The 66,221-nt window shown below is 39.2% G+C and overlaps 3 protein-coding genes and 1 long non-coding RNA gene across 4 annotated transcripts; 1 reads left to right on the top strand and 3 right to left on the bottom strand.

Annotated features, from left to right (window-relative positions):
* The first annotated feature begins 11,322 nt into the window (after positions 1–11,322).
* Positions 11,323–26,377, top strand: LOC125178339. The gene is made up of 5 exons (XM_047881837.1): positions 11,323–11,413; positions 24,675–24,769; positions 25,145–25,349; positions 25,488–25,748; positions 26,292–26,377. Exons 3-5 carry the CDS (start codon positions 25,145–25,147, stop codon positions 26,375–26,377), a joined length of 552 nt encoding a protein of 183 aa, XP_047737793.1. The 5' UTR covers positions 11,323–11,413; positions 24,675–24,769.
* Positions 26,378–30,232: 3,855 nt separating this feature from the next.
* LOC108666696 lies at positions 30,233–44,101 on the bottom strand. The gene is made up of 5 exons (XM_047881838.1): positions 43,969–44,101; positions 43,498–43,593; positions 31,697–31,774; positions 31,389–31,481; positions 30,233–30,354 (listed from the first exon to the last, which is right to left on the bottom strand). Exons 1-5 carry the CDS (start codon positions 44,099–44,101, stop codon positions 30,233–30,235), a joined length of 522 nt encoding a protein of 173 aa, XP_047737794.1.
* On the bottom strand, positions 37,555–39,057 carry LOC108666695. The gene is made up of 3 exons (XR_001930508.2): positions 39,001–39,057; positions 38,075–38,249; positions 37,555–37,777 (listed from the first exon to the last, which is right to left on the bottom strand). It is a non-coding gene; the product is annotated as an uncharacterized LOC108666695 (long non-coding RNA).
* An 11,480-nt stretch (positions 44,102–55,581) lies between the features above and the next one.
* LOC125178340 lies at positions 55,582–57,829 on the bottom strand. The gene is made up of 3 exons (XM_047881839.1): positions 57,821–57,829; positions 55,995–56,258; positions 55,582–55,730 (listed from the first exon to the last, which is right to left on the bottom strand). The coding sequence occupies exons 1-3, from the start codon at positions 57,827–57,829 to the stop codon at positions 55,662–55,664; spliced, it is 342 nt and encodes a 113-aa protein (XP_047737795.1). The 3' UTR covers positions 55,582–55,661.
* Positions 57,830–66,221: the final 8,392 nt, after the last annotated feature.

Below are 66,221 nucleotides of genomic sequence, written 5' to 3' on the forward strand. Positions count from 1 at the left end.
CATGATCCACATCGACGATCTCTTGAATTTCCTCAGCTATCATTTGGATTACTGTCACAGGAATGAGATGCTTTGCCTCTAACTTCATGTAGAAGCTAGCCAAGGTCAGCATGAATTTGCTTTTGTAATCTTGTAAGGGTGTTGGAATTTCTTTTGGAATGGCATTTTCTTCTTCAAAATCAGCCATGTTACTACCATCAGTGCGATCCAATCTGCCATGTGGTGTAGGACATGTAGCATTTTTTCCCCTGGATGATGATGCATGATGAGTGATTTTAATTAAATTAGTATATTTTTTAAATGATTAAGTACATCCTTGAAATGGGCATTCAACAGTTTCTAATTTTTTAAGGTGCATGCGTACATGTTCAATTATGCTTTGGAAATCATCGTTTCTGTAGTAGCAGTCAACAATTCCACAGGAATATTGAGTGATTTTAGCATGCAGTCGTTTCCCACTGAAATTATGGCATCCGTACATGTGTGACTTAAGGTTCACAAGTTTTTTAAGAACTTCACAACACTCAGAGTACCCACACATAAATTGAAAGTTGGGCAAATTACCATGTAAACTACAATGCTGTAGATAATTCTTAAGGTTTGTTGATGCTTGGTTGCACAAGTTGCAAATAAATTCCATTTTTGCTTCATAAATTGGTAGAAACAAAGAAAGAACAGCGATATTATCACATTAAAATTACATAGTTCTATTTTTATTTGTGATACAATTTTAAATTAGAGGGCAAATAGAGAGTGGAGAAATGAAGAAAAATATTCAATGCAGATTTTGTTATGGTAGGTAAAATATTATCAAATAGCTTATTTCAAGCAGAAACTAATCTAAAATCAGTGAAAACCAGCTTGCTTTATTTCTATTTCATAACTGTCATATGTCAAGTCCCTAAAATATTGAGAGATTATATAACAATTCAATTTTAGATTATTTTCCAAATATTATTACGTACTTAACGGTACTTTCAATTTTCTCATCACACTGATCACATTTTAGGTTCAATACTCAGAACCAGTTATTCCCAATTTCTATGCATAAAGCCCTGATTATATTCTATTAGTCTGATCATGGCAATATTAGAAACAATATTATTGTACTAAAATAATTCTAACAAATTCATTGCAATTTGACTAGCAGTCCATTGAATAAGTCAATAAAAATCAATTTTAAAGTATTATAATGGAACATTTTTGACAATTTGAATTTTGCACCAATTCATTTATGTGTACCCAAATGCCTAGAATTTTTATTCTACAACTAGGTACAAGCATTGAAGATTCAAGGCCTAGGAAGTGAATTTTCTCACCACTTTTGAAGCAACAAAATTCTTGATATATAACATATTTCAAAACTAATTCTTAACAAAAGTGCATGATGAAGCTGCTAATATGCCAGATTCAGGTCATTTCTGAAATTTTTGAAAATATATCACTTTAGAGCTGCAAGTATAATTTCAGTAATAAATAGAAACTTGCCAATCTTGTAGGAATCATTCAGATTTAAGATGAACTAATACGCTCTGAACTCTCTAAACTCTGAAGTAACTAGTCCTAGTATTACACTACTACCATCAATATCAATCAATGACACGTGGCCGCTACTCATCTGCTACTGCACTTAACTCGCCGCTCGTCCATATAAAACTCTGTAGTAATGGTCACTACTATCATCTATTTACATGGTTGAAATACGACATAAATCACGCAGTTCTTTCTTTTCGAACTTTTTTTCAAACTTTGTTTACCATTGCAAAATAGATATTTTTTACTCAACGCCGACGACTTGAGTGTTGTGGCGTCGTTTGACGTTACGTTGCGGCATGCTAGGCTAGTCGATTAGTGGCAGTGACAGTCGATTAGGTAGTAGCTCATTGGCCCTTATATATAGATTATCATTTAATTTGTGTCAGTATACCATGAATTTAATAGTTTTTCACTTCATTTTTAACACAAGTCACTTTTGTCTGAAGATTATAAAGGGGCGACAGCCCGCTTACAATTCGACTAAGCCGCACGGCGACAATGGGCGACATTCGACATCGATGTCTTCGGACACTGGACAGTGATGTCATAACTGAAATAATGCACCTCAGTTGCACACCAGAATACCTAAAACTTGCACAAAAATCGCCCAGTAAATAATTTTTTAAATCATGAGACACCTGCAATAACTAGGCTTAATTATGTGCACTAAACAATGCCGGCTTCTACTCAAGATGGCGCCAAGATATGATCTTAACTGTCGACTGTGGCGCCACCTCGCGCTATATGTATTTGTTTAGGTTGGCAAATGTTGTTCCTTTAAGCAGGTTTCATTGAAGACCAAAGAATTCACAGATGACTGACGGTATAATCACGGAAAACTGACGGTAAAATCACAGAACACTCACGGTAGGATCGCAGGCGACTGACGGTGGAATCACAGACGACAGACGGTAGAATCACAGACGACTGACGGTAGGATCACGGACGACTGATGGTGGAATCACAGACGATAACAAAATGTAGCGGTCATCTCGACAATTTTGCTGTTGATTCGGGTGTATCGGATAGCCTTCCCAACTGGAACTGGAATGGATACAAGAGAGATCAGCATGGCCCCTTAAATCCTGCCATACACAAGTATGGCAAATGACAATTTCCCATTAAGAGCACACATTAGGCTACTAACCTATGACGCTGGCGGCAAGAGTAAGAGTGGTTTATGACCGCGTATTGGATTCAGATTATGATGCAAAATGTGAATATTATTCTAACGTAAACTAGAAATGGCTTGATCCTTACATCGAGGGTTTTAATTTGATTTTCATCCAAGGACAACATTTTCTTAAAGCTAATTTTTGCTTCTTTCGAGACAGTTTCAAAGACATCGCTTCTGTAACGACGACGGACTTTTTTTCTATTTAGTCTATGATCATTTTCGCTGAAAAAAGACGCTTTCTAACAGTCGAATTTTGATGTGCTCCCTGAGCTTCCATTTTCACAACTAGATCGTTTTGAGATTTTTGCGGGAGTTTCTCACTGATTTGTGAATGCAACTGACTGCTGTTGTGTGGTCAAATATTGTACCAAGTTCTCATGTTTCGATTATATATTTCTCAAGCAAAAATTGATTCTCTAGCTTTCGGCGTATTTCACAACTCTACTCATATAATATTCTACACGGTAACTATCCAAATAATGCATTAGAGTGACTAGACTCTTCATGGTCCTTCACTATATTTAGTATTTTCCTTATAGCCTGAAAAACTGCAGTTTTTTTAAATCATGATTGTAATTATAATCATTCTGATTTTTGTAAAATGAATGCCGGTTAGGGAACACATCGCATGATCACCGAAAACATGTCTGACGCTGTTCAATATGACTTTACGCAAACCGTTGATTCCTTCCGTTTTGATTTTTTCAGTCAAATTTTTGTGATGTTTGATTGCAAGCTTGGCGGTTCCTTTGGATTTGCAGACATCTCCTCTCAAATGTTTCTGATAATTCCTTATAATGTGATTTCAACATTCAATTCCACCTCATCAGGTGCATAGGGCATGACTAATAGCAGTTTTGTATGTACGGTACTGTCACCTTCACTAACGAAGAAAGAGTTTTTCACACCATGTTTTTCAATAATTGTTAAGAAGCCTTCATCGATGACGTCCGCTTCTGTCGGATCTGTCGGAAAGCCTTTAGATATAGGAGCCTTTTTAATGCGTTTTTTGTGCGAGCAGATCGAGCAAAATCAATTTCCCACTCCAATAAATAACACTTTTTTGCGTTTGATAATCGACGATAGCTCGATTGTTGCAATTCCGGAGAGAAAGAGGAATAATTGTGACCACAAGATCGTTTCGACCAGGCTCCGTCAGCAGTTACCAAATTTTTCTGACTCCATTTGCATCAGCTCTGTTCTCTCGAATGGCCAGTTTTCTTTCTTCTTCAGCGGCCATTTTCATGTTTTCCATCGCTGTTTCCGCCCAAAGCTTACTGACACGTTTTTTATATTTATGAAAGGTGTGAAAATACTAGGTGCCCCTAAATACTCAGATTTTTGCGTTTTTCAGATGCCAATTGAAAGAGCTATTGATACTGCAGAACAGTTGACGTAATGTACTCCGTTTTAATTTTTTCTACTTCGGTTCTGACTCTCATTTTAAATTTGTACATATTTCACTAAAATAGTGTGAATAAATCCGTGTTCGTACTTCTTTTTACAAAAATAAACTGTAAAATGAAAACATCTTCGCATTATGCAGTCCCATTCTACACACATCTGTAAAAAGCGTTTTTACATCAAACATCCTCCTTCCACATTATGGTTGAAGATCTTGATGGAAGGTGTTTTGAATATGAATATCACTGTCCGTGTCAGATCCAACGGACGTTGGCGCAGGCGTTGCATCCCGTGCAGTAGCTGGAAATGCTCCTTGCTGATCGGAAATTACAATTTTTACGTTACTTGGTTTGTCTCCATAGCTCGTGCAATCGACAGAGTGAGTAATACTTACGGCTATGCTGCTACATATAGCAGTAGGGTGTAAACTCTTCAGGAGACTCCCCACCCAGTCAGAAATCGCCGCACTCTGGAAGCCAGCCGCGGGTGAACTTGCCTGCGCCAACGCTCGCCCCAGCGCAGCGCCAGGGTGGTCAACAGCGCAGGAATGTCCACCGCAGCGCAATATTGTGGCAGCGCTTCTCGGCCTGGAAAGGGCCTGCTGCCGCAGTCAGTCTGTCCTACCGCGAGCGACCAGGCCGGCAGGCACTGCCAGTTTCCGCGCTATCGCGAAGGTGGTTGCCGCGATTGGCGGGACCGTTGCGCAAAATTCCCGCAGGCCAGAGGTGGCCGAACGTGAATTTCGAGCCAAAAAAAATCCCTACGCCCTGCACTATATATATAGCTCCCCTACTTTGTGGAGCTATATATAAAAATTGTTGAGGGCATTGGGAATTATATAACGAACACATCCAAAATTATAAAGCGAATTTTAATGCAGTCATTCTGAGATATGAAGTAATAACAAGTATAACAAATTATGACAGAAATAAAAAGATTAACATGTTCGGGCCGTTTATTAGAACCTCAAGTGCATATAAACATTCAAACTACAAAACATTTTTGGAGTAAAACGTAAAGCCTTACACATGGAGTTTAAGCAGTCGACAAACATAAATTAAGAAATCTATTCCAAAACTGGTATAACTATATTTTAGAACAATACACGATTACGTACGATAATGTAGCCCCTTCATTATTTTCAAAATATACATACAAGCTTATTCCTGGTTTTTACAACGGCGTCAGCTAGAGGATAACATCATCTCGTATAAACTGTAAATGATAAGCACCACAATACTTGAGAATCTAACCTAGTAATCAGTAGTCAAATACGTGAAGTGGAACTCTAAACTAGTTTGAAATTTCTAAAATAAGTACTTCAGTACTCAATGAATGGAACTCATCATCTCTGAACGGAAATTGATAATGGTTGAAAAGTTAATTTCAAGGGGAAATATTATACAAAATCACCATACTAAATGCAACTGCACGCATGACTCACCATGATAACTTGGAATGTTCTCTGAGTGGGTCGGTGATGCGTTGTGGCTGTTTCCGTTAATCCAGTAAGTTTCACTGAACAAGCTCTGGTTTTAAGCGCGAAGTTTTCGCGGCGGCTTTCCACTGCGGAGGTAAACGTCGACGCAGCTGGGCACGTAGACTAGGCACAGAAGTTGGCTAGACTCCCCTGAAGAATAAAAGTGTATCAGTTTGCTTCCTGGATAGAAGTTAAGTAAGAAAAAAAGAAGTAAGTAAGAAGTTAAGTAAGTAAGAAAACACTTCTATGCATGTAGATATTTTCTATGATATGAATACATTTGGTACATGAAGGAAATTCATACTTCAAATTTATGTAAGAACTTCGATCAAAAAGTTCAAATAATACTAAGAAATAGAAAAAACCTACAGTAATACCGGATACAAATGGACAGAAATATCTCGGCATTTGCCCTAAAAAATATTCCATTTGTATCTTTTGTACAACTTGTGCCTGGCGAAATGCTACCTGCGATGCATCGTTCTCTGACATCTGTATAGTTAGTGCCTTGAAGATAGCGTCATCTTTGAACATATACGAGCAAGCACCTTAGTTAGGTCGTGTGACAATGGGAGTATGGGACAGCATCCGCCATGCTGCATGCAGCGCAACCAGGAAAATGTCCCTTCATCATGAAGTAGAGATGCAAACTTAGGCGTCCATTTGATTTCTCACCTTTATTAACAATCATTGTGTGGTGCAATAAGCAGAAATTTGACAGCATATCAGGTCCCTCCTGCACCCGATATCGATGCAGTCAATGCCGTGAAACTTGAGACTGAGAGACTGTTCACCCGATTCCTCTCGGGCCTCGACTGCTTCGCGGGCAAAGTTATAGTCGGGTTTAGCTGCCTTCAACATTTGCCTGCAACAAAATGGATTCTATCAGTTTTGATCAGTGAACCTGTGACCAGTAATACGAGCTTACAGACGTGCTAAGTTTAACTGACTCTGTCATCTCGATTAGTTTCAAAATATCAGCTAATTTAATATAGAAAAAAAGTAGGCTTCTCGAAATTTTTACGGCGACAAATTTATACATAACTCCGAGACAAAAAGTCCATTTCAGATCATAATCATAATATTTAACTAGAATTGAGTGGAATGACAACGGATTCAATAGGCAAGCGTGCCTTTCGATAGCAATACAGTAAGTTAGGCTGGAGATGAATCCCTGAACGAGAAGCAATGTTTCATGACTTGCAGTAACCAAAATTTCCCCTTGATAGTTGCGCATGAGATCTTAAACCGGATGAAAATGTAAATACATTAAATTTTGACGTTTTATCTGTTCCTTACCTCCAATATTTATCCAAAATTAACCGAATTCGGGTCGTGTGCACTGCACCACACGTACATTCTAGGTACTTCCCGGCCACACCACTTTATAGAGCGGAGACTAGTTAGACTACTGCGCATGCGCTGCAGTGTTCGCTGTCGCGCATGCGCAGTAGCCTGGCAGTTACCGTTTATGATCATTTAATATTTCTATTATTTTGTAAATTTATATTATATTTACTTTCAGATTATATACTGATTTCGCGTTTTTCATCGAATTTATGTCAATACACTGAATACACACAATACTGGATGGAACTAGTACCACAAATACTGGCGACATGGATTCGCTGTAGTATAGAATAGAATAGAACTGTCGAAAAAAATGTAGGAAATAAGAAATCATGTAAACCTCATAATTTTAGAGAAATTAAATAACTGAATAATTCAATCAGTTTCTTCCGGTAAAAGCTCCATGCTGAGATTCATGCCTAGAAGGTTCTTTCGATAATCCTCCGCCTTCCTCACCCATCACCCCCTTGCTCTCCCTGCCTCATCAACGCTTGAACCGTTACCGCCGGCATATTCGACGTAGGCCGCCGCAGAGGTGCGGCCAGTTGCCTGCCGCAGCATTTGCCGACCGAGGCCTCGCGCTGTTCGTGGCAGATGAGGCCATATCGTCGCTAGACTGCTAGGACGCGAGGTGAAGTCGGCAACAACGGCCTAGATTTGCGCGTTTGCGAACGTCTCTGCGGCGAACGGCCGCAATGACTGCGAGAATTTCGAACTGGGTCTATTGTTTTCTGCTCAGAAGAGAAAAAAAATGTTCATGTCATAAAACTAACACTGACATCAGTACCACTAGTTATACCATAGACCATTGAATGGAGTAATTCAACTGACTCAATAGACACCAGTAACGCTAATGGCGTCAGCGAAACATGTGATTCATTTTCAAAACTAGCGACAAATAATAGTAATGATTTTTACCTCCATTCATTCAACTGTCATCCTTCATTCATTCGTCTTGCTGAAGGTGATAGTTTCGGACTTTTCAATTGCTTGAGTGAGAAACGAATCATGCCACTAAGGTTGTCGCTCACAAACTAGCGGCGGAAGATATATATTAGACGTTTCGGCCCTTTAAACTTACAGACCTCTTACCTTCCAACCCCCAGCCCCTTCACTTGTAGCTGGAGTTCCGCCCACATCTTCCAACATCTTAATTTTGAAAGGTTCATAAACAACTAAATAACTAAAAAAGAAAATTTTGACATGAATACCCATGGGAGAAAAAAATCTTTCTAGAATGATTTGACTTACATTGATTATTATCAAATGCCTACATTTTTTCCGTTCGCATCTTCAGTGGTTTTCTGTGATTGTGTCCATGCTTTCGCACACGCGCACACTCGCACAAATGGCGAAGAGGGAACTTGGGATAAAAATGAATGCGAGGGTTACGCTGCTCACAAAATAGGCCGCTTCAATCCATTCAGCCCTATCAAAAGTAACGTTTTAAGTGACGTCATCGCAGGACACCGCAGACGTGTGACACTCACAGCTCTTGTTGCTTTGCAGAGCACGAGCAGTTGCTGTATGCTGCTGCTGCTCCTGGTAGCTGCGGCACCCACAGCTGCTGGTGAACAAACTTCTGCAGGAGCAGGTGAGTCTGAGTCTTCAAATGAGCTTCCTTGTGGTTAACATGAATTGAATTCAAATAACAGACATTACATTGCTCTGACCTTTGCTTTCTCGGCATACTATTTTTACCCCGTAATAGCATTTTTATTTTCGGTAATCCATAGGTAACCGCATTACATTCCCCAGGGAATCTCTTCCCCCACTACCCTCATTCAATAAAATCTCATTAAAACTAAACACACAGTCAGGGATGAGCTCATATGCAGCCCGCCTAATAACCCGAATGCTAATAACCAATGAAGACGCCCCAAAGTCCATCCTTCCTTCGAGATAAATCAAATTGTCCGAGAAAATTAATTAAATTAAGTATCAATAAATACACAATAATGAATCTCAACAATGAAGCGACATCATTGGATACACAAAAATGAAGTAGAACAATTACTTCGTGACCCCAGAAGACTGAATACACTCATTAAAATTTTTATATATGATCTGAAAATTCTTAACTTAATTACTGGTGATTGCAGAAGTGTGCCGCTCTGGTCATTTCCTGTGCGCCCACAACGGTCACTGCATATACGAGAAGTGGCGGTGCAACGGAGACAACCAATGCGGCTACGGCGACGACAGCGACGAGCGCGACTGTGAGTAGCCCGATGAGTCAAACCATACAGCGTAATTCTACTGTTTTTTTATTTCTAAATAATATGAGGATCTGCTTTTGCTCTTAAGATTCAATTATTCTCTCAAATTTAAATGAATTATTCCTCAAATTTATTCAATTATAAAGTTTCTCTATCGAATTATTTTCAATTTTTTGCAATCATGCTGCCCAGTTAAAATTTAGGGCAGGGAATAGAGCAGGCCGTCGCCGGCTGCAGAGCCGGCGTAGAGACGCGACAGAGCAGCGATAGAGCAGAAATGTCCGCTTTAGAGACGATATCGCCAGCCGCGTATCAGCGCTAATTAGCTTCTGAGTACCTGCCCAGTTGTGCTCTGCCCTGCCGTCACGCAGCCCTTACTGAGCACCGCCTGCTCAAACCTGCCCAACGCCTGCTCTGGGGCGGCTCTGGCAGTGTACGCGGCAGTTACGCGTCACCGTTTGTCAACAACGATTTAAAAAAATTTGTTCCTTCTCTCCCTGAGCTCACCTAGACTTCTCTTTTGCAATGACAGGTTGTATTGACATTGGTTACTGACATTCTCATCGTATTGACATTAGCAACGTAATTTAGAATCGAACAAATTCAAATATCGAGGAAATATATACATCAAATTACTCACCGCTATGAACTATCTGCAAACGTCGACTGAAGCTCCGGGATTCGAACGCAGGTTCTCCGCGTCTTAGTTCAAGCCTGTACCAGTTGACCGCGCGGACACCTTACCAGCCTAGGCTCTATGAACTACTTAACTATAATACGGAACAAATGACTCGCCATGATCGGGGAATAGCTATATATGTGGTTGAACTTGATAGATATTATTGATAATGCACTAATTTTAAAAAATCAACAAAGTAACCATTCGTATGATCCCGTCAGTTAGATGTAAGTGAGTATTAGAGCTAAATTTGTTTAGTAATTTATCTTATTGCATTAGCTTCATATCATTCGATAGTTTGATAGGAAAATTAACAACGTACGCAAATCATTAGTCTACTGAAATCGCAAGTTCTCCAAGAGTTTTAATGCAAAGAAAGCGCCAAATAAATTCACCATATCTTCAATGAAAACGTTTCGGAGACCTCGGTATTTTCTTTGCTCTAACATTTACTGTTACTAACGCGTTTTCTGTATATCCATGTTAGAAAACTTTCTCATGATAAACTGATTGAGATCTCGCTTTAGCAAAGCGTGAATGACCTTCAACGTTTCTGTTAGAGTGTTAAAACTGGACGAGCATATAAAATTCTTACGTAATTCGAAGTATTAAAATACTGACGTGAAATAAATATCACAAATGGCACCGGAAATTGGCCCAAAATATCGTGCTATGCGAATGAACTAGATGGAGGATGAAGTTCATTCTCTCGTCACTGTTTCCAACCCCTACCCCTCCTCCCTCTCTCAAAACCCCCCCATATACGGCCTGCTAGCTGCTCTGCACAGCTCCCTGCCGGACAATCCCAAGTACCAGCGCTAAAACAGCGCAGAGTTCCGGCCCTGCCGAGCTGCTAGAATTTTGTCTCTATATCAGCCATGGCGCAGCGCAGTTTTAGGGATAGATGGCTGGTTATTGTTTCACGGCTCCATCCTGCTAAAGCGCGACCAGCCCGGCTAAACCCGGCGCCGGTCTCGGCTCAAAATTTTAACTGGGTGTGACTAAACTCGAGTTATCGAGTTTAACCTCTTCTGGGGCCTAAATCTTCTTTCCACAGGAAGTTTTCGACACGCTAAACCAATTTCATATTGAGACTTAAACCTTACCTCTGATGCGATGTTATAAACAATACATACATTACATTCTTATCTCTACACATTCTTCCTCCCCTCGCGTTCAGGAAGCCCGATCACCCTGCATAAAATATCTATGTAGAAGTTAAAGAGGCGTTCTGAGGTGGAGCAGGGTTCACTGAGAGATTTTTATGACCCACTTTTGACTAAAAAAAGGAAATTATGAATTTTCATTAAACTGAAGAAATCTGATTAGTCTGATATTTTGCTAAAATGACAGAATAGTGACAACAGGAAAGGTTCACCTAAAAATTGCCACCGTTTACCCGGCTTGAATGTTTTCCAATTAATTAGCCTAACTTTCACGGCTTTTTTGGTTCATCGCAGGCTGCACCGGCGACCACTTTGAGTGTGGCGACGGCAGATGCATCCACAATCGTTGGGAATGCGACGGCAGGAACAACAACTGCGGGGACTGGAGTGATGAGAAGCATTGTGAGTACACGGCTGATGTAACGAGTCAGTAAGTGCGTGTGTCATCACATCATGAGTAGGCGTAAAATAAAATTCATATACTGGATAACAACATTCAGCAGCAGCAAACAGCTTCCACCAATACACTACAGCAGAACAAGCAGTGTCAATCAGCTTCCAGCAGCAAGCAGCATTTAGCAGCATCCAGCAGAAGTTATCGGTTGCGGCGTCATGCAACAACAGCATTCATCAGCTTCCGTCAGAAGCGTCCAGCAACAGCAAGCTGTAGCATTCATCAGTATACAGAAGCATTCAAGAGCATCCAGCAGCAGCACCACTCAGCATTCAGAAGCAGCATCAAGCAGCAGAACAAAGCAGTATCCTACAGCTGCATGCAGCAGCAGGAGTAAGTGAAGTAGATTTAAGTAGCTGCACAAAACTGTAGCATAAATCAGCAGCAGCATCCAAAAGTTGCAGAAGTTTCAAGCAGCAGCAGCAGCAGCAAGATGCATCCAAAATCGGCATTCAGTAGCTGCACCCTCCAGCAGGAACAAACATCACTCAGTAGAATCCTCCAGACGCAGCAAGAAGAATCCAGCAACCGCAAAAACAGCATTCTGCAGGAGCAACAGCAGCTAGTAGCAGCAGCAAGCACCATTCAGCAACAGAAGAAAACATCATATTACAGCAGCGGCCTCATCCAGCAGCAACAACATCCAATCACAGCAGCAAGCAGCATACAGCAGCAGCAAAAAACAGCAATCTGCATCAGCAAAAGCTTACAATAGCATCAGCAATCAGTATCCGGTGGTAGTTTTCAGCAGTAGAAGCATCCAGTGGCAGCATCAAGCAGCAGTCAGTATCCAACAGCCGCAGGCAGCATGTAGCTGCTGTGGGTCCATGTCAGTATCATGAATACATATTACATAACTACTCAGCGCGGGTGAGTTGTTCACTTCACGAGTCAGCGTGAGAAGAGAGTTTCTATCCTGGGTCAATAATTATTGGCCATTCAAATTTATATCACTTGTTACTCAAGGATTTTACGGACTTTTTGCGTTAATTTGAATACCAGGTTCTGACAACGGATTTTATTGCCGGTTTGATCATCACCTTCTTGCAATGATCTACTGGTGCCACAATGCGACAATGCCAATAGATCATTGACCGTCTTGCAATGATTTGCTGGCAAAACAATGAGAACATAGATGCCGGTAGATCATTGCAATAAGATCTATGATCTACTCGTCAACAATGATCTACCGGCATCGTCGTATTTTGTTGCTGGTCGATAATTGCAGGAAGGTTAATGATCCCCATTACCAACGGCATCACGTGTTCCATTAGCAATGACGTCACGTACCTATCATGGACATCGCATGCCCAATTAACATAGTCATCACGTGTCCAATTAGCAATATAATCACGTACCTAATTGGTGTCGACACTACGTGCCCCATTAGCAGTGATATCACACGCCTTATTTGCTAAGGCATCTGATACTTCATCATAAGTGGCTGGTTGCACCGTCGAAGCAGTGGTGCAATTTTCTTAGTAGTCCCCTCGTAACACACGCTGTATTCCTTTTGTTATCTCTTACCCTGTTTCAATAAAATCCTCCGATACAAAACATTGAATATGTGATAATTTCAGCTCTAGCCCGCCCAATGAACAACTGGCTTACACTTAATTCTTCCAATTTCCCTGTATTTTTTCATGTATAAGCTTTTGTCACCGAAATTTGCACGAGCGCATAAAAATATCTTGAAATAATAAAATCTACATTGTTTTGACATCAGGAAGTTTGATTTTAAAATCATTTTTCAATTGTCATATAAACCAAGACTCAAGAACATAATTGAACTGAACATTCGGACGAGGCACTATCCGGTAAGGAAGATTGATCAATTACCATAAAATACATGTTAATATAGCCGAGCGATTGTTTCGTGATCTCAAAGATTTAAATCTCATATTCACCCCTTCTCAATTACCGTCTGAACATAATTTTCCGAATTAATTTTGATTTGCAGGCGTGTGCCACTCAGGTCAGTTCAAGTGCGCAATCACCGGCCTCTGCATTGACAAGGCGCTTTGGTGCAACGGAGGCAAGAGCTGTGGCGACGCCGACGACAGCGACGAGAGCGACTGTGAGTTGCTGAGAGTCGAGCGCTTCCGCGCAATTCTACTGTCTTGTAGTTCTGATATTAGAAACTGCTTATGCTCTTATAATCCATTATGTATATAAATTTAAATGAATTATTCCTCGCCTGCGTACAACCATAACGTTTCAATACCGAATTATTTTCTATGCTTTACAATCATGCTTTGACTAAATCCGAGTTGTCGAGTTCAACCTCTTCTGGTGCCTAGATTAAATAATCAAAGATTTTTCGCAAAAACTGCACATGTTTCCTCCAACCCGGATACTCATATTATAAACATCATATACATCACATTCTTCCCTCTTCATATTCCTCATGTTTTAATGCCTCTCGGACATAAGACCCGATCACCCTCAATGTAACATATATGTGGAGATGAAGGAGGCGTTCTGAGGAGGAATGGTTCACGGAGTAGGTTATATGACTTCCTTTCTACTCAAAAAATAATATTACATTTTTTTAGTTGATTTAGTCTGACCATATTTTACTGAATTTAGGTCAAAAAATATATCCACTAGGACTTTAACATTACCGCAACTCTTTCGTTTTGGGTTATTTCCTATCAGTTAGCCTGACTTCCACGGCTTCTTTGGTTCATCGCAGGCTGCACCGGCGACCACTTCGTATGTGGCAACGGCAGATGCATCCAGAAGCGTTGGGAATGCGATGGCTTGTACAACAACTGCTGGGACTGGAGTGATGAGAAGCATTGTGAGTACACGGCTGATGTGATGAGTCAGTAAGTGTGTGTGCCATCACATCATTAGTCGGCGTAGGTATTAAATCAAAATGATGGCCAAGTGGTTCATTGAGTCTCATATGGCATGTCACAAGGAAAATCCTTTACAACAACTCTCATTACTGCTTTGACTTACAACCTGAGTTAGTCTGCATACCATGTTTCCAAGATGAGTGTGATTTCAATTTTCATTTAATAAGTTTAAACAATGTTCATATCATTAGTTGGGTCTTGCCGTTAAAATTGATCACAATCAGCTCTAATATGAATGGAAACCTGCAAGTGTGATGTGAGAGTTGAGGGTGCGTTTGGTATTCAGTGCCGTGGCTTCTTGTTGAATTTACATCGGGCGAGAAAAGTGAAGTATTTATTTTCATGATTCTTTTTAGCGCATTTTCTCATTCATGGAAAAAGATGATATTGTGCTTACCCAAGTTATTTTTCTTTCTCGTGAGGCGATTGCTGGCACAACTTGTGGCATGGAACCTTAATTTGTTATCAATAACTTATCAGAGATCTTTATTGGTAATCAATTTACAAACCACATTATCATACCATACCATGCAACAAATTCGAGCATTAAATTGCCCTGATCATGGCTTTCTCGTCATAACTGGCTATTCCTTCGCAACTGCATTATTATTTTCGGTAATCCATACGTAACCGCACTATATTCCCCTAGGCAGCTCTTCCGCACTCCCCTCATTCCATAAAATCTCATTAAAACAACAGACTCCTTCAGTGATGAGCTCATATGCAGCCCGCCTAATAACCTAAACGCTAATAACCGATAAAAACGCTCCAAAGTCTTAATCCTTACTTCGAGATAAGTAAATTTTCTCGAGAAAATTAATTAAAGTAATAACATCATTGAATACAATTAATGGAACGAAACAATTACTTCATGATCACAAAAGACTGAATGCACGCATTAAAACTTTTTAATAAGAATCTGAAAATTAATTACCGAATTTCTCTTGATTGCAGGCGCGTGCCGCCCCGATAAGTTCAAGTGTGCCAACACCGGCCGCTGCATAGACAAGAGGAGGCGGTGCGACGGAGACAACCAATGCGGCTACGGCGACCACAGCGACGAGCACGACTGTGAGTAGACTGATGAGTCAAACGCTTCAGCGCGATTTTACTGTCTTTCATTTAGAGTTTAATATAAAGATCTGCTTCTGCTCTGAATTTCCAATTATTTTATCTAATTTAAATGAATTATTCCTCGACTGCGTTCAATTATAATGTTTCACTATTGAATTATTTCATTGTGTCGCAAGCATGCTATGGCTAAAGTCGAGTTGTCGAGTTTAACCACTTCTAGGGCATGGATTTTCTTTCCTCAGTTTTGAACCCGCTGAACCCATTACAGGTTGAGACTTTTCTATCACCTTTGTTAGTCCCCTCGTAACACATGCATCACATTCTTACATCTACACATTCTTCCTCGCCTCGCGTTCACGAAGCCCGATCGCATTGCTTAAAATATTTATGTGGAGATTAATGAGACGTTTTGAGGAGGATGGTTCAGGAAGAAACTTTTTTAACCCATTCATGACTCAAAAAAAAAATTTTGAATTTTCATTAAATTTAATTAGTCTGACTAGTCTGATATTTTGCTAAAAATTACGGAATAAAGATATCAAAAAATATCAACACAAGGATTTGAAAATCACCACAGCTTACCCAACTTGAATGTTTTCCAATTACTTGCCCGACAATCACGGTTTCTTTGATATATCGCAGGCTGCACCGGCAACCACTTCGAGTGCGGCAACGGCAGATGCATCCAGATGCTTTTGGAATGCGACGGCGATAACCACTGCGGGTACTGGAGTGATGAGAAGCATTGTGAGTACACGGCTGATGTAATGAGTCAGTAAGTGTGTGTGTGTGTGTCATCAAATTCATGTAATGGGCCAATCAGTGAGCAAATCAGATTCATATCACTAGGCACCGGGAGATCCCTTTCCAAAACTAACATTACTGTTTTAACTCATATTACGAGCTCGTTTGCATACCATGTCCACACCATATGGAGAGTAATTCTGAGTTCAGGTAGACAAATTCGGCCGAATATTCACTACACTCGTGGCAAAGTTACTCTGGGCCTACTTGGCCACCCAAACGTAATCAGTTTCTGGACAGAATATCCTTTCCGACTATATAGTCGCCTAAGAGTATGGCATGGGTAGAGCGAGTCGAGTCATACCGATCTTGCAAGCAACCTAGAGGCTATCATTCAAAACCCTGAGCCGAAGCAGTCGATTTACTTGCTTCTCGAATCCAGGGCGGCTCCTAAAGCAGGGTCGCCACCGTCTCATAATTATGTTAAAGAATTTTCGTGAACGTAGGATTGGGAACCAGCAAATGTGTTGCGCGATTTTAGGACGTGTATTTTTCTTTTTCTTGTGAGCTATTTATTTCAACAACTTGTGACATGTAACTTCCGTTCTGGTCCAAATAATAAACCGGAGTTCTTGATCGGCATTCAATTCATAAGTTAATTCATAATACCAAACCGTGAACCACGTACAGAAATATGTTGAATGAATAACGTCATGAACTTCATCATTAATGCGCGGACGTATGCGATACAAAATTATTTTTTCTAATGATTAGTATGCATGTTTTAAACTTCTTAGACCTTAGTATCCTTAGTATTAGTTTCGGACGTAGCAGTCCCAAGCTAAGATTAATTGCCACCTCTGAGTATCAAGCATACGCCCTCATTTGGGCCAGCTGATGCACGATGCTGTTGCTTGCTTCTCGTCGCTGGGAGCGGGAGATCAATCAGGGATTGTGCCCAGGAATACGTCCTGTTGTCTGAATATCTGATACATTCTCCCCTTCCACATCTTGCACAGTCTCCCCCTCCACATGTTTTGGTTGTCTTAATCCTGAAGGTTTCGCTCTAGAAGTTTGGTGCCTTTCCAGTTATTATTTCCCGTGCATACGGAACAACATACCTCTCCCGTCTCCTTTTCAGTGAACATAGACCCAGGCGCTTCAACCTCTCCCAGTAGTTCAACTCTTCCTTCCTTCTGATCCTGGAAGTGAAGGTTCGTTGGACCCCTTCCAGTTGCCGCACTGCGCTGAGTGTGAACGGGGTCCAGAGCTGGCAGTAGTATTCGAGAATTGGTATTACAAGGGTTCTAAAGAGTGTGATATTCGGTTCCGCTTCTCTTGTTCTGAACGTCCGCCAGATCCACCCCATCTGCCGCCTACCTTTTGCCGTTATGGCTGTTATGTGATCTTAAAAATTGTTCTGAGTATTCATCAACACTCTTAGATCGTGAACGACTCGCTTCTCCTCGATTTCTGAGTTATCAGGTGCTCAATTTCGCTTAGACTAAAGACACTACTGTAATAAGGGGCTCCAGAAAAATTAGATAGCGGTGCTCCATACCTGCTCCTCCGCTACCTCTGCATCTCAGAACCTCAAACTTGGTTCCGTTGAACTACATGTTCGCGTAGGCCCAGTAATATATTACAGAGAGTTCTTATTGCAACCTCACGTAGTCCCTCCTGTCCGTTATGGTCATTAGTTTCCTGGTGTCGTCCGTGTATGACGATGCAGAGTCGTGGTTCACTGATACATCTATGTCGGCGATGTGAATGAGGAAGAGGATTGAGCCGAGTACCGTTCCCTGTGGTACTCCACTCTTCACCCTAGCCTCGCTCGATCTCGAGCCTCCTACGACAGTTTGTAGTCTTTCTGTTAGGAAGCTGTAGATCCATGCCAGCAATTCACCTCCGGCCCACAGTAGTCTTAATTTTCTGAAAAGTACTCCATGATCAACTTTGTTAAACACTTTAGTGTACCTTTAATGCTTTAGTGTACCTTTAATGTACCGACACATTTTTTCAGTAACTCGGCAGGGACCCCATCTGGCCCAAGACCCGAATAAGTCGGCAATTCTTAGATACTCCTCTCTTGATCCTGTGTTTCAAACTCGATGTTCATCAGCTGCCGCCCCCGGGAAGTTCTCGAATGACTCCAATTTCGTTCTCCTGTCATGAGTATCAGGATTCGCTGAATACTTTTTCAAACTGCGCTCCCAGCAGTTTGCACACGCCCTGGTCATCTCAACGAGGACAGCGTTATTTTTCAGAGGCCCCACTGAAGCTCTGATTGTGGCCTTTGACTGGGCATATTTGTAGAAATATCTGGGATTCTCTCCTTCTGAAAATGATCTACCGGCAACGAAATGTCATAATGGGAGCATTAATTGTCGATCAAACCTCAAAAGCCTTGCTCGCCCGCATTATGAGGACATTGCTTGATTTGATTTTATAACATGTGCCAGTGAATCTCATGATAGGTTTAACTGCTCGTTCAAGTAATAACAATGTGATGACGAAATGTTGTCCTCTCCTTGCAACTCAAGCGGCAACTGCAATAGAATTTTAGAACCCAAATAGATCTAAAAAACAGATGCATCAATAATGTGCGCCGTCGATCGTCGTTGTGGGGAGCAATAATTGATAAACTTCCCTATCGAAATTTTTATTCCTGTTAGCCGCTGGCACAAGGATGCCCCAAGCGCGCGTGGCGGTGTAAATTAGCGGCTCTATGTCCGATTTAGGTTCCGGTTGCCGGAGCGAAATAAGCGCCGAAACGGAATCTTGTGAAATATCTGTCGAGCCTGGGGTGATCGTGGGACACGTGTATTTGGTACCTGATACGTTCGGTACAGACACGGCCGAATCTGAGCAATGCGTCAAAAATGCCCCCTACCTTTCTCCCTTTGTGGGGGGACCATGACCATGATCAAAAGTACCTATGACTACTCTCAACCTAATGTTGAGAGTAGAAAGTAGAAAAACTCACCACGCAGAAAAATTACATTTTTTTAATATAATCCAGAGGCCACCAACCAACAGCGAATATAGATATATATATATATAGTAACAATAAATTGGTAATACCGCGACAGTGATTAGTCGATGTTTTTCAATTACTTATTTAATGTAATAGAACCTTTCCTGGCTGGACCTAACCTTAGTAAAATTGTATTGTAAAAAAAACACTAAAAAAACATTTTTCAAGCCTCTAACCCTAATTCTAACCCTAACCTAACGAGATTTTTGTTAATTAGCATGTCGCATAATAGCGTTCATCTTTTTTTGTGTCGCACTATTAGCTAAAATTATTCATAGGTAGATTCCGCGACATTGGTACATACCGAGACAGTAATTGCGCGACATTTTGTCGCACAATATGCCAAAAATGTCATGCTATTGTCTAAAGTATGCTTAATGTTTAGCACAAAAATACCGCGACACGGTTTTCGTTCGAATAAATTCTTGATCTTTTTGTTTCTGTAGTAAATCATAAGTTGTATTCGGTCAGTTACTGTTGTGCAGCTGATGTTATTTTGCACAATTGAATTGAGGACTCGTTCGTCAGTCCTATGACCATCTGTCATTTGATTTTGATAGTAAATTCTGGTGACGCAACCTCTTGATGAGGAATCATCTGTTCGGTTTTGACGTGCTCTGATATTCGAAATTTCTTTGTCAATTGTTTTGTTTGCATAGCCGTTGTTGACAAGAATTTGTTTGCAGGTTTGGAGTTCAGTTTTCAAGTCACGAGCAGAGGTACAGGTCTTGAACGCTCGATGTATGAAGGCGCGTATAGTGCTGATTTTGTTGCGCTGGGGACATTCGCTTTCTTGGTTCAGGAAAGCGAATGTCCCCAGCAAGAATCACCATCTGCAACCAGCAGCAGGAGCAAGTAGCATTTAGTAGCATCACAAAACGGTAGTTATCTTTCAGCAGCATTCAGCAGTAGCGAGAGACTTCAAACAGCAGCAGCAGCAAGAATCCGCATCATGATGCATCCCAAAGCGGCATTCAGAAACTACACCCAGCAGTAGGAGCAAGCAGCACTCATCATACCAATGCAGCAGACGCAGCAGATAGTATCCAGCAGCCGCAGAATATAGAGTTATGCAGTAGCAGCAACAGCATCACGTCGAGGCAGTGAGCAACATCTGTCAGCTGCAGAAAGCAGCATTCTGCTCCAGCAAAAGCTTCCATTATCAGCAGCAAGCAGTATTCAGCGATAGCATCCAGCATTAGCAGCATGCAGCGTCCAGCAGTATCCAGTAGTAGCATCAAGCAGCAGCATCCAAGAGCAGCACCTAGCATCCAGCCGCTATGGGTCAGTGTCATGAACACATAATTACTATTCAGTGCGGGTGTGTTGTTCACTTCACGAGCCAGCGTGCGAAGAAAGTTCCTGTCCTTGGTCGATTGGTCATTCAGATTAATGTAACTTGTCACATGAAGGATTTGGCGAATTATTTGTGTTAATTTTAATATCAGGCTATGACAATGGATTTTATTGCCAATTGATCATTGACCTTCTTGCAATGATTTACCGACAACAGAATGCGACAATGTCGCAAGAATATAGTCGCAGGTAGATTATTACAATAATGTCAATGATCTACAACAGTAATCTACCGGCATCGTCGTTCAGTAATCTACCGCATCGTCGGCATCAGTAATCTACCGGCATCACGTGCCTCATTAGCAATGACGTCACGTGCCCGATTAGCATAGATATCACATGTCCAGTTAACATTATCATCACGTGCCCCATTATCAATGATACCACACGCCTTATTTGTTATGGCATCAGACATCTTACTATAAGTGAGTGATCGCGACTTAGCAGTTCTGCAATTTTATTGGTAGTCCCCTCGTAACACACGCTATATTCCTTTTGTAATATCTTCCCATGTTTCAATATAATCCTCTGATAAATTAACATTGACTCTGTGATACGCTCAGCTCCAGCCTGCCCAATGAACCGCTCTCAGTCAAAGAAGTCTTGATCAGTCGACGAATATTGATAAGGTTCGATCAAGAATACTAGTGCAGAGTCTTGCTCGATCGACTAGGACGAAAGTTGGCAACGTGGAGGGCAATGTCGCGGGGCACAACACGGATTACAGATGAGCTTTCTATGCCGATTCAGCGAAGATCCTCGAACTTTCTGCACACGATAATTCATTAAGTCAAATAATCTGCATCGAACGAAATCCAGAGTAGTCGATGCATAAGGCTCAGAAATCGATCCTGAATTTTTACTGATCGATTCCTAATCTGCTTCCATAAATGCTGAATCTTCACCCAGTAGCCATTTTCTGGTTGAATCGGCATTGAAACAGCTACCTATTTTGACGTTGGGATCGCGCTAAAAAAGTTTTAGAATGAAAGGTGAAGGAACGTTATTCGTGAAACGTTGTACTGACATTACAATTCAACATTGCAACCGGAACTCGTTATGCATGTTTTATCGAGACAGTTACATTACATTAGCATCTTATTACAATCAGTTGCATTTAATTAATTATATATAGAAATGCTGTTTGGATTCCTATCTATTGACTTTCCTTTTAATTCTAAGCTGCATGGAATTCTACCCTAGCACGATTCGACGCCGGGACCGCTGTAGATCACGCGACGCCCTTGCCACCTCTACCACGGTACCTCGTGTGCTTGGGAAATGAAACTAAACTAAAGAATTGTTCGACTCCTTGAAAACTGAAATGGATTCTCTGGTCATTAATCGTACACATATATATGTATATCATTCAATGTTGGTGTGATTAGTTCCACGTTGGTGAATAGCTAGACATTCAACGCACCAATATCGAGATTTTTTCAACATTAAAACAAAGATACATTTAATTAGGTCTTTTCTAGTGTTGGTCACACTTCGACGTTGGTTGACAATTAATTTTGGTTGTTCAGTATTTCAACCTGAAATCAACGTTTATTTAACGTTTTAAAATAAATTCCTACTCGCATTTACTTCGATCTGCAGCGACAAATCTGCAGTCCATAGTTCGTTCTTAAATTTACAGCGATAAAACCACAGTCTGTAGATCGCAGCGCATCTGTAAAAAATGCTTAGGGTAAATCTAATCTCAATTTTTAGAATGGTCGAATCATCCGCCTTCTGTAACGTCCACACTAATTAATATCGTTGCCCACATTGGCATTTGACTGTGCTGGCTTACTTCAATTCTTTCAATTTTCCTGAATTTTAATAAAGTACAAGCTTAATTTTTGACGAGTGCAGAAAAATCCATTGAAATAATAAAATCTCCATTATTTTGTCATCTGGATTTTGATTTTAAAACCAACTTTATCTGCTGATATATACCATGACTCAAGAGCATAGTTGAGCTGAACAAGCGGACGAAGAAGTATGCAGGAAGGAATTATGCATAAGTATGCTGTAAGGATTGATTATTTAGCATAAAATACATGTTAATTTAGCCAAACGATTGTTTCGGGATCTCGAAAGATTTAATTACTGTATTCACCACTTCTCAATTATCGTCTGAACATAATTTTCCGAATTACTTGTAAATGCAGGCGTGTGCCGCTCTGATCAGTTCAAGTGCGCCAACACCGGCCGCTGCTTAACCGATACGTGGCGGTGCGACGGAGATTACCAGTGCGGCGACTACGACTACAGCGACGAGCAGGGCTGTGCTTACCGCCTACGTGAGTAACTACTGACATTCTTACTGACTCACATTTATAGGCACTTCCACTATCAACCTAATGTTGTTCGCAAATTTGCTCGAGGAAGTTCCATATGTTGATATTCGAAATGCATTATTTTGTTTCGGAAACAATGCCTATGTTTCCACTGCAGATCGTGCTTGCGTGACCGTGACTTCAGAAGAACCTCTCTGGCGCGCAATTCAGCTTCGTTTTGTTCGTAGCAACAGCGCTCAGTTTGCTCTGAGCCTCCAAGTGACGTCGAATTCCTTCCTAGTGGAATTTTCCTCGTCATTGTTCGATGTAAACAAACTCGGTCTGACTGTCTCGAAATGAACAAATCTTACACACACTGCATAGTTTCAACCCACATTCCTAACCTTCCCAACACTTTTCCTCTAACTTGCCATAAAATTCATAGCTTAAGTGATTTATTTATTTATTCGCCCTCAAACTACGATTTATCCATGTTTTGCTTGCTGTTATCTGGGACCTAAAGCCTTGTGATACGAAGTTTTATCCTAAGACTGTTCCTTTGTTTTTTAAGGGTAGTGAATGTTTTTAAAAAATCTTTCAGATAGTTTACGCCTAGTGATGTAAATGATTTGAACTTATTTGTGCCATTTGTGTTAAATTTAATTATCAATCAGAATCCGTTGGGTGGCATGTTTTATTTGCCTTGCTCCTTATTTATATGGATGTCGTCTGATTGGTATTTAAGTACTGTCGTCTGCTAATGTTATATATATTCTGTGTTCGGAAGTGGTGTTTCGATTCGACGATGCACAAATTTGAATGATTGATTAATTCTGACCATTTTATAGTCAGTAGTATCGACTACACTGACATGGGTTTAATTAGATGTTAGGTCTTGCTTTTTCTATTCATTTGCCCTATTTTACCGTTTTGTAGATACATCTGTTAATAATTAAGCAAGCAAAACGTAGCGTCACAATTGAATAAAAAATCTCCGTCATAAGTTTCGGCAATCTCTGTCATCGGCATGCGCCGACTCGACCGCTTCGTGCCTGCGCTTGACTGCTGTTTGATCGCTTGAATACAAATATGTTTTTAAATAGATAATATTCATGAGTAATTTTTTTGTGACAGTTGAATATGAACACGAGGAAATCATATCTCTAGTTTAATTAATACTGATCAAGTGACTGCTGCTGTTCACTGGCGTTCACTGTCATTATCATTGAGATGATGGCTCAATTCAAACTTTCGATTCATGAGACTTAGTTGTAGTATTGAAGTATTAAATGAATGATTTGAAAGTTGGAAATTGCAGCATAAACAAAAAATATTATAAACATGAATAAATATGGAAATAATTTTGAATAAAAGTGGGTTTAGAATGCTTTATGCCATCGAAGCCTTGCTCCTGAGAACTGTAGCCTTGAGCAATGTATTACAGGCCAGCAGAGCCTACATACGCTCACAAGTATATAAAATACTTTAGTTTTCCATTACAGAGCAAGGGAAGTGAAATTCTGTTCTAAACCCACAATATATATAATCATGATATTTACTCCAGCTCCTCAGAAATAGATTAATTTTTCCTAATATAAGGATATTCAAAATACTAGACTCAGTCCATAGTGATAGTATGTTTATCGTCGCGTTGTCATGAGCGTAATCACTTAAAAAAGCGTTATCACCTCTAAATTCTCCCATTAGTGGATTCTTGCGCCTCTGCATTAACTTTCGAATTCATTTACGCGTGAATTATCCTATGGCGGCTCCTGAAATTGCTCTGGCCTAAGAACGTCAGTGCGGGGGATATTCCCGCGTTTCCCCGGTGCCAACGCCACATTAACTGCAATTTTACCCCCGGCAGCCGACGTCCCCCGCTTGACTGTCACGCCGGCCGTGACCTCCGCCAGCGCTTCTTGGCCGTGGCGGACTGAGCAATTTTTCAACGTAACTCTGGCGGTAAGTATTAGCAAATATAGCTGAAATAATTCAGTTATGAGACTTATGACCATTGTTAAGGATGGAAAAGGATGCAACTAATAATTAAACAAATTCAGAATATTTATATTATGAAAATTTTGTCGATTTAACTAATAATTAAACAAATTCGGAATATTTGTATTAGGAACATTTTGTCGATTCAACCATTCCGAACATTACATTTTACGCAGCAGGTTGTTCAACTTACGATCAAAATCATGTACCATGAATGTTTTATGATGAATCTCGATTATCCTAAGATTTACATAATTTGTGAAAAACTACATGCTAATTCAATGAAATTAAGAACTGTTACATATTTCAATATACATAATTCAAGCTTAATTCAAGCAGATGAAATCAAGAGAAGACTGTGACCCAATTAAACCCGAAGATGTTCAACATGAGCGCATACAGCTAGGGCTGCAGCAAAGGCGCATGCAAGCATACGTGACGCAGCTGCAGGCGTACACTGAGTACGAGGTGTGCGTGTACGCATACAACGGGGGAGGAGGAGGGAGCAAAAAGTGCAAAGTGTTCCAGACCCTCCCGCGCGATGGTGAGCGAGACTGCCTCTCTTTACTATGATAATTGAGACTCCTTAGCCATTAGCTTTAAATTCCTTAAAACTTCAGGATACTACTCTTAATTCACACTTTATGCTGTTATAGCTGTTTCTTATACGCTTTATCATCAGCTCCTGGGCCTGTGGAGGAGTTGACCTCTTCCTCAACGTCCACTTCCATCAGCCTGCGGTGGAGGAAACCTTGTCCTCCCATGGCCGCCATCAGGGGCTACCGTGTCAAGGTGGCTAGACTCCAAGATGGGGCTAGAGTCAAGGTGGCTAGAGTCACTCACTACGTCCAAGCATCGGAGTGCAGCGACAGCGCAGCCCACTTCTGCCACACCATCAAGGAACTACAACCTGAACGCACGTACAACATTGAGGTCAGGCTCAGTGTAGGAAACTACGTACTTGGGGTAAGGCGGTGTAACATCATTGTGATGCAATGCGGCGGGAAATAAAAGGGTAAATGAAAAATCCTATGAATAACTTTTTCGAAATTGCACTAGAATCGAAATTGCACTAGACTAATAAGGGCAGTTTTTGCTATCATATTTCAACCATCATAGCTTGCCAGTCAGAAATCGCCGCAGTCTGGAAGCCCGCCGCGGGTGAACTTGCCTGCGCCAAAGCTCGCCCCAGTGCAACGCCAGGGGATCAGCAGCGCAGGAATGTCCACAGCAGCGCAATATTGCGGCAGAGCTTCTCGGCCGGGAAAGGGCCTGCTGCCGCAGTCAGTCTGTCCTACCGCGAGCGACCAGATGGTCCGCCGGTCCGTGGACGCCGTGGCGCCAGTACTTCATGCCGTGCTGACGGGAAGTCGCGCCTGGTAAGGACCAAGTACCGGATGCATCAGAGATAATAGTCCAGTGTGGTCCGCCGTGACCTCATCACCGCCCGAAAGGTAGCCACCGCCGAACCCCGATCGCTCCACAGGTCTCTACTGCTTCATAGAGACGGGGCTAAAACATAAGAAGTTCGTGTCCGACATCTTGACGTCGACCAAGGCAGAAGATGACTAAATGATTAATCCTAAGTGCTGACTGTTTGAACGTTAGAGTGGAACTGCTTGCCACGCCGCGGAACAGGGGCAGAGAAGTTTCGTCTTTAGAGTCGTTATAATAGAAATAAGGATGGCTTAGCTGCTAAACTGCAACGTGTGCACGAAATTATATAAAGAAATTTAAAGCTTTATTTAACTAAGACATTCAATCAGAATTATTAAATTGAAAGTTCGGTCATTAATTTTATACATCGCCGCGCTACCAAACTAAGTGAAGGTATGAAGATACCTTCAGTTTTCTACACTCCCGCCAAAGAGATTCAATTTCTAGCAATAAAGTTGGAAATTGAAGAGATCAAGTTTTTTACTCAACGCAAATACCTGGATAGGCGTTCCAACCCGTTAACAGCAGCGTCCTTCAAGAAGAAATAAATACTTCACTCGTGTTATCTAATCCCAGTTAACATTACTTAAAACTATTAACTTACATACTAGAGACTTCAGGTACAGCTGCCTTCCCAGCCAACATGAACATGGCTTACGAACTAATGGGCTGGGACTGGAGTTCCCTCAGTCAACTCATAACACAGTATAGTTAGATTAAATTTCGTTCGATTAAGAACTGCTTGTTAGGCCGCGGAACAGGGGCAGAGAAGTTTCGTCTTTAGAGTCGTTATAATAGAAATAAGGATGGCTTAGCTGCTAAACTGCAACAGGTGCTCGAAATTATATAAAGAAATTTAAAGCTTTATTTAACTAAGACATTCAATCAGAATTATTAAATTGGAAGTCCGGTCATTAATTTTATACATCGCCGCGCTACCAAACTAAGTGAAGGTAGGAAGATACCTTCAGTTTTCTACATATGAAGAGAAGATACCCGGAAAGAACATGTTTCAAGCAGTACATGGTAAAGATTAGTAGGAGGCTCAACGCCGACGCGCGTCAAGTCAACCCAACCGGTATGAACGTGTGCTTACTGGACTCGCTGCTTGATGTCAAGCCGCTGTGCTTTACAAAGATGCCGAGCCGCTGTCGACTACGTCAACGTGGCTTTTGAGTTTAGATAAATGGGGCAACTTGTGAATATTGTAAATATAATGGAACACACTTGATTTATTCATACAATTTATACTTAATGATACAATAATTAGTCTCAATTGATCGCAATACTTCCAACACGCCAGTTGGCGCATACGCAAAATTCACAATAAATTTACGCAATATTTCAGGTGAACATGAAAAATTGGATTCGCCGTCATCTATGGAAAAACTGTATTTATTGCAACAAAATTTTTTCATTGTATCTCGGACAATTTATATCAGGAACAGTCTGATACATGGCCAGTGGCTTCACTTTGGCGTTACAATTTTTTGAACACCTTGTTTCTCTCCATCAGTTTTATTGGAACCTACCTAATTCACGCTAAAATTTTTTACCAGAACTTAATCCTAAAAGCCAAGCACACAAAACGAAGTCATGGTTTCGTCTTGATCTCGAATGACCCGCAACCCAATAACACTTTTCTAAGTTGGATAAATTACAGTGGCCATTATACCTGCGTGCTCTGTGCAGTTTGGCAAACGGTTATCGGAGGGTCACAAGAGATTTGTCTGCAATGTGCCATAAATGTTTCGGACCCTATAACTCATCGATGATTCATCGATGAATCCCACCTATACTCGCCACCCTTTCAATCTATTGGTGTTTTACTATCGATTTTCGGCAGATCTGGCCACCCACCGTTATGCCACCTATAATCGACTATCGCCACCAATAATCATCGGCGCGCCACCCTTAATTTTTATTTGGGTTACAGTGGACGCCGGGGGGCTTGAATATTCAATACCGTGCGAGCTGATGCTACGACGAATCATATAGTTACAACTTACATAAATATACTTTACAATTTGATGAGTCGGTGAGTCATAATCAACACTCAAGAAAGTAAACAATAACATTATGTCTAGCGCACATTTCAAGACCGTTAAAACTAAGTAAAGAAAATATAAAGACATGGGAATGAATAAATGAAACACGACGATGGTATTCGGTACCAGTTTATGAAAGTCTAAAAAAGTAACATATGACTTGCAAAAAACTCTTAATAATCGTTACGAAAAGTGATGAAAACTTTGCTTCAAATTCAACGATAGTGCTTACAAACTTAAATAATACTAATTGAAACTGTGCATCTCTGCCGGATCAGTAGCTCGCTTTTATGCGACAGTCTTATAGGTAGGTATTCACAAGCAACCAGTCATGAAAGAGTGCAGAAAAGTCACAGATGACTTGCAAAAAACTCTAAATAATCGTTAAGAAAAATGATGAAAACCTAGCTTCAAATTCAACGATAGTGTAAGGAAACTTAAATAATAATAATTGAAACTGTGCATCATTGCCGCATCAGTACCCAGTCAGAAATCGCCGCAGTCTGGAAGCCAGCCGCGGGTGAACTTGCCTGCGCCAACGCTCGCCCCAGCTCAACGCCAGGGGAAGCAACAGCGCAGGAATGTCCACAGCAGCGCAATATTGTGGCAGAGCTTCTCGGCCTGGAAAGGGCCTGCTGCCGCAGTCAGTCTGTCTTACCGCGAGCGACCAGGCCGGTAGGCACTGCCAGCTAAAGCTTCCGCGCTATCGCGAAGGTGGTTGCCGCGATTGGCGGGATCGCGAAATTCCCTTCGGCCAGAGGTGGCCGAACGTGAATTTTGAGCTAAAAAAATCCCCACGCCCTCCACTATATAAATAGCTCCATTACTTTGTGGAGCATGGGAATTATATAACAACGTACACCGACAAAATTATGCAGAATTTTAATGTAGTCATTCTGAGATATGAAGTTGGAACAAGTATAACAAATTTTGACAGAAATAAAACGATTTACATGTTCGGGCCGTTTATAGAAAGTAAGTGAATATAAACATTCTAACTACACAACATTTTTTGGGCAAAACGTAAAGCCTTACACATGGAGTTTAAGCAGTCGACAACTATATATAAGAACAAAACATGACCTGTCTCTTATACACATCTAGATGTGTATAAGAGACAGGTNTCGAGTGGATTGGCCCAACAGAAGCAAAAGGCAAGCCGCAAGCGTGCCTTTCGACAGCAATGCAGTAAGTTAAGCTGGAGATGAATCCTTAACGAAAAGCAGTGTTTCATGACTTGCAGACGTTGCAGTAACCAAAATTTCCCCTTGACAGTTGCGCATGAGACTTTAAACCTTATGAAAATGTAAATACATTAAATTCTGACGTTTTTCTGTTCCTTACCTCCAATATTTATCCAACATTAACCGAATTGTTTCGTGTTCACTGCGCCACACATCCCCGGTACTTCCTGCACCAGTCTAGTATAGACGCTAGAGCGTAGACTGTCCGACGCATGCGCACTGCAGCGCGGCCCGCACCTTGCTTCAAATTCAACGATAGTGTATGGAAACTTAAATAATAATAATTGAAACTGAGCATCATTGCCGGATCAGTAGCTCGCTTTCATGCGACAGTCTAATAGGTAGGTATTCACAAGCAACCAGGCATGAAAGAGGGCAAAAAAAGTCACAGATGATTTGCAAAAAACTCTAAATGATCGTTACGAAGAGTAATGAAAACCTTGCTTCAAATTCAACGATAATGTATGCAAACTTAAATAATAATAATTGAAACTGTGCATCATTGCCGAATCAGTAGCTCGCTTTCATGCGACAGTCTTATAGGTAGGTATTAACAAGCAACCAGTCATGAAAGCGTACAAAAGTCACAGATGACTTACAACCTACTCTGAATATCCTACGAACGGTGATTGCGACACAACTAACAATGACTTTCATAATATTTCCGATGTTTTTATTTCTTTTTTTCTGAATTAAAATTACATGTGCTCATACTTCACGAGGCGTTCATTCTTCCTACACAGATTTTCAGAATTGTCATCTTTTGAGCTAAGGTCTTGTGCTGCAACGCTCTCGCGAGCAATGCGGGTTCCTGCGAAAGCTGACGAAAAACGACTTGTTGAACGGTTGTTGATGAGTCTGCTGGTGGTTTCCCGCTTCTGCGTCCTCCGCGTTGTCCCTCCCAGTCGCTGGCGTTCTTGAGTACTTCCTTAATGGATTTCTCCACGGCAACTCGGCTTGCTTGACGAAATGTCGTCTCATTCAGACTTCCAGCCGAATTAAAATACTTGACGTTTGTTTAAGCATTAATAACGTACAGATTAGAGTAGACTTTTTTGTCTTGAAATGAAAGATTTCTTGAGCTTTTCATTAAAATTGTACTCGAAATATATCAAATGCATTAGTAAAGAATAGGTTGCTGGATCTGGATTTGGATTTGGGGCGTGGTGACTCTGAGAGAAAGAATTTCAGGGTCAGGCCTTTGCAACGGCCATCAGCCACGCATCACATTTTCATTTGTTAGTAAGAAGAAGAAAGGGAGACCAAGCCAGGTGGAAGCAACATTAAAGAGAAGAGGCTAGAAGCTGTCTCTTATACACATCTAGATGTGTATAAGAGACAGCTATATATAAGAACAAAACATTATTAGGTACGATAATTTAACTCCGCCATTATTTTGAAAATACACGAAAAAGCTCATTCCTGGTTTTTACAACGGCACAAGCTAGTTGATANATTCGTCGTAATGTATATGAGGAAATGTCGTAACAACGAGAGGAAATGTCGTAACAACGAATTCAATTTAGAGTGCATTACATCGAGAACATCGTACACAGCTAAGATGGATTTCCCTGCAAGGAGGTAAGGAGCACAAATGGTCTGTAAAATAGGTAACAGACTAACATGTGAAAAGTAAATACGTACTCGACATGATTTTAATGCGAAAAAGTAGATATTGGTGTATTTAAATGCAAAGTTCCCATAATATTCTTCACTAGCTTTTCCTGAAGTATTCAGAGCAGCAAAATGAGTTTCTACGATAGACTTTATTAAGTGCAAAGAAGATGGTTTCAAATTATTCCGATAAAATGATTTCTTCTATTTAAATGTATATAATTGATTGATTATACGCACATTTGGAGCCGGACGCTGCAGCAACATGGTGCTGTTTGGAGCGGGGACTGCGTCTAGGTGTCACGTTCTCAACAGGTGCTCCATCTTTAGGAGCTATTGAATACAATTATCGTAACGGAACGAATAAATAAGCAAAGCCTAGAAATTGCCGGAAAAATCATCATAATCGCACAGAATAAAAGAGGCCTATTTGTTGAGGATCTGCGAAAATAGTGTAATCCTAATAATTCCAGCTATTTCTACATACATACATTTGATTTTTAGAATGATTGAACATTAAACGACGATGCACAGATTACAATGCTGACCTGGTAACGTGTTTGAAATGGACGAAGAACTGTTGTCAGCGCAAGTTGGCCCGCTATGTTGACGAAGACTCCAACACCCTGTAGGGACAACGGGTTCAAACATTCGACTGAAGATAGGCATGCCGTAAAACAAAATGTGTAACCCAATCAACAAGTTTAGGAACGACTACCTACACCAATAACCTACAACCAATCACGAAGACTAACTAGAAGTGCACGTTACGAAAAGTCCGTAGGCCTCATCACAAAAAAAAACTTATGACGGTCAGCTATATGTACAACCCTCCAGAACTATCACAAGAAATAGCATTTTTTATTCAATTGAACTACACTAGACATTTAAATCGCTAAAGGATTTGTAGTCGTTGGGAATTCACAGCAGAACACAACCTGTTATAAACTTGGAGTGTCCTCGTATCTTAACCTGTTATAAACTTGGAGTGTCCTCGTATCTTAACCTGCTATTTTGCTCTCCTTCTCCACCAACAATCGTTATAATACACTTGGATCACCCCAGGCCCTATGCAAATCCTTACCAAAATCACTCAGTTTATACAATACCCACTCACATAGGAGTACTTAGTCGTCGGGAAGAACTTCTCATCAGAAACCATGCTAGACATAATTATGCTTCACCAAACATCACACGATGGCTTAAAATTGGTATTTGCTATGTGAATTCAGCTACGAAAATGTACTTTCCAGTTAGGAAGGGAGCAAAATAAACAATTGAGAACACACCATTCTCTCACCCACTTCAACTACACTATCATTGTCACAAACAATTAAGCTTCCTGTCTTACTCAGTTAAGTATTGCAGACGTGACTGACCTAGGGGAACAAAATTCAATCATTATGGAACAATCATTAACCTGATACTTTAAATAACGTTCAACAGAAAACGTGTACACTTGTACTGAGATAATGCAAATAAACATAACTTCATTACAGCTGTGTTATTTAGGTACTAATGATCATAGAACACAAGAATTAAATGCCGGAATAAACTTTCAAATGACCTACCGTAAAATGGGGTAACTTAGACCGGCAGGGTAACTTAGACCACTTTTTGTTTTTTTTTACAAAAACCCCCACAACTCAAAAACTATTTGACATAGAAACCCTTAATAGTATTAAATATTATTTAAAAACCAGCATGATACATATATAATATAAATTACAGAATAAAAGTTATAAAACTGTGCGAAAGATTTCGGTGTAATGTTGTCAACCTCAGCCTGTTACTGGTGTCAACATGTTAGTTGTTACTTGTTAAGTTGTTACCAGTTACCACTTACAGGTTTTTTTTTTCATCTTTCAGTTTGCCTACAGTTATTTTTACACAGTTATTTTCATGTTTCACCTTCCCTACATGGATGTCTACTTTTCTCTACCAATCTCAAAAATAATCCACATATATACACAAAAAAGACTGATTTCTATATGTATATGTGGATAATTTCTTAGATTGGTAGATTAAAGTAGACATCCATGTAGGGAAGGTAAAACGTAAAAATAACTGTAACTTCTATTTACTGTATCTAACCCTGGGGTAACCCATACTAGTTCGGTTAGGTTAATTGCAATAAAGTTGCATTGATATGTTTTAAAAATATTTTATATCATTAAATGTTAATGAGTAAATCCCAATAGCAGAACAATAAATATTTAGAGATTTCCAATAATTTTGGCCATTGTAGCGGCTAATGTAGCGCGCTACATTTTACTGTAGCGGTAGCGCCCGTTACAATCTAGTGGGTGTAGCGGTAGCGATAGCGCCCGCTACATTTAGAGCATGTAGCGGTAGCGGTAGCACCGCTACATTTCCAAGTAGCGCTGCCCAGCACTGGGTATACGCCGGGCTCTATCTGCATAGTTTTATAATAAACCATAACAAAACATCCATCGAATTTTCCACTATCAATTTTGATCGTATCTGTAATAAAGTTAAAATCATTGCTTGATATCATGTTAAGCAGTTTGTGCAAGGCTTTCATCAATGTTATTTAGATATCTTAACTATCATTTTAAACCTATCTCTGTTGCAGTACCTACTCGTGTAACAGCGATCTAAAAAGTGGATAATTAGTGCCTAAAGCGTCTAGTCTAATATTTTACTTAGTCATATTGATGCAGCGTGAGTGCTAACACCATTTCGTGCAGCACATCTGACCTCCCCGCGATAATTATAAAGCTTTTGACAAGCGCTCTATGCGATGACTGAAATGTCATAGCGTCGCGCAATGAGGCGAGCAGAAAATTAACTACAGTTGCATAGGCTTTTACTATCGCGTACAATAATGTCACGGAAAGCTTCGGTCACCATCGACTAACCTTTCGAGCTTATGCCATGGGTGGCCTTAATCCTACCATGAAATGCTCATGAATATTAATTTATCACTGTTTTACTTCAGCTAATAATCACTTGGGTCTTGCTCCAAGCTTGTATTTTTTCTGTAAATTTTTGTATTTTGTACAATTTTAACCAAGTCGATTTTGTCAGAAATTTGTATTACATTTTTACTATATATGACAGTGTTGGTTCATGTGGCAAACGCCAGATCTACACACTACAAGAGAAGCACCAAATCTTCAAAGTTTACTCTTCACACCACCGATCAACATTCTAAAAATTTAGTTTGATCACAAGCTTTATTTGGAATCGTTTTCAAATAAAAGTGTAACAATTCTTCAGTTTCATCTTAATGTTCTTTTGATGCACTTGTATACCCAAATAATAAATGATTAAATGGTTTTTGTCAGTAGTCAAAAAAGCGTGATTACAGCGAGTAGGTGATGATCAAAACAATTTGCTTTTACTATTTCTATGCCTGCAATATTTCGGCGATAAGAGCAGACCTAAAGAAGCCTTAAGACAGTCGTCGCGTTATCCGAACACCGTCTTACTCAGCTGAGTTACCGCTGTAAAATTCTGGCGACGCGTCGACAAACTTTGCTCCGGCATCCATCTTAACTTGAGTAGATCGTGCCAGACAAGATCTAAACTTCTAAGCCCGTTGATGTTCTAAGCCATGAAAACAACGGTAAACTGTATACAAAATAGAATTATGAATGCAATGTGGCAATAATTTCACAATTTCTCCACCCAATTCATTTTGCCAGGCCATGTGAGAAGGCTGATTTGTAAGTTAACTTTCCGGAGGTTCAGTTAAGATTTCGGGAATTGACTAATCATAGAGAAAAAAAACACTTATTTTTAAAAACGAGAAGTCAGGCATCACTGAAAATTTGTTGAATATTCATCTCTCGATCTTACATGGCTCGTAATTTAAGCCTTTACAATTACTTATGAAACTCATTAAGTTTGCATTTTCAGCTCCCGAGTTCGAAACAGTAGGTTCCATCAAATTTTGAAGCAGTGGATTTCCATTTCGTTTTTAGTTCAGAGGTCTCGATTGGGTCGAGCAAACTCAAATCTGAAACATAATATATGGATTGAAGCAAAAGAGCTCATCAGTCGTCTTTTACAGTGGTTGTCGGCGTTGATGTGAAGTAGTTCATCGATTTAATCAGTGCTATCTGTTCGATTTGGCCACAGAGTCTAATGTATTCCTAGAAATTTCACACTTGCTTTTTATTATTACAGACAACTTGCAGCCCTCGACACAAAGTGGTCATAGTGTATTGATTGTTCTCGAAAAAGATAGTGCTTGACACTGAGTTTCAATTATTTCCATCACGACTTTAAGATTTGTTAATAGGTAACCAGATAGGTATATTTAATTGCATGTTTCTATCCGTGTCTTCAATTAGACTTTATCTAGTGCTTGTATTTATTTTGCGTTTATTTGTATTTTTATTTGCTATTATCATCTCAAAAAACTGAACGATTTGTTAAAAACTACGTATATACTTTGAATAAGGAATAAATGTCTAAGCCGTACTTAAAACTCTTATGATATATAATTCTAATTAATGTATCGCCTATGATGAAACTGTGATTTATTTGTCAAATTGCGATCATTTGTGAAAACGACACAAATTAAAGTTATGATCTGGAAAATTTGGCGATGATATTGACTGCAGTTAGAAGCATAGATAGCTCTTTTAAGAGGTCCGTTGTCATAGGAAGGAATCTTCCGATCTTTTCAGTTTTTTTTTCGATCCACTTATCCGTACTTATCTTAACCGTATATATTAACCTCCACCGTATTAACCGTATCTTAACCTCCATCACAAAAAAAAAACAAGGCTTGCATGTTAGACCACACAGCATTATTATCAATATTCTGTTAGCTGATTAATATTTCTTTGCTTTTCTGAGCCTCGCCAAAGTCTACTTACCTTGGATGTTCTTGGATGCTCGTACAATAACCATCAATTGCAGGGTTTTATTGAGGAGGCGAGTGGCAATGGCAAGCGCGCAATTCAAAAGACTAACAAACATCTGGCAAGCCAGAAACATCAGCAGAAAGACTAAAACCTCCCTGTTCAAGAGCCTGGTTCTTTCAGTTTTGTTATAAAGTGGACGCCGGGGGGTTTGAATATTTAATGCCGTGCGAGCAGTTGCTACGACGAATCATATAGTTACAACTTACATAAATATACTTTACAATTTGGTACGTCGGTGAGTCATAATCAACACTCAAGAAAGTAAACAATAACATTATGTCTAGCGCACATTTCAAGACCGTTAAGACCAAGAAAAGAAAATATAAAGACACAGGAAGGAATAAATTAAACACGATGATGGTATTCGGTACAAGTTTATGAAAGAGTCCAAAAAAAGATCACAGATGACTTGCACTCAAAATAATCGTTACGAAAAGTGATGAAAACCTTGCTTCAAATTCAACGATAGTGTATGCAAACTTAAATAATAATTGAAACTGTGCATCATTGCCGGATCAGTGGCTCGCTTTCATGCGACAGTCTTATAGGTAGGTATTCACAAGCAACCAGTCATGAAAGAGTACAAAAAAAGTCAGATGACTTGCAAAAATCTCTAAAAATATCGGTACGAAAAGTGATGAAAACCTTGCTTTAAATTCAACGATAGTGTATGCAAACTTAAATAATAATTGAAACTGTGCGTCATTGCCGGATCAGTAGCTCACTTTCATGCGACAGTCTTATAGGTAGGTATTAACAAGCAACCAGTCATGAGAGCGTAAAAAAATGTCACAGATGACTTGCAAAAATCTCTAAATAATCGTTACGAAAAGTGATGAAAACCTTGCTTAAAATTCAACGATAGTGTATGCAAACTTAAATAATAATAATTGAAACTGTGCATCATTGCCGGATCAGTAGCTTACTTTCATGCGACAGTCTTATAGGTAGGTATTAACAAGCAACCAGTCATGAAAGCGTACAAAAAAGTCAGATGACTTGCAAAAATATCTAAAAATATCGTTACAAAAAGTGATGAAAACCTTGCTTCAAATTCAACGATAGTGTATGCAAACTTAAATAATAATAATTGAAACTGTGCATCATTGCCGGATCAGTGGCTCGCTTTCATGCGACAGTCTTATAGGTAGGTATTAACAAGCAACCAGTCATGAAAGCGTAAAAAAATGTCACAAACGATAGTGTATGCAAACTTAAATAATAATTGAAACTGTGCATCATTGCCGGATCAGTAGCTCACTTTCATGCGACAGTCTTATAGGTAGGTATTCACAAGCAACCAGTCATGAAAGCGTACAAAAAAGTCAGGTGACTTGCAAAAATCTCTGAATATATCACGTAAGTTGATTGGGACACAACTAACAATAACTTTCTTAATATTTCTAATGTTTTCAGTTTTTTTCCTGAATTAAAATTACATGTGCTCATACTTCACGAGGCGTTCATTATTCCTCAACAAATTTTCAGAATCGTCATCTTCCGAGCTAAGGTCTTGTGCTGCAACGCTCTCGTCGAGCAATGCGGGTTCCTGAGAAAGCTGACGAAAAACGACTTGTTGAACGGTGGTTGATGGGTCTGCTGGTGGTTTCCCGCTTCTGCGTCCTCCGCGGTGTCCCTCCCAGTCGCTGGCGTTCTTCAGTACTTCCTTAATGGATTTCTCCACGGCAACTCGACTTGCTTGACAAAATGTCGTCTCATTCAGACTTCCTGCCGAATTAAAATACTTGACGTTTGTTTAAGCATTAATAACATACAGATTAGAGTAGACTTTTTGTCTTGAAAGGAAAGATTTCTTGAGCTTTTCATTTAAATTGTACACGAAATATATCAAATGCATTAGTAAAGAATAAGTTGCTCACACCTGCGCAAGTTGATCATAGGGCATTTTTTGTTCTTCTTAAATCCTACCGATGATTCAATGGAGAAAAATCGGTATGATAACCAACGCTGCAATTTTCATCTATTTTATGAGAAAATTGCGAGTTTAATTAAATGATCACTTACTTTTTAGAACCGAATATATGTTGTGCTCTCTAAAGCAGACCTTGGTCTTCTCGCGCTTGCAGTTAAGCCCGGTGAATGAGAACTTCACAGCAAGGTCCCTCCTGAGGAGTTTTTTCAACATCCCGCGAATTGTGCTAATTAGGGTGGCATCTTCTTGCTTTTTCAATACTGCAACCTGAAAGTAGAATAGAATAAGAAGCATTAGTTTTGGTTTAGTTAGTTTTGTGGCCAAATGTTTACCAGCGCTTCAGCTATTTAGCTAGGTACCTCGCACCGAAGGTCAAGATGAACATCACTAACGAGATGGAAGGCCTCATTAATCGAAGTTTCTTAAATAAAAAAAAATCATTTATAACCCACATGGTGCGGAAGGTCTCAATTGTCCAGCCCGCTTGGAGGAAGCAGCGTTAGCATCTCAAAGAGACGAAGTAACCAGGAGGAACAAGGAAAAGGCAACAGTAACCAAGACACTCGAACAAGAGGTCGCTTACACGGGACGTCGGCCGCCCGCACGAGAGAGACAGAGAAGGGAAATGTAATGAAACCTACCTACATAATAACCTAACCCCACAACTGAGATCAACGGTCAGACACCGTGAGCTCAGCAGTGGGGCGCTCAGGAACAATCCCCCTAGGAGCGCGAAATCGTATAGGACTTCTGACGCGCAGACACACGCATCAGAAGGCACCCCTAAGGGGGGCTTTAAGAATCATTATTTACATGCACTATTTATACTAGTCGAAGGATTAATGACACCTAAATTACGAAAGGGACTCGTGTGTGGGGAAAAATCAATTATCATACACTCCACAACCATTCATCTCTGAGAAATGTTGAGTAGTAATTCAATTGTTATTATTAGACTATAAAATTAAAAGATTTCACAGTACCATAAGAGTAGCGTATAATTCATGTTACAACTTACAATTTGTTCATGAAGCAGAAGTGCATCCAAATCCTCGAGTGTGTCAGCAGGTTCCAAATATGGCAAACTAGTAGCTGCACTTGATGTTTTGTTACGCAGAAATTCTTCTATCATTACGTGCGTTGCCCGATTAGCTTCCAGGCTCATAAGGACGTCTGCTGCGATCTCCTTTTGATTCTTTTCGATATAGGTGAGTCTCCTATTGATTTCTTCAAGTGGCATGGTCTCGCCCGAGACGGTCCATGAGCTTTGAAGGGATGGTCCCGGTCTAGTAAAGTATGGTTTTGAATTAGCAACATATAGTAATTATCTCGCGATATAAGGTAAGAGTAGTAGTATGATGGTTTGCTAGCGCTTCAGCTATCAAGATATTTCGCACCGAAGGTCAAAATATAACATCGCCAGCAAGACGGAAGGTCTCAATTATTCAAAATATAAAGTTAATCATCACACACAAGAAGCGGAAGGTCTCAATTGTCCATTCCGCTGAAGCTGGCTCGAAGGAAGCAGCGTTAGCATCTCAAAGAGACGAAGTGACAAGGAGGGACAGGTGAAAAGCAACAGAAACTAAGACACTCGAACAAGAAGTCGCTTACACGGGACGTCGGCCGCCCGCACGAGAGAGACAGAGAAAGGAAATGTAAGGGATCCTACCTACATAATAACTTAACCCCATAACTGAGATCTGCAGTCAGACACCGCGAGCTTAGCGGTTGCGCGCTCAGGAACAATCCCCCTTGGAACGCGAAATCCCACAGGACTTCTGACGCGCACAGACACGCGTCAGAAGTCCCCCCTGAGGGGAATTATCACGCGATAGCAAGTAGAATAAATGGTATTATAAATAAAAGCATAATAGCCGCTTAGCTATGACGATAAACGACTAAGCTATGAAGTCGCCTCGCACCTATATTGGTAAGAAATCACATATACGTACCAATGTAAATATCATAAATAAGGGTCATATGAACATCAGAACGAAAATGCTTATATAAGTGTAACGGTAGCATTTAACAGACAACGAAGGAATGGAAAAGCGTAACAAAGAACGATGGATGGGTAGAATACCTAAAGGAAGCAATAATAGAAACAGGTATTCCAGAACAGTAAAAAATATTTGCACGCCCTCGCTCTGTGTCGTCTACTCATTGCGGTACCCTTTACGTTGGCGAAACAATCTTATAAATATTGTTTCAAATACTTACTGCGATGGTTCAAATTCTTGAGTAGCTTGCAGTGAAAGTTTCCGCTTGGCAGACCTCGCAGGAGGCAAAAAGGCTGTCAAAGAGAGAATTCGTCGTAATGTATACTAGAGGAAATGTCGTGACAGCAAATTCAATTTAGAGTGCATTGCATCGAGAACATCGTACACAGCTAAGCCAAGCCAAGATGGATTTCCCTGCATGGAGGTATGGAACACAAATGGTCTGTAAATAGGTAACAGACTAGCATGTGAAAAGTAAACACTCGACATGATTTTAATGCGCAAAAATAGATATTGGTGTATTTAAATACAAAGTTCCCATAATATTCCTAAAGTATTCAGAGCAGCAAAATGAGTTTCTACGATAGACTTTAATAACTGCAAAGAAGATGGTTTCAAATTATTCCGATAAAATGATTTCTTTTATTTAAATGTATATAATTACAGCCCGACGCAAAAGGTTAGCCCACCCCTTTAAAACATCATAACACATCGAGTTTTGCGAGTTTTATTGTGCAAATTGTGCAAACGAATCGTCTTGGTCTCACTAATCAAAATACAATAGACTAGTGAAAATGTAATTAGTAACGGAGAAAATGAAAAACACATGTTTTTGCACCGACGCAAAAGGTTAGCCCCACTTTGTACACTTTGACATTTTAGGCAAAAAAAACATACCGTCAGCTGCAAAACTAAAGGTTATTTACCGATATGCTCCCAGTTGGCTTTGTAGACATCCAAGCACCGCTTTTTCATGCCCTGAGACAATCTACGGAGGTAGTTGGGGTCCAGATTGGACCAGGCGGCTTGAATGGCCAACTTGAGTTCTTCCTTCGTGTCATACTGCTTCCCGCAGGCGTAGACGAATCCAGCCATGTACCCCCAGACGTTCTCAATGGGATTCAGATCGGGGGACTTGGCTGGCCAGTCCTTAACCCGGATTTTGGCACGCTTGAAGAAGGCCTTGGTCGTGTGCGCCGTATGGATTGAGGCATTATCTTGTTGGAAGATGGCGCCGCGGCGAATTTGGTGGCGGATGACGGGAAGTAGATGGTCCTCGAGCGCTTGGACATAGTCGTCCGCGCACTGGTTGCCTTCGAGGAAGACGAGCTCGCTCGTCCCGTTTGCATGAAAAGCCCCCCACACCATTACACTGCCCCCGCCATTTTGGCGGCTAAAAGCTGCCTTTGGATCATTCCTGCGGCAATGCCAGTAGTACTTCAGACCATCTGGGCCATCCAAATTCCATTTCTTCTCATCAGAGAATATTATTTTGGCCCAGGTGTCATCACTAGTACATGCATACTTTGTGCCCCAGGCGACGCTGGCATGCTTGTGAGCCTCGGTCAATTATGGGGCCTTGTTCATCTTCACGTATTGGAAGATGCCGGAGGACGCGAGGGTGCGAGAGACGGTGGACTTGGAGACATTGAGCTCCAACTTTTGGACTAGTTTGGGTGCGCTCAAGTCGCCGGGCGCCGCAACTCGGAAGAGGCGACGCGTGTCACGGGCCTACATCTTCTTGGGGCGGCCTTTGGTGTGCCGCTTTCCGTAGTTCACGGGGTCCTTGAGATAGTTGGAGATGGCTTTGCGGCTACACCCCACTTGTGCCTCCATTTGACGCAAACTAGGACGCTCTCCCACAGGCAGAGCCATCAGGGCTTGAATGGCACCTTTCTGAAACTCAGTTAGATGCTTTCCCGCGCCCATTTCTTGCCTAGGTGAGCATAAGATCCGTGCACTAACTACTACGCTATGAACGCACCCTTTGCAGCGAGTCTACGCTGCGTCCTGTCCGGAAGAGCGCCAAACATGCAAAGTGGGGCTAACCTTTTGCGTCGGTTTAAAAACACGGACCGCTTGATTTTTCCCCCAGTAATGAACTTTTTCACCAAATTTCACCTGCTATAGATTGCAGAGCGCAAGACAAATCGTTTGCTACCATTTGCACGTTAAAGCTGGCAAAACTCGATGTGTTATGATGATTTAAAGGGGTGGGGCTAACCTTTTGCGTCGGGCTGTAATTGATTATACGCACTTTTGGAGCCGGACGCTGCAGCAACATAATGCTGTTTGGAGCGGGGACTGCGTCTAGGTGTCAAGTTCTCAACAGGTGCTCCATCCTTAGGAACTATTGAATGCAATCATCGTAACGGGACGAATAAATAAGCAAAGCCTAGAAATTGCCGAAAAGATTATCATAATCGCACAGAATAAAAGAGGCCTATTTGTTGAGGATCTACGAAAATAGTGTAATACTAATAATTCAAGCTGATTTTTACATACATACATTTGATTTTTAGAATGATTGAACATTAAATGACGATGCACGGATTACTATGCTGACCTGGTAACGTGTTTGAAATGGATGAAGAACTGATGTCAGCGCAAGTTGGCCCGCTATGTTGACGAAGACTCCAACACCCTGTAGGGACAACGGGTTCAAACATTCGACTGAATATAGGCATGCCGTAAAACAAAATGTGTAACCCAATCAACACGTTTAGGAACGACTACACCAATAACCTACAACCAATCACGAAGACTAATTAGAAGTGCACATTACAAAAAATCCGTGGGCCTCATCACAATAAAAACTTATGACCGTCATCTATATGTACAACCCTCCAGAACTATCACAAGAAATAACATTATATATTCAATTTAACTACACTAGACATTTAAATCGCTACGGGATTTATAGTCGTTGGGAATTCACAGCAGAACACAACCTGTTATAAACTTCGTGTTCTCGTATCTTAACCTGCTATTTTGCTCTCCTTCTCCACCAACAATCGTTATAAAACACTTAGATCACCCCAGGCCCTATGCAAATCCTTACCAGAATCACTCAGTTTATACCCACTCACATAGGAGTAATTAGTCGTCAGGAAGAAACTTCTCATCAGAAACCATGCTAGACATAAGTATGCTTCACCTAACATCACACGATGCTAAAAATTTGTATTTGCTATGTGAATTCAGCTACGAAAATGTACTTTCCAGTTAGGGAGAGAGCAAAACAAACAATTAAGAACACACCATTCTCTCACCCACTTCAACTACATTATCATTGTCACAAACAACTAAGCTTCCTGACTTACTCAGTCAAGTATTGCAGACGTGACTTACCTAGGGGAACAAAATTCAATCATTATGGTACAATCATCAACCTGATAATTTATATAACGTCTAACAGAAAACGTGTACACTTGCACTGAGATAATGCAAAAAAACATATCATCACTGCTGTGTTATTTACAATTAATGAAGAAATTAAATATTTCACAGACCAACATCTTCAGTTGCTTGTGAAGTATCCAGTTCAGAAGCTTCACTCTGACTGTTTACTGATTGGAGCATCTTCTTCTCAGCTCTGTTGTAATCATCTGTGGGAACACTTGTCATAAGCAAAAATGTTAATGGGATGAATGGCATCTGCTTCTAAGCAAATGAATGCAAAGAATTGAACTCAGCCCAAGTCAAAAACAGTCAGATAGCGGTGAATTAGAAATATTGCAGATAAGGCAAAAACCTTCATGAGTGATTAATATTGTTTCCAAATATAGATGTATTGTAATAGTAAAAATTCTTCAGCCACCATAAAAGATTGCTCACTAATCTTTCCCAGTCTCAAAAATTATAATTATTACCAAACATTAAATTTGACTTCATTCAATAATGAAAGTTACAATACCAGCAATAAATATTATAAATGACACATATTTTCAGATAATATCATCTGCTTATTGACAAAAATGTACCTGAAGATACAGCAACATGAGTCACAAGGTATGAAGGCCAACTAGAGGCATCAACTTGGCTACAGTTCCTAGCTAGAGCTTGCACATTTTCAATAGGTGGCCAGTAACAGAAGATCTTCTTCTTCTTCTTCATAAATAGCCAATGCTTTGGGACAACATTCCAGCTTTCTTCATCAAAGTATATTCCAACAAATTTTTTCATTCTACTCAAATCCATTTCCATAATGATCTGAAATCACACAGAAATACATAGCACTTATAATTTTTATGAAAGCATTTTTATAAGTACTGTACTTTTTTTGCGTGGTACCACAATTAGTTTGCCATGAATTTGTTCATGTGGCAGCCATGTTGATTCTCTAATCTGTTGAACTTTGAACACTCCCACTCTATTTGAATCTACTGGCATGGTGAAAAAAGGTTCTTTAGTGACAAATAAGTGAACACAAACCTTATGTTCATCAATTTCAGTAATGTATCCTGCTTTTCCATCTTTCATAATCACACAATTGTCACGAGAAATTGTAGGTGAACATTTAAATGTTAAATGTCTAGTCTTCAAAATTTTAAAGAATTTTCTTTCATCAGAAGTTCCTGTGACAATTTTCTGCGGCAGTATAGCATTCAAGGGGAACTGTTTTGGAGGAGTTGCTCGATTTTTTTTCAAAAGGTGGGAAGATATTTGTTCAAGAGGAAAGTTTCTGCCACGCAAGCATCCTTTAATTTCTGATCCTAAAAATGATTCAAATTTGAAGCAGGAAACATTGTCCAATGCACCATGTCTTGAATAATCATCTGGCAAATGAATCAAATTGTGAACGTTAAAGGACACAAAAGAATTTCCATAGATTACTTTACTCTCAGTAACAAAGTCTTTCAGCAGTTCCTTAACTAATGTCAAGTTGCATTCCATGTTTGGGACCAACAAGATTCTTAAAGAAACAGATAGCTTTAAAAAGTGGGTGTACAGAGGTGAAGGAAGAAGGTCCTTTAAAACAATAATGCCTGCATACAAAGCAAATAAACGAAACTCGGTGGCTTTCCAAAATGATAAAGTCTTAAAACCGCCAACCATTTTCCTAGAAAATTCGCAAGGAATATAGTGAGAGAAATCTTCAATTCTTGTGTTGAAGATCTCTTTTCCTCTAATATCCAAATGGCACTTTGTTTCACATGCTCTGCTACCTTTCCATCTCATAAGTAAACGACGCATAACACCCAAACAGGCAGCATGCATATAATCTATAGGAAAATCTGCAACCATATCCAAATTCAAATCCAGGATGGGAGAATCTTGTGCTGTGTTTCGGTGGTGGTCTTCATGTGTCTTGTTCCTGAATGATTCATTGGTGCGCAATTCAGAATTAATTTCATCAAGTACTACATGACCACCAGAAAAAATGCCACGTTGAATGCACCTTTCACATGAAAAATATCCACTATGTCAACTGTGTTCTTAAGTTCTGATCTTGCTGGTGCATCTGCTACAAAAGCCTTCACTTTTACATCGATGATCAGGTTCTTAAATTCCAGACCATTTTCAAGAATTTTCAGTTCAGAAACAAATTTTCTTAGGAAAATATGCACAGGGGGCATTTTGTTACAAGCAACATCCTCCGACAAATAAATGCCAGCAACATATATTTTTTGGGGTATTTGCACAAAGCTTATCAGGATGGGATAAGCATGATTTCTACGCGAATCATTAAAAATGGGAATACCGTCAACGTTGACAATTGCTTGTAATCTAACAATATTAGTAAAATGATCAAGGTCAGCAATAAGACAATTTTGCCAATTAGTGAAATGAATATAACGACCATGAAACATTTGTAACATTTCAACAGAATCCTTGCCTTCTTGGATGAGAGTTTTCACTGATAAAGGAATTGAAGGGAAAAATTTATTAAAATATTGCAACAACCTATTGATGGATAAATGTGGAATACATTTCTCTTCTCTGACCCAATTATGAAGAGCAGATTGAATTTTATCTTCAACACTCATATAGGTATCAACTTCATTGGATTTTTCATGGAGATGAGATAAAATCTGAGATGAAGCATAAAATTCAGCATTTGGAGCTGGAGAAGACAAAGCACTTGAACTGGGTAGAGCTTCAGGTAGACTAATTATTTCATCAGCAGCACAATTCTCATTCAAATTCTCTTGTGAGAAGTAAGCCTTAAGTCTTCTTTTCTTTTGCTTATCACTAAGCAGGTGAAATGGACGTCTTTTCTTTACAACCCTCTCCATTGCAACGTGAAGAATTGGGATGGATAATTGATAATAGTTGATATTTCAATAATCCCTAAACAAAACTTGAATATGCTCATTAAATACAAATTTCTATAATGAAGAAAAACATAATTAGAAATTTTTCAAAATGAATAAAAAATAAAATGCATTTAAAAATTACTCTTTAAAGATAACACTACTAAAGAGGCCAGTGTCTCCTATGTTACACATGTACAATGAATTTCTTATTTGATTTTTAAAATTATTTATTCTGACAATTGATTCAAGCATTGTCTCCAAATTTACGCAAGTGTACAAAATTTCAGATAGATTGGACAGGTAAAAGTGTGTTAAAACTTAAAAGATACCTTGTTACAGAGGTACCACAAGGTACCTTGTTACAGTAGGCTCACTGCTCATTAAGTATTGATTATAAGTTTTGTAGCTGGCAGACAGACAGACGGGTCACAGACCCACAAATGAAGAATAAATGAAATTAAAGAGAAATGTTGTAAAAGTTTGGAAAAAACCTACAGATTCAAATACTCCGGTAATGAATAATCCTTCTGGTAATCACAATAATTTTTCAACTTGAGTAAAAATGTTTATGGATACCTATTAGACATTTTCAAACTGAGCAAATAACCAGATTGCATCAAACTAGAATTTCAGTGGAACTACATAAAACAATCCTATACATTTATAGAATCCTATCATTCATGATTTCCTCACTAGCCATCATCTACTCATGATTTAGGATCCATTTCTTATGTATGATAATGCTGGATTGCTGGTACCGTCAAACGGGGTAATTAGGGACGAGGGTGGGGCTGGGAGTAAATCAGGACCACATTTCATAGAAATGTTGTAACAGCTAAACTAATAAAATAATGCAAAACTGAAAATAGTAGCATGAAGTTCAACATTTTTACTATGTAGCATAAAGCAAATTATGAAATCATTATATCAACAAAGGAAAAACAAGTGAAAATAATAGAAACTGTCATTTATTCTACATCATCTACAAGCACAGTACAAGTAGGTACATCATCTTCAGACAGAGTACTGTTAGTAATGGATTAGTACACTCGGCATGCTTCCAACATTTTAAAGTTAAGTTTTATTTCAAGTGTCCTGGATTACCTAGTTCCCTGTGTTAATTTGGGATGCTTTTACTTTGCATCTGTCATCTTAGTAACAGCATTTAGAATTTTTTCAGAGATGCCATACAATATCCCTCAAAAGAGCTTTGAAATGAGCCCAAACTTGTTTATGAAATGTTTCATGGTGAGAAGTTATTAACAAGAAATGTTCAAAACCGTCCCTTATTACCCCATTTGACGGTATGCATGCCCATGATGCTTTCCCAGTTTCCCTGTCTACTACCTAATAGGACTCATAAATGAACTAGAAATAGTCTAGAAAAAGGCCCAGCTTTGACACTATGATCCCATAATTTTACCCAGATTTCAACAGTGTGCAACTGGAAGGCATGAAGGGCAATTCTGAATATTGGACATAAATGATAAAGTTAAAAAAATATTATAGCCTATTACAATTCCAATTATTTCCAATATTCTCCTATTCCAGCTTCTTCCATATTTAGGTAGGCCTATTCCAATTCCAGCTTCTTGGTATTTCAGGGGAATAATTAACTTTTCTCTTCAAGACATAAAAAAATTGTTTCAAGGCTACAAGATAGTGACAAAACTGGGACCTTCTGTTTAGACTTTCCAATTTTGAGTGAATTGAGTCCCATTTACCAATGAAGTATCCTGGACAAAGCACCGCCTGTACCGGTATCATGATTCGACAAATTTGATCCAGGATAAAGTTAATTACATTTCATCAGAAGTTCCAGAAGACAATTGATAACCACACCAGCCATTCGTTACTAATCCAAAACAAAAATTTTCCCACGAATTCAATGTTCCACAACCACAACCATTGACAATTCTTACTTAGAGCAACAGTACGCACAACGTCTAACCGCCATTATTAAGCTAAGACAGCATTGGCTTCCAGAACATTCGCGCCCCACAGGGTAGCCAACCCTGCAAAATGAATGACTGTAAAAAGTGTATGCTGGATAAATATTATGATACAATATTATTGCAAAACTTAAATATTTAATGTTTGGCTATTGAGTGGACATTCGATAATGTATTGGTTTAAATTTTATTAAAAAAAATCCGTGAGTAGGTGCTTCTGTGACGGTAATTTTTTTCTTTGTCAATAAATTTTTTTAGCTTATTCATAATCCAAAGTCACCTCAAATTTTAAAATATTGGTTGCCATTATCAATTAATTTGTGCTATCACACAAGTTGCGAACAATTGAAAAGTAGATGTTGGTATGTCTTACGAACTATTAAAAACTGCCCCCTCTTTGTCCCGACTGACCCACCCCTTACCCATGCACCCCCAAACGATGATAGAATCGACTGCGGCCGAAAAGGTTTAAGCTGCCGCGCCGCGAGCGTATGAAATGCTTGCGAAGAAGCGACCGAGGCCACGGGTCGCTACGGCCGAATCACCCTAACACTGCGGGTACGCGAGCTAAAGTCGGCAAGTTCGGCCAATTTTTGCCCGTTTGCGAGGGTGCCTGCGGTGATCGGCCGTAATCGCTGCGAGAATTTCGAACTGGGTGCTGTAGTCAGTGCTATAGTACAATAATTTGCAAATAGTAAACGGCATTAAATTCATTCCCGTATCTAAATTTCAGATGGAGCCACGGTGCAAGAATATTCAAAGTTGAACGGAAAAGTGTTCAATACAGTATAACTAACGCCATGAGAGGGTTCAAGGTATGCTACGAATTAATAAGTCGGGCTATAAATCGCGTTTATTTCCTTACGTGCTCAGTCAATTCTCATGAAAGAAATAACGCTCTTAGCAATGAATCGACTGAAATTAATCGCTTAAAACTTGAATTCCATGTAATTGATTCTGCTATCACTTTGAATTGTTGGAGTGCAAAATAAAGCTTACGCTGTAGTAAGATGAATATATAATTAATTTCTAGTTCAGTGGTGATAAGTTATCGCGCTATATCGGCAAGCATTTTCAGGTCTGCGAGTAATAAAATTTTTTAAGATATTTGGCAACCCTTGTCACTGCTAATTTACTACAATTTGTTAGAAGTAAACGGCATTAAATTCATTTTTGTATCTAAATTGCAGATGGAGCCACGGTCCAAGATTATTCGGAGTTGAACGGAAAATTGTTCAATATAACTAACACCATGAGAGGGTTTGAGGTATTGTAAAAATAAATTAGTCTGACTTCAAATCACACACCTATTCTTCCGTACTCAGTAATTGCTTTTGATAGTACAAACACTCCAATCATTTGTAAATGTTTGTCTAATTCTAATTTTGCCGCGCGTTAATGTTAATATTCCAGGACTGCGAGTAGCTGTCATGACGGTAATAATACATACTTACTCTTCAGCATGCACAGTATTTATATGCAGTAAACTGCAATAAATAATATTAGTTAAGAAAAATTGATATACAAACATTCGGCAGGCAGTTCCGCTGGATCTTATTGCGTTTGCGATAGCATCTTTGTGTTGGGGATATTTCTCGACCTTATTAATAAACAAAATCCTCATAATTAGTTATGTGTTATTTTTATGTTATTCAAGACTATATCTATATAATAAGACCAGCCACATCAATTACCAATTTGTTCGATCGTATTTATGTCTTAACTTAGGGCTTTACGCTTTCGTCAGGACATATTTTAAAAGCATTGAGAGCATCCTCATTTCTTTTAGGCCGACTACTCTACAGTAAAAGCTTTCTTGTGCTCGCCAACTCATATATTATTCGTCTGTCACCTGAGCTAAATTCTCGTGCCGAGCCGCCTGTAATTTGGTAAGATTTTCCTGCTTATTTTTCTGATTTGTCATGAACATGAATATTGTCATTAAATATAGATTTTTTCGATTGATTTCTTCTGCTATGATTTCGTAATGATTTCCAGAAACCGGTCAATAAACATCTACGAAACCAGGTGTTCATTTACTGTCCTCTACGACCTTAAAGGCCTACAACAATGATCTTTACAACATTATTAAAGTTGTTTTGCATAAAACAATTGGTATTTAATTACATTTTGCTAGTAAGTAAATAACATTTTTAATTGAATATTCATAACAGGATTCGAATTTTTCTCCTCATTTTGGAAGAAAGATGGCGAGTGCTGTAGTAGGACGTTTCACTTGGAGAAAAGTATAATTCGTCTTAGTAAAATGAGTCTAAAATTCCTTAAAGTTATCCGTAGACCTCGTGGACTGTTTTCTCCTGATCATAGAGCACATGGCTACGGATTGTGGTGGCGGGGTAACATATTTAAACCAGCAGGTAACATGCCCGCCAACTAGACCTTAATACATTGAAACGCGTGAATTGTTTCACAGTTCGGCGGGTCGGGGAAATTTCAGGTAAATACAAACGTGTTTCAATACACAGTTGTTGCCTTGTTAAAGATTTGCATGAGATTTAATTTAGTGAAAAGTTCCATTCATACACAAGGTTGCTGTAAGTCAATTTGAACTTTTAATATAGATGTCTTATTACTATCTATGAAATATAACAAATGAAGAACATTACCCATTTTTAGGCATATTTTAGATGTATAAGTTTTTCACTCTCTGGTGCAGCCACTGAACGGTCATAGTGAGTTTACTGCAGAAAAAGTTCAGCGGCAGTTGGATAAATGATAAAAATAGATTAGTTAGGTTTCAAATCAGGGAAAAGTCGTTTATGCTCAGTAGTGGCGGTACCACCACCACGCCTTCCAGTTCACTTATTAAAAATTAACTTTAAGTTGTAAATAGGAAAACTTTTTGGTGCCCTAAGTTACCGTATGGGTAATAGGGCTTATTGATGCTGTTCCACCGTAGAAGTGAAGTAGTGCAATATGAGTGAGCTATGCAGAAGAGCAGAGAACAAATACGCCGTCGCGCATGCGCACAACTAATAAATACGTCGTCGCGCATGCGCACAGCTAATAAATACGCAGTTGCAATAGAATATAGATTTTTTCGATTGATTTATTATGCTATGATTTTGTATTGATTTCCAGAAATCAATATTTTGTATTGATCTCTCTGTGTTTGCGATAGCATCTTTGTGTTGGAGATATTTCTCGACCTTATTAATAATCAAAATCCTCATAATTAGTTATGTGTTATTTTTATGTTATTTAAGACTATATCTATACAATGAGACCAGCCTCATAAATTACTAATTTTTCGATCGTTTTTACGTAGTAACTTAGGGCTTCACGATTTCAGTTAAAGCGGTTTGTACCTAACAAATAGTCAGTAATTAGTTTGTGCTGCTGAACAAATGGCACTTCTGATTGATGATTTGTAACAGAATTCAAAATTTTCTCTTAATTTTGAAAGAAGGATGGAGGGTGCTGTAGTTAGGCGCTTCACTTGGAGAAAAGAATTGGTCTATGCAATATTGGTCTGATATTCATTGAAGTTATCCCTAGACTTTTTCGCTGTTTCCGCCTGATCATAGAGCACACGGCCGCAGACGGTGGTGGCGGAGTAACATATTTAAACCAGCAGTTAATTTATCCGTCATCTAGACCATAATACAATGAAACACGTGAAGTATTTCACAGTTAATCGCGTTATGAAAATTTCAGGTAAATTCGAACGTATTTCAATAAACAGTTGCTGCTTTGTTTAATATTTGCATGAGATTGAAGTAAGTAAGAAGTCCCATGCTTACATCACAGTCGCTGTAACCATGTATGTCAGTTTGAATTTTTAAAATAGATGTCGTATTACTATCATTAAAAAATGAAGCTTATTACGCTTTTTAGGCACATTCTAGAGGTACACGTTTTCTACCTTTATGCAGCAGCCACTGAAAGTTCATAGTACGTTTACTGTAGATAGAGTTCAGCAACGGTTGACCCAATATGTAAATATTCCAGTTATGCCTCAAATCGGGTAAAAGTCGTTCATGCTCAGTAGTGGCGGTACGACCACCAATTCTCTCAATTTCATAGTATGCAATTTCCTCATTCCTACGAGTTATATTTTTTGTAGCCTTAACTTACCTTAAGGGTAAGTAGGCTGATAAGAATGAGTAACTGATTTAGCACAGTTCTACTGTATGAGAGATGTGCAGCGTAGGTGTGGTGTTCAATGAATGTGAATAAAATTATGGTGAATTACACCTCTCATTTTTCAATAATCGTTAAGTATTTAAGATATGAAAATATTATTTGTTCAGAATTACTTCTAGCCGTATTCATCACTTAAGATGAAACTTCTCGCACTCCATTTAATTGTGCCAATAAGTCAAAGTAACGAGAATCAAAACCATCACTAATCATCTCTACATCGTCGGTGATAGAAATGCTAACTGTTCTAGTAAAGAACAAATACGCCGTCGGGCATGCGCACAGCTACTAAATACGCCGTCGCGCATTTTTTATTGCAATTTTTTCATGTGATTCATAGATTTACTTACCGCAAAATATAATAATAATATAATTTCAATTTTACGTTTTATTTCTTCTAAATTATATAGAAAGATTGCAACAACATACGTTGATGAGCAGTACTGGCCACTATAATAGAAATAATAATGCTAATAGCGGTTTCAGTGTTTATTAGGCCGTAGGCCTGTCGCCGATTCTGAACATCTCAGACCATTCACAGCATGTTGCGGTCTCGAACTCGCAACTCACTGCTACAATTCTGCTATGCTTAACCGCCCGGCCTCCTCGCCGATTCTGACCAGAAACTGGCGCACAGAGCTGGGATCGAACCCGCGCCTCTCTGCTCTAAACCTGGTACTCTGAACTTAATCCACTGGGCCACCCTGCCCAAATAGCATTGGGAATTGTACTTGCACTGTAGTCACTGCTACATTACAATGCACACAGTAAACAGCATTAAATTCATTCATGTATCTAAATTGCAGATGGAGCCATGGCGAAAAAAAAATTCGATGTTGAACGGGAAATTGTTCATTGTAACTAACGCCATGAAAGGGTTTGCGGTATTTTACGAATAAATTAGTGTGGCTTCAAATCAGGTTAATTTTTTGGAATGCTCAGTTATTGTTGTTAGATCTACGAACGCATGGTAGGTTGAGTGGAGAAAAATTATTATTAATAAATAGTCGATCCGTATGTTGCATCTTTATTTCATTATTAACTGCGGCTAAGATTGGGTAAGATGTATTAGGCAAAACAAAAATACAGGGTAGTATCCATGTTGGAAAAATTAGTCCGTTAGTAGGAAATTAATAATCGCGTTATATCGGCCAGCTTTCCATTTACAGTATTTATATACATTAAAACTGCAATAAATAATATTAGTCTGCTACCATAAATGCTGATCATTATCTCTGAAATATTTAAGGTCCGGTTAATGAATGAATGAACTGAGAGTGTAATGCAAAAAAAAAATTTTATCCAAAATAAGGCAGGCAGTTCCACTGGATCTCACTGTGTTTGCGATAGCATTTTTGTGTTGGGGATATTTCTCGACCTTATTATTAAACAAAATCCTCATAATTAGTTATGTGCTATTTTCATGTTATTCAAGACTATATACAATAAGCCTTATCACCTACTAATCTTTTCGATAGTTTTCATTTAGTAACTTAGGGCTTTACGCTCTCAGCCGTACATTATTAAAGCGGTTTGTATAAAACAATTAGTCGTTGGTTTGTATCAAACAATAAATTACTTTGTATCAAAATATTGTAAATAGTTTGTGATGCTAAGCAAATAATACTTTTAATTGATAATTCGTAATAGGATTCAAATTCTTCAGCTCATTTTGGAAGAAGGATGGAGGGTGCTGTAGTACAGCGTTTTACTTGGAGAAAAGAATTTGTTTAGCAAATATAGGTCTGAAATTCATTGAAGTTACACTAGAATTCACCACAGTTTCTACCTGATCATCGAGCACACGACCACGGATTGTGCTTGCGGGGTAACATATTTAAAATCAATATTAAATCGGTGAAATCTAAGGTTCGGTTAATGAACTGACAAATCTACAAGAACCAAGCCTAATGTGATGTCAAAGTAAAAATTTTAATTGTAGAGTGTAATGCAAAAAATTATTATCCAAAATAAGGCAGGCAGTTCCGCTGGATCTCACTGTGTTTGCGATAGCATCTTTGTGTTGGGGATATTTCTCGACCTTATTAATAAACAAAATCCTCATAATTAGTTATGTGATATTTTATGTTATTCGAGACTACATCTATATAATAAGAACAGCCTAATCAATTTCTAATCTTTTTGATCGTATTCACGGAGTAACTTCGGGCTTTACTCCTTTAGTTAGAGCGAACAAATAATCTGTAATAAGTTTGAGGTGCTAATTAAATGACACTTCTAATTGATGATTTGTAACAGAATTCGAATTTTTCTCTTAATTTTGGAAGAAGGATCTAGGTCAACAAAAATGCGGAATTTGTAATCAAGATAATCAGTGCAGATTATATATGCTTACAATGAATCCTTAATATTTGTAATAATAATATTTATCAAATGATATTTTGATATGCTGGAAAGAAGTACTAATAGTGCCATTAATAGTGCCACTAATAGTGCCATTAAATTAATATTAATGGCACTATTAGTCGGAATCCTCCAAGTCTGATTCACGAGCCCCAAATCAACTAGTAAGTTTGTACTTAACGGAACAGCAATTAAAGTTTTATTTTATACGTCGAAAATTACAACAAAGATAAGGTCATAATTGATTTTTGCCGTTGAGAGCCGTAGAAAAAATGCCGGAAAACGGCCTACATGGCAACCCTGGTACCCACCTCTGCCACGGTATCCTCGGCCACCACGTCGCGACCGGCGGCCGCGGCCTCGTCGGTTACCTCGCGGGGCCGCCGTTGCTGAGCTTGATGCAGTCGACGTGTCGGCGGCCGTTGAACTCGTTGCTGCTGCTGGGTGTTTCTCGGTGTACAATTTATGTACGCTCCTCGCTGGGGTTTTTCGGTAGATATCTTTTTCTGTGGCTACCACATGATGCGTAAGTGCTGAATATGCGTTTGCTACGCGGTCATTGGCTTCTTGAAGACTAAGCTGGCTTTCATGTCGAGAACAACTTCTGTGATGACGTCGACTAGAGGACGTTGTTCTACAGCTGGATTTTAACTGCTGCGGTTTACGAAAGTTTTCGTTACTTTGATGGCTGCATCTCGCAGTACATAAACGTTTTGTGTAGCGTTTATTTTTTCGGGTCTAATTTTTTCGGGTCTAGCGGCGAGTGCGACGTCGACGAATTACCTGGCGTGGCCGGACAATATTTCTCATCCTTATTAATAAGCAAAATCCTCATAATTAGTTAAACGAAGGAATGGAAACAAAATATATGTGGTGACTATGTCACAAGTTCAATATATTTATTGAAATGGGTAACTGGCACAAAGTAGGCGAAACCTATAGCTCAGGCTCCGGTTGGTAGGAACTTCTCACAACGTACGCTCCCAGCCACTGACGATCGTGAAGCTGTGGGTGCACAAGAGGAATTCAATTGCAGTTATAAGTTAGATACAGTTATCGTTATAGTTATCAGTTATCGTTATAGTTATCAGTTATCGTTATAGTTATCGTTATAGTTATCAGTTATAGTTATAGTTATCAGTTATAGTTGTCAGTTATAGTTATCAGTTATAGGTTTTAGCGGATGTAAGGTTCTTTTAGGATTACTCAGGACAGCAGCACGTACGCCCCGATCATGAGCCAAGAACTGCGACAACTCATATGGCTCACCTTCACTATCAAGGGCACACGCCAGTCCCAGGGCAGGTCCCACGCTACTAGCAGGCTCCAGATGTCGGACGGCACACGTCGGATGGTCGGACGGCACACGTCGGACGGTCGGACGGCACACGCCAGATGGTCGGACGGCACTCGTCGGATGGTCGGACGGCACTCGTCGGATGGTCGGACGGCACGCGTCGGAGGACACAACGTCAGATGACAGACGTCGGGCAAAGTGCTGCCAAGTCCAATGCTCGAAGGCGTATAGTTAAACTTCAACAGGGCTATTCATGAATTATCTAACATACGTGAACAGGTTGCTATCTGTTTGGCTGTAAATGAATGGAGACCACATGAACTGTCACGACCAGACCCATGAGCAAATCGCAACGTGCTGCTCCCATCAAAGAACTATTTGAAATCAAATTAACTCCAGTTTTTAGTAATATTTCACTTAAATTTCACACTGAATTCCACACTAAATTTAAAATATATTCACTTAAACTAAGGCCTCTAAATCTAAGGAAGCGACCGGAACCGTGACCGGCTAGGTCGACTTCAACAACACAAGTGAAGATTAAGGCGCGACCGTCAGAAGTCGGCTTACGCCGCTGCTTATGGTCACGTCACATGCACACGGGTTGCATCGTTTTAGACAAATGCCACGATCAGTAATAATACTTAAAATTCACCATTTTCCTTATTCAAAAACAATAAAACTGCAATAAATAATCTTAGTACGCCCCATAAATGTTGATCATTATCTCTGTAATATTTAATTATCTGCTGATCATTATATCAGTAAAATCTAAGGTTTGGTTAATGAACTGACGAATCTACAAGGATCAAACCTAATGTGATGTTAAAGCAAAAAATTTTAATTGCAAAGAGTAATGTAAAAATTTGTTATGCAAACATTCGGCAGGCAGTTCCGCTGGATTTCGCTGTGTTTGCGATAGCATCTTTGTGTTAGGGATATTTCTCGACCTTATTAATAAAGAAAATACTCATAATTAATTATGTGCTATTTACATGTTATTCAAGACTATATCTATACAATAAGACCAGCCTCTTCAATTACTAATCTTTTCGATTGTATTTATGTAGTAGCTTAGAGCTTTACTCTTTTACTTAAAGCGGTTTGTACCTAACAAATAGTCTGTAATGAGTTTGTGCTGCTAGATAAATGACACTTCTAATTGATGATTTGTAACAGAATTCGAGGAAGAAGGATGGAGGGTGCTGTGGTAAGGCGTTCTACTTGGAGAAAAGAATTGGTTTATGCAATATAGGTCTGAAATTCATTAAAGTTATCCGTAGACTTTTTCGCTGTTTCTTCCTGATCATAGAGCACATGGCCATGGATTGTCCTGACGGGGTAACGTACTTAAACCAGCAGGTAACATATCCTAAATTTAAACCATATTACAATGAAACGCGTGAATTATTTCATAGTTTAGCGGGTAAAAAAAATTCAGGCAAATTCAAACGTGTTTCAATACACAGTTTCTGCTTTGTTGAATTTTTCCTTGTGATTGAAGTAAGTGAAAAGTCCCATACTCACATCACGGTCGCTGTGTCAATTTTAACTTTTAAAATATATGTCTGATTTTTATCATCAAATAATAACCAGTGAAGCTCATTACTCATTTTTAGGCATTTTCTGGATGTACAATTTTTTTACCCTGTGATGCAGCCACTGAACGTTCTTGGTACGTTTACTGTAGAAAAGGTTCAGAGACGGTTTACCGAATCATGTGATTAGATCAGTTATTCTTCAAATCATGAAAAATTCGTTCATGCGCAGTAGTAGTGGTACAACACCCACTACTCGCCTTGCCCATTATGTGTTAGTGTTGAAATTGGTAGAAATTAACTTTTTGAAGCCCTAAGTTACCGCATGGTAATTGGGGCAGATGAAATGTAACTGTGGCAAGAAAAAGATTCGACGTCATGGAGTTTGCAGCGTTAGTCTGATTTTCACTGAATATGATTATAATTATAGTGAATTACTCCTCTCGTATATCAATAATAATTATGCATATATTATATAAAAATATTATTTGTTCAGGTTTACTTCTAGCCGTATTCATCATCAAAAATGAAACTTGTCGCACTCCATTGTGTCAATAAGACGAAGTAAAGCGAATTGCATTCATCATCAATCATCTTTACATCATAATAGAATCAGTGATAGAAATTTCAGTGTAATAGAAATTTCAATTTTCAGTACATCAGTGATAGAAATTTGAACCGTTCAAGCAGAGTACAAATACGCCGTCGCGCATGCGCGCAACTATAAGAAAGTAATGAGGATAAACAAGAAAAATTCCAATATACATGGAATTAGATACAAATCATGTTATTTTATCTGCTAATGGTGTAGTTCAGTCATTATTCTATTAAATGATCAAGAATGTTTCATTTGCAAGAGAAGAAGCATGAATTTTGTTAATCGATAAATCAGAATATGAAAAATCTATATAATGAAGTATGTGTATATAAGTTGACCTTGTGACGGACATGCAAACATTTAACCTCGTCCTTGCACGTATGTTATGAAAAGTTCATCCAAATATGAGCGCGTCAGAAAAACTGAGAAAATATTATTCAGCTCCAGGTTTTGTTGCAACCGATCGCAATTTACACAAAATATTAGATAATTTGAATTGCTACAACCCATGAATCACGAAGACTAGACTAGTGTTTCGACTGCAACAGATCCTTAACTGAGGGATCCTACATATTCTCCTCTAATTCCTGAACATTATTTACTTTATTATTGAGCTAAAAACTTTCAAGGCAAATTATGTTTAGTCATCAACAAACGTTTCATGATGTAGGCAGGAATCCTAAGTCAAATTACCTCGTGCATTGAGAACGTATATTGGCACACGACAATTGTAAACGTACATAATTGCCCTGCATAGAAGAGGAAGCGTATACAAGGTAAATAAAAATTCAGGAAGATTAAATTTTAGGTAAACATATTATTGATATTTTGAAGCTACATGGAGTATAGCTCCTATTAATTAAATCAAGTACAAACAAAATTGGGCTGACTTACAGAAAGTAGAGCTGCTGGACACATAATATTTGCTTCTGCTACTTGGCTTTGTGACGCAGGAAGTTTGAGATCATCGAAAATTATTCAACAGAAATTGTTCCCCCAAAAATATTGAGAGCTTCAAAAATGTGTAAAAAATTCTCAACAAAGTTTGGTCGGTCAACTTACCCCAGAATAACATAAAAGAACATAGCATAAGTTTTACATTACATATAAAGTAGATACATTGCTATAGTTAAACAATTCAAATAGTCTTTCTTATGCCATTATTTTAGCGTCAGCTCTCTCAGCAGCACAGCTCCAATTATCACTTGATTAGTTTCAAAACCTATAACCTTCCTATGAGGTGACGTGATGGAAAATGAGGTAATGATCACCTCGTCTTGCTGACAATTATTAGTATGTAATTCACGATAGTTCTACCGCGCTTCGCTAATTTCAACTAAAGCCTTCTGGCAACATCGTTTAAGACACAGCCACCAGCAAGCCTATTCTGCATCTGCCGCGCTACGGGGCGCATGCCGGAGGCCAGCTTTGCCAAACTTCACACTTGGTTCATATTTTTTTCCGTAGGTAAGAACGCTAGAGGGCATAACAGCCTATGAAGTCAAGTGCTCTAAGCCATAGCGCCGGATGTCCACAGCCGCAACTTAAAGCTGATTTACTGTAATTGTTTTTCAATAGTATATTAATCCATTATATCAAATTTAATTTTGAAAAATAGTTTCAGGAAATTCAGCATTATTTTTTATAACAGAGATAAATTTTGTCTGTTTTTTTTCATGTGATTTCGAAATTCATTTAACGCAAACTATGAATTTAATAATATAATGGTAAAATAATTATATTTTTAATGTTTTATTCCTCGAAATTATTCTTTAAATTTTAAATCAGCCTCATTAATACTAATCTTTTCGATCGTATTTATATTATAACTTAGGGCTTTACGCTTTCGGCAGTACATTATTCAAGCGGTTTTTACCGAATAAATAATTTGTTGCTCGATCGTCTTAATATGACACTTATAATCGATAATTTGTAACAGGATTCGAATTTTTCACATTATTTTGAAAGGAGAATGGTGGGTGCTGTAGTAAGGGGTTCAACTTGGATAAAAAAATTTGTCTATGCAATATAGGTCTGAAATTCAATGAAGTTATCCGTAGACTTTATCGCTGTTCCCTCCAGATCATAGAGCACATGGCCACGGATCGTGATGGCGGGGTAACATATTTAAAACTACAGTTACCATACCCGCCATCTAGGCCTTAATACAATAAAACGCGCTTGAATTTTTCAGAAAAATTCAAGCGTATTTCAATACACAATTGCTGCTCTGTTAGACATTTGCATGAGATTGAAGTAAGTGAAAAGTTCCATTCATACGTAGCGGTCGCTTTGTCAATTTGAACTTCTATAGATGTCTTATTACTATCTATAAAATATAACATATGAAGCACACTACCATTTTCCGGCATATTTTAGATGTACAAGTTTTTTACTCTCTGGTGCAGCCACTGATCGGTCATAGTGCGTTTAATGCAGAAAAGGTTCAGGGACAGTTGACTTTGTGATAAAAATGGGTTAGTTAGGCTTCAAATCAGGGAGAAGTCGTTCATGCTCAGTAGTGACGGTACGACCACCACTCATTCCATGCACTTAGTGTTAGGGTTAAAAATTAAAAAAAGTAAATTTTTGGTGCCCCATGTTACCTATGGGTAATAGGGCTTATTGATGCTCTGCCACGGTGAAGTCGTGCAATATGAGTGAGTAATACAGAGGAGGTGCGGTTTCCACTGAATGTTTCATTATAATGACATTGAATTACGTCTCTTATATTTCAATAATCATCACGCATATAAGATATAAAAATATTATTTGTTTAGGTTTACTTCTAGCTGCATTCATCACCGAAGATGAAATTTCTCGCACTCATCTTCTTCTTCTTGAAACTTCTCGCAATTGTAAAGTGAAAAATGTAAACAATTGTTATGCAAGCACACAGCAGGCGGTTACACTGGATTTCACTGTGTTTGCGATAGCATCTTTGGGTTGGGGTTATTTCTCAACCTTATTAATAAATAAAATCCTCATAGCATAGCATAGTGAAGTCGGCGCTGAAGAATAGCCTGATGTGGCCTGTCATTCATGTACTTTTCGTGACTTGTCCCTAGGAGATCTAAAAAACAGGCCCATCGACCGAAGCTTTTCCGAACTGTCGATAGTTTGAAATATTTACTAGACTTACACCGGGTTCGATGTGGTGCCAGGAATTTTAAGTCTGAACATATATTTCTCCATAGCTTTATCTAGTCTGTGAACGCGTTCATACTCGGAGCGCCAACGATGTCATCGGGGAGGCTGCTCCACATGTCGGTGATTCGAAGCGAGAAAAAATTTTGTCGCGTGGAGAAGTTGCAACGCAGTTTTTTAGTTTATAGCCGTGGCCCCTGGTGTTGGTTCTTGTTTCAAATTCTAGTAATCCTTCTGGGACCTTGTTGTCGTCAGACACAAGGTCCTTGTCGTCTTTTAGTTAATGAAACCAATTTCCAGTCCAACACGGGTGCGACAACGTTTATTCAATCATGAATATGGTCAACAATCTTGCCGTAAGACATTTATATGGAAAATCAGTTTGGAAGGGCGTGGATCAAGGTTTCGATTTGGTTGTAGTCCTCAATCCAGCAGAGAAGTAAGTGGAGGCAGCTGGCGATTACGTGCGAGTGGCACGTAAATTGCGAGAAGTCACCCCAGATTTGTTCTGCGACAGAAAAGGAAATTGTTCAATAGCTGCCGCTAAGGATGAATAAGTAATTTAATTTAGGATGGACCGCAAGATTTTAAGTTAATCAAATATAAGACAAAATTCACAGATCATGAATTACCTTAAATGAAAGATCCATTTAAGAGGCGATGAAGCCAGAAAATGATAAATATTTAAAGATTAATTAAGCAAGATCAGCCCAAATAAGTTAAGTTTCAATGGTTAGTAATTTGCATGCTGTTAAATAAGTTTAATGACATTAATCACTGGGCCAATCTTAAGGAGAAAATTAGCATGCAGATGAATGACTGAGGTGAGAAATTTAAAGAGGAAAATGGCTTAGTAAACGACACGCTAGCATGACCAGCGGCTGTCGATGCTTCAATCCTTTTGTTTAAACGTAAGGTAGCAAGAAGCTACTTCTTTCTTTAATTTAAGAAAGATGGACGATTCAATTTAATTTACAATTTCTAATAGTCTGAAGGACCTTGTGACAAGGGACACAACACACGTTGTCGTCTACCTTCTAGAAAGTCTCTAATCCATTGGAGTTCGTTTCTCTTTATTCCCAAAGTCTTCACTTTACGCATCAGCCGCTCAAGCGGAACACTGACAAATGCTCTGGCAAAATCGAGGTACAATGCATCCACTGGCTCCCTTTCGTCCAGCAGGCGAGTCCAATCGTTCAAGGTAGATAATAAGTTAGTGATGCAGGATCTACCGGCAATAAAAACATGTTGACAATCTGATATGAGATGGTGAACAGTCAAGTGATCGATAACCCCCGTCTCTCAGAACACATTCCATTAGCTTACAAACAACACTTGTCAGGCTGACAGGGCGATAATTACCGTGGCAACTTGTGTCACCTTTCTTGAAAAATGGTGTTACTTGAGCTTCTTTCCCGTCGGTCGGCAAAGTTCCTTCGTTTAAGTTTTTTGAAATAATATTATCGAAGGGCCGGCCAGAACGGGTGCTAATTCTTCGAGCAATCTGAAATGGAAGCCGTCTGGTCCACATGACTTGTTGGGCTTTAGGGCATAATTAGTTATGTGCTCATAATTAGTTATGTGAAATTTTTACATTATTCAAGACTACATCTATATAATAAGACCAGCCTCATCAATTACCAATCTTTTCGATCGTATTCATGGAGTAACTTTGGTCTTTACACTTTCGGCAGTACATTATGCAAGCGGTTTGTACTCAACAAATAGTCTGTAATTAGTTTGAGCTACAAAATAAATGACACTTCTAATTGACTACTTGTAACAGAATTCGAATTTTTCTCCTTATTTTGGGAGAAGGATAGAGGGTGCTGTAGTAAGGCGTTTTACTCGGAGAAAAGAATTGGTCTATGCAATATAGGTCTGAAAGTCATTAAAGTTAACCCTTGACTTTTTCGCTGTTTCCTCATGATCATAGAGCACATGGCATAGGATTGTGGTGGCGGGGTAACGCATTTAAAGCAGCAGGTAACATATCCGCCATTTAGACCATAATAAATTGTAACGCTTGAATTATCTAGCAGTTTAGCGAGTCAGAAAATTTTCAGGTAAATTCAAACGTATTTCAATACACAGTTGCTGCTTTAGTAAATATTCGTGTATGATTGAAGTAAGTGAGAAGTCCCTTGCTTACATCACAGTGGGTGCAAGGCAATTTTAACTTTCTATTTAGATGTCTTATTATTATCAATAAAAAATAACAAATGACGTTCATTACGCATTTTTAGGCATATTTTAGAAGTGCAAGTTTTCTGCTCCATGCAGCAGCCACTGAACGTTCATAGTGCGTTTTCTGCAGAAGAGGTTCAGCGACGTCGGAATGATTATGTAACTAGTTTAGTGGTGCTTCGAATCTGAGGAAAGTCGTTCATGTTCAGTAGTGGCGGTACCACCACCACTCCACACACTACGTGTATGATTATAAGAAGTGCGTTCTTTTGTGATAAATTTTGCAGCGTAAATTGTCCCTTTGGGTAATAGAGCGAAGCGCCGAGATGGGAACTCTATGAGTGAGATTTATCATACGAGCCTTAAAGCTGTTCTACTTCAATTGTTTTTCAATAGTACATTAATTAATTCATTGTATCAAATTTAATTTTGATAAAGTTTCAGGAAATTCGGCATCATTTTTGCTAAATAAATGACATTTAGACATATTTCTTTTTTTTTCATTGATTTTGAAGTTCGTTAAACATGAAATACAATAATAATAAGATAATAAAATAATGCTAATTTTAGGTTTTTACAACTCTAAATTATATGGAAATTACAGATTGCACGAATATACTTTGATGTGCAGTACTGGGCACTGAATTGCATTGGTAATTGTACATGCACTGTAGTCACTGCTAGATTACAATAATTTGCGAACAGTAAACGGCATTAAATTCATCCTTGTATATTAATAGCAGATGAAGCCACGGTGCCCTTCAGTTTTGTTGAAGTGAAGTGAAGTGTTGGTGCCCTTACGGAATCCAAATTGACTATCAGAAATTAAAGAAAATTTGTCATGGAAGTTCGTAAGTCAAGAGTGAAGATTTTTTTTCGAAAATCTTATTAAGGAAGGGCAAGGTAGCTTTGGGTCATAAGTTGCATACGTAACTTGAGTTGCCAGACTTATAAAACGGTATGACACGAGCATGCTTCAGTACATCAGGATAAATTCCAGTAGACATACACAAATTAAAAATATGAGCTAAAACATGCGCTATAATATCGGCAACCTCGCACAATACTCGTGGCTGAATTTCTTCCACGTGAAGCCTCTTGCCTTCGTACAATCGTAACAAGCTCTTGACCTCAGATGCAGAAGTAGGAGATAGGAAGCATGACGCGTCACAGAACGGAACACAACAAGTCGTATCACCCTGCACCGGACCTAAATATTTAGTTATGTCATTCGCGACGGAGATAAAATATTCATTAAACTCCATGGTTACTTCGGAATTAGGCATTAACTTGTTATTTTTATACAATTAAATCTTTTTGCGCACAGGCTTCCTTGCAAGAAGAGAATTAACAGTATTCCATAAGGCCCTCGAGTCGTTAAGGTCTTGCTGGATTTTTGTTGAGTAGTATTGCTTCTTGACCATTTTCAACAGCATATTCAAGGCATTCCGATAGACTGAGTAAGATCCACGACAAATTGCACCATAACGGGAAAGCTTCAGGAGTTTATGCTTCTTTTTGATTAAAGACTTTATTTCAGTGGTAACCCAAGGTGGTCCACGTTTTTTAATCACGACAGACTTTATTGGAAAGGACGAATTGTAAATTTTGAAAAGTTCATCCAAGCTAGCCCGCATGGCAATGTTAGGGTGACCAATATTATTTATAGCTAGCGAAGGAAAAAATATCATATTCTAGACCTTAATACGATGAAACGCGTGAATTATTTCGCAGTGAAAAGTTCCATTCTTCCTTCACGGTCACTGTACATAAATTTTAACTTTTAATATTGATGTCCTATTGTTATCAATATAAACAAAAACAAATGAGGCTCATTATGCTTTTTTATGCATTTTCATATTCTATATGCACGTTTTTTGCTTTACGCAGCAGCCACTGAACGGTCATAGTGCGTTTACTGTAGAAAAGGTTCAGCGACAGTTGACCAAATGATATCTATAGTTGAGTTATGCTTCAAAAAAATGAGATGTCGTTCATGCTCAGTAGTGGCGGTACCAACACCACTTCTCTCATTCCAGTTAGTTATGATATGTAAATGGATTCTAAAAAAAAAAAATTATTTGTTGCCTTATATAAGCCTTATTATCCTCTGAGTAATAAGGCCTATGGAAGCTGTGATACCGTAGAAGTGAAATAGTGTAATATGAATGAGTTATGCAAAAGAGGTGCAATTATTGTTAATGCTCTGTTTTGTAGTGTTATTGTAAATGCTCTGTAGTCAATGCCTTGGATACCAAACGGTCCCTTTTCCGGACAAATTCCGTGGTTTAGTTTTTAGCGAATTTTCTCATTTATGGCAAGAGGCGCTATTGTGCTCGTTATGTCCGTCCGTCTGTCTGTCCGTCCGTGACCACGTTTTCTTAGGCGAGAAAATGCGCTCTCTGCCACTCACTGCAGTGAGTACTGAGTTATATGTTTTTTTCAATTGCGTTGGCCGGCTAAAATTAGTGATAGGAGTACTTTATAATTAAATTGGATAAGGGGACTTCCTAATTCAAAAGAAGAAAAATACATTTTTACACCGTAACCTTCAAATATACTGGTATATATTGAGTTATATGCCTTTTTGGCATTTTTTGTTCGCGAACTTCGCTATTTTCAGCGCATTTTCTCATTTATGGAAGAAAGGCGCTATTGTGCTCGTCATGTCCGTCGGTGACTTCACGGACGGACGGACGAGAAAATGCGCTCTCTGTCACTCCCTGCAT

This window comes from Hyalella azteca, unplaced genomic scaffold (assembly GCF_000764305.2).
Source record: "Hyalella azteca isolate HAZT.00-mixed unplaced genomic scaffold, Hazt_2.0.2 contig8940, whole genome shotgun sequence".
NCBI classification, from domain to species: domain Eukaryota; kingdom Metazoa; phylum Arthropoda; class Malacostraca; order Amphipoda; family Hyalellidae; genus Hyalella; species Hyalella azteca.

What these genes read in the sequence shown, in the direction of transcription:
- LOC125178339 (XM_047881837.1), top strand. Translation starts at nt 25,145, where the DNA reads ATGAAATCAAGAGAAGACTGTGACCCAATTAAACCCGAAGATGTTCAA. An exon ending in CCAGACCCTCCCGCGCGATG is followed by an intron (nt 25,350 to 25,487) that starts GTGAGCGAGACT and finishes CTTTATCATCAG; the next exon opens with CTCCTGGGCCTGTGGAGGAG. An exon ending in CAACATTGAGGTCAGGCTCA is followed by an intron (nt 25,749 to 26,291) that starts GTGTAGGAAACT and finishes ATCGCTCCACAG; the next exon opens with GTCTCTACTGCTTCATAGAG.
- LOC108666696 (XM_047881838.1), bottom strand. Translation starts at nt 44,101, where the DNA reads ATGAAGAAGAAGAAGAAGATCTTCTGTTACTGGCCACCTATTGAAAAT. An exon ending in TCATGTTGCTGTATCTTCAG is followed by an intron (nt 43,594 to 43,968) that starts GTACATTTTTGT and finishes GTGTTCCCACAG; the next exon opens with ATGATTACAACAGAGCTGAG. An exon ending in TGCAGCGTCCGGCTCCAAAT is followed by an intron (nt 30,355 to 31,388) that starts GTGCGTATAATC and finishes GTTTTTCGTCAG; the next exon opens with CTTTCGCAGGAACCCGCATT.
- LOC125178340 (XM_047881839.1), bottom strand. An exon ending in GTGTGCCCTTGATAGTGAAG is followed by an intron (nt 55,731 to 55,994) that starts GTGAGCCATATG and finishes GTGCACCCACAG; the next exon opens with CTTCACGATCGTCAGTGGCT.